The 55,255-nt window shown below is 30.2% G+C and overlaps 6 protein-coding genes across 8 annotated transcripts; 5 read left to right on the top strand and 1 right to left on the bottom strand.

Moving 5' to 3' along the window:
• The first annotated feature begins 2,558 nt into the window (after window positions 1-2,558).
• Window positions 2,559-5,659, top strand: LOC112796893 (CSC1-like protein At4g35870). Its single transcript, XM_025839564.3, has one exon. It carries the CDS (start codon window positions 2,825-2,827, stop codon window positions 5,267-5,269), a length of 2,445 nt encoding a protein of 814 aa, XP_025695349.1. The 5' UTR covers window positions 2,559-2,824; the 3' UTR covers window positions 5,270-5,659.
• A 6,542-nt stretch (window positions 5,660-12,201) lies between these two features.
• Window positions 12,202-15,642, top strand: LOC112796877 (aspartyl protease family protein 1). 3 transcript variants are annotated; one of them, XM_025839538.3, is made up of 10 exons: window positions 12,202-12,698; window positions 13,069-13,216; window positions 13,376-13,611; window positions 13,741-13,965; window positions 14,072-14,207; window positions 14,298-14,371; window positions 14,464-14,563; window positions 14,665-14,722; window positions 15,004-15,075; window positions 15,172-15,642. In XM_025839538.3, exons 1-10 carry the CDS (start codon window positions 12,397-12,399, stop codon window positions 15,429-15,431), a joined length of 1,611 nt encoding a protein of 536 aa, XP_025695323.1. In that variant the 5' UTR covers window positions 12,202-12,396; the 3' UTR covers window positions 15,432-15,642. The 3 variants fall into 3 exon arrangements, with proteins under 3 accessions (XP_025695323.1, XP_072093687.1, XP_072093686.1); XM_072237586.1 differs by having other exon boundaries at window positions 12,204-12,698; window positions 13,086-13,216; XM_072237585.1 differs by having other exon boundaries at window positions 12,204-12,698; window positions 13,059-13,216.
• Window positions 15,643-25,935: 10,293 nt separating this feature from the next.
• LOC112796871 (aspartyl protease family protein 1) lies at window positions 25,936-29,822 on the top strand. The gene is made up of 10 exons (XM_025839533.3): window positions 25,936-26,597; window positions 27,090-27,225; window positions 27,582-27,814; window positions 27,959-28,183; window positions 28,284-28,419; window positions 28,508-28,587; window positions 28,678-28,774; window positions 28,874-28,931; window positions 29,059-29,130; window positions 29,229-29,822. Exons 1-10 carry the CDS (start codon window positions 26,305-26,307, stop codon window positions 29,414-29,416), a joined length of 1,518 nt encoding a protein of 505 aa, XP_025695318.1. The 5' UTR covers window positions 25,936-26,304; the 3' UTR covers window positions 29,417-29,822.
• A 341-nt stretch (window positions 29,823-30,163) lies between these two features.
• LOC112796861 (pre-rRNA-processing protein esf1) lies at window positions 30,164-33,899 on the bottom strand. The gene is made up of 7 exons (XM_025839521.3): window positions 33,205-33,899; window positions 32,869-32,940; window positions 32,518-32,741; window positions 32,196-32,358; window positions 31,954-32,082; window positions 31,042-31,736; window positions 30,164-30,696 (listed from the first exon to the last, which is right to left on the bottom strand). Exons 1-7 carry the CDS (start codon window positions 33,721-33,723, stop codon window positions 30,411-30,413), a joined length of 2,088 nt encoding a protein of 695 aa, XP_025695306.1. The 5' UTR covers window positions 33,724-33,899; the 3' UTR covers window positions 30,164-30,410.
• Window positions 33,900-39,512: 5,613 nt separating this feature from the next.
• Window positions 39,513-42,257, top strand: LOC112796854 (uncharacterized). The gene is made up of 5 exons (XM_025839513.2): window positions 39,513-39,808; window positions 40,017-40,135; window positions 40,455-40,512; window positions 40,964-41,041; window positions 41,769-42,257. The coding sequence occupies exons 1-5, from the start codon at window positions 39,625-39,627 to the stop codon at window positions 41,960-41,962; spliced, it is 633 nt and encodes a 210-aa protein (XP_025695298.1). The 5' UTR covers window positions 39,513-39,624; the 3' UTR covers window positions 41,963-42,257.
• A 1,560-nt stretch (window positions 42,258-43,817) lies between these two features.
• LOC112796847 (la-related protein 1C) lies at window positions 43,818-47,628 on the top strand. Its single transcript, XM_025839499.3, has 6 exons — window positions 43,818-44,567; window positions 44,970-45,474; window positions 45,552-45,711; window positions 45,816-45,906; window positions 46,422-46,493; window positions 46,612-47,628. The coding sequence occupies exons 1-6, from the start codon at window positions 44,169-44,171 to the stop codon at window positions 46,870-46,872; spliced, it is 1,488 nt and encodes a 495-aa protein (XP_025695284.1). The 5' UTR covers window positions 43,818-44,168; the 3' UTR covers window positions 46,873-47,628.
• Window positions 47,629-55,255: the final 7,627 nt, after the last annotated feature.

The raw sequence follows: 55,255 nt of genomic DNA, 5'->3' as shown, positions 1-55,255 counted from the left end.
ATTTGGTTTAATTATATTATCATGAAATTTAATTCAACATGTAAAATTTATTTGATTATAAAATGTAAATTTAGTTTGTATTTTGTGGATATTATAAGGCCACTTTACATCTTTATACAAAATAATTAATTATCTGATGTTTATGTAGTATTATTGCTCAGAATTTTATTAACAAATATGGTAATAAGAACTTTAAAATAATCATTTTTTAGATATTTCAAAAGAAATTCACCCCATTGTTATTGAAAATCTAAAAAGAATTACTCGCTTGAATTCTTGACGAACAAAACCCAATACCTAATTAAAAAAAAAATCATTGGAAACGATACTTTGTTTTTTACATTTTCAATACGTAAATACATAACAAAGTTTCAAAGTTTTCTATTATTCTTAATTCCTTAATAAGTTCTCTAGAATAATAAAATTAATTAAATCCTCAAGGAAAGATACCAATACTCTATTTCTTAAAGAGTGGTGATATATCTTCTTAAAATTTATAATATTAAGTTTTCTTTGCAGCTTCTGATTAGAAACCCCATGTATAAGCTTAATTGTTAAGGTAGCTTGTGATAATTAAATACTCTCATTGGCATATAATTAATTAATAGTTATGACGTGTATGAAACTATGAATGGATATATTTTTATTAATAAGGTAATTTTTTTAAGAACACGTTTCCCAAATCAGGATTATATATGACAAAATCAAATTATTGTATAATATATAGGTGTATGTGTAAAAGATGTGATGGTGTCGATTATATAAGAAATGATATTAGTTAACAATAAAATGATAAAACCAATACTTATGTGAAGCAATGTCAATAAAGTCCATATCCATATATTAAATTTTATAGACAATGTAATAAATTCAAAATTAAAATGATGATCAAATGAATTCAATTATAATCAAACTCTATAACCATATATAATAAAAAAAGTATATATTGTATAAAATTCAATAAATCAATAAAATCAAGGTTCTATTGTGCCCTTCAAACCCAATGTCTAGATAGTATTATAATAAAGAAATGAAAATCAAACGAATGATTTCAAATTTAAATAAAAGATATAGAAAACAATCTATTAAACTATAAACTTAATTAATAAAAAAAATACATTTTAATATCCAACAAAATTATTATCAATCTCATTATATATTCATTCTTTATATCAAATACTATTTTAATATTAATATTTTTTAACAATTAATATATATTCTCTTTATTTTTAATTAAAAAAATAATCTACACATACAATTATTCAATCACAACCAAATTTTTATACGAGTATAAAAAATATTCTTTCTATGTATATTATCTAACCATCTTCTATTGATATACATGTATACATATATTTTTTTTACAGTACTTTTCAGTTTGGTAATCTAAAAATTAACGCATTGCACATCAGAACTTTATTTAAGAATTTGTTATTGGTCAATAAATTGCTGTATGCATGCATTAGTAGAATTCAAACCTCTAATACTTTCTTAAACAGATTAATAAACTAACTACTAAACCAACCTAACTTAATTCACAAGTACACATTCTTTGCATCTAACTCTAATTTCTATAAAGTGTCAACCTTGTTCCATTGGCATATATATGGAGGACAAGTTTAGTAGCCCTTTTCAAAGGATCCATTGCATCCTTCCAGGTCTTGGATTTTGTCAATAGAAAGTTTCCATTTTCATGTCTTAGCTACATTTCCTTGACCATATATAATTATTATATATGTCCATCCTATTTAATCTAAAAAACCCACAATGATCTTCACATTATATGTTCTTGCCTTATCTTCCCCAAATTAGTAATCATAATCTCTTTGTTGCTGCTCTCAATTATGCAGCTTTGCTTGCAACCAATTTTGAAAGATGTCAACGTCATATAATCTTCTTTGTTCTATTATTAGAATCATTTGTATCATTAAGTGGTATTTAACGGTTTACTTAGAATTATTGTTTGGCTAATCAACTACTTTTGTTGATTTCTTAACCTAACTTGAAAGAACTAATAAGTTAAGTCTTAACTTTTTCCCTAAAAGTTTTTATTATTTTTATTCAATCATATTAGTATAAAATATATATTAAAATAAATTAAATAATATATGTATTTATGTATTTAATTTTTAGTATTTACTCATTATTTTTGAAATTGATCTTATCTTATTACATTAACTAAAATCCATTTTAGAATTCGAATCAAGTTTTTTTTTTTAAAATCGTAATGTTTCTTTATATTATTATACCAACACTTTTTTTTAAAGCCTCCAATGAAATTGAATCTAGTTGATCTATAACACTATTAAAATGCAATTAGAATCCTAAATTAATATTTCAATGAATTAAAAAATAAAAATATAATTATTTTAAGAAAAAAGAGTGTTAAATATATGTTTAAAAAATTTAAACATATAAATTTAATTAAATAACCATATTAAACAATTTACACAGTTAATTAATCAAAATTTCTTGTCCTGTATTTGTTTTTTTTTTGTCGTTTTGTGAGAAAGTTGGCAGTTTTTGGAGGCAACGAATAAAACAGAAAAAACAAACAAAAAACGAAAAATTACATCTTTGTCCAACCTCTTCTTCCTCTTTCTTCGTCCTCTTGGATCAAAATTCTCCTCAAATTCTTCGCAACCCTAACCCTAACCCCCGATTCAACCCCGCAAATTCCAGCTCCCTCCGATCCATGAAGAAAATCCAACACCGATTGGACTCAATCCACCGCAATTCTCACCAAAAATTCCCAAAATTTTATTTCCATAAACCCTAATTCTTACTTTTTTTTTTTCCTTCAATCCAAATCGCAATTTCGGTCATGGATATACCACTCCCCCCGCCGCCGTCTTCCTCCGGCGGCGAAGACGGCGGCGGCGGAGACCCGTATGCCAACTGGTACGGCAACATCGACTATCTCCTCAACATCTCTGCCATCGGCGCCGCCTCCTGCGTCCTCATATTCCTTCTCGTGAAGCTTCGCAGCGACCACCGCCGCATGCCGGGACCCGCCGCACTCGCCGCCAAGCTCCTCGCCGTCTGGCACGCCACCGGCCGTGAGATCGCCCGCCACTGCGGTGCCGACGCCGCTCAATTTCTCCTAATCGAGGGAGGAAGCGCCGCCGTTCTTCTCTCCATCGCCGCCCCCGCACTCCTCTTCCTCCTCCCTCTCAACCTCTATGCTGGCGACTCCATCCTTGACGACCAGTTCTCCAAAACTACCATCAATCACATCACCAAAGGCTCGCCTCTTCTCTGGATCCACTTCGTCTTTACCGTAATCGTCGTTGTTTTGGTCCATTTCGGAATCTCCGCTATCCAGGAACGGTTGAGGATCACTAGGTTTAGAGACAATTTTGGTAATTTGAGTGATCCTTCCTCGAATTCCACTGCTATATTCACCATCATGGTGCAGGGATTGCCAAAGATTATAGGTGCAGATAGGGCTGTGCTGCATGAATATTTTCAGTATAGGTATCCAGGGAAGGTTTATAAGGTCATTGTTCCAATGGATTTATGTGCATTGGATGATTTGGCTAATGAATTGTTGCGAGTTAGGGATGAAATTTCGTGGCTGGTTGCAAGGATGGATTCGCGGCTGTTGCCGGATGATGATTATGATGGTGGTGAAGGTGGTTTAGGTGGTGGAGTGGAGCAGGGTGGTTGGAAGGGAATTAGGCATTGTTTGATTTGTTGTTGGAAATGGTGGAAGGGATTTTGTGCTGATGTGATGGCAAAATTCGGTTACACGGATGATGAGCGGTTGAGGAAGTTACAGGAGGTTAGGGCTGAGCTGGAGAATGAGCTGGCTGATTATAAAGAGGGCCATGCGCCGGGAGCTGGAGTTGCGTTTGTGATGTTTAGGGATGTGTATACTGCTAATAAGGCTGTTCAGGATTTCCAGAATGAGAAGAGGAGGAGGATAGGGAAGTTCTTTTCGCTGTTGGAGCTGAGGTTGAGGAGGAATCAGTGGAAGGTTGAACGTGCCCCCTTGGCGACTGATATTTACTGGAAGAACATGGGGACGCCAAGGCTCTCGCTGAAGTTGCGTCGGGTGTTTGTGAATACATGCCTGATGCTTGTGTTGTTGTTCTTTAGTTCACCACTTGCTGTGATCAGTGCTCTTAAGAGTGCTGGGAGGATCATCAATGCCGAAGCCATGGATAATGCACAAAATTGGGTGGCTTGGGTGCAAAGCTCTAGCTGGCTTGCAAGCCTTGTTTTCCAATTTCTGCCGAATGTTATCATATTTGTTAGTATGTACATTGTGATACCTTCGGTGCTTTCCTATCTATCGAAATTTGAACGCCATTTGACAGTGTCTGGGGAGCAAAAGGCAGCGCTATTGAAGATGGTTTGCTTCTTCCTTGTGAACCTCATTATCTTGAGGGGTTTGGTAGAATCATCATTAGAGAGCGCAATCCTGAAGATGGGGCGGTGTTATTTAGATGGAGAAGATTGCAAGAGGATTGAGCATTACTTGAGTGCATCATTCCTGTCGAAGTCATGCCTCTCCTCGCTTGCATTCTTGATCACTAGCACTTTCTTAGGTATATCTTATGATCTCTTGGCTCCGATTCCTTGGATCAAAAGAAACCTTCAGAAGTTTAGGAAGAATGACATGCTTCAGTTAGTTCCCGAACAAAGTGAAGAATACCAGCTAGAAAACCAGGACACCAATGGTCTTCAGAGACCATTGATGCAAAATGAAAGTGCTTATGACAATTCCAGTATGGATAACCCAGAGGGACAGGATCTTTCTGTGTATCCGATCACCGGAAGCTCACCTGCACCGAAACAAACCTTTGATTTTGCACAGTATTATGCCTTCAATTTGACAATATTTGCACTGACTTTAGTGTATTGTTCATTTGCTCCACTTGTGGTCCCTGTTGGTGTCGTCTATTTCGGGTACAGATATGTAGTTGACAAGTACAACTTTCTGTTTGTGTATCGTGTTCGTGGCTTCCCTGCAGGAAACGATGGGAGGTTAATCGATACTGTGATATTCATCATGCGTATCTGCGTCGATCTGTTCTTGATGGCTATGCTGCTGTTTTTCTCGGTCCAAGGTGACTCCACAAAGCTGCAAGCTATATTCACTCTTGCATTGTTGGTCATGTATAAATTGTTGCCTTCTAGTAGTGATAGCCTTCAATCAACTCTTTTGGAAGGTGTTCAAACAATTGAAAATGTTGTTGATGGACCAATTGATTACGAGATCTATTCACAACCCAGGTTTGATTGGGATAACTCTCAAGGGTGATTGATTCTTTGACATGAATGCTATTACTCAGAAGGTGTAATCTGTCTTCCCAAACAGAGGTTGTACCTCAAACTTAGTGATTAGGGGAATTCGGATAGAGATAGGGATAGGTATTATGATGATGGAGGGTTCAAGCTTATGCAGGGAAGAAAATGGAAGAGGGTTCTTTTATTGAATGTTGTGCATATTTTGTTCTACACGAGATTTTATGGCATTTTATTCTTGTCTTCCATTTCTTACCTAATAAGCTCGGTGATCATGTTAATATTGAATTGAATATTTGTACCATACGATAGATGTTTCTACGAAGTTCCTAGCATTATGAATTTGAGGGAATTTGTTCTTCTATTGTAACAATTGTAATATATATCTAACACAGTTTTGCGAATAGATTCACTCAATTTATCTTTTCAATTAAGAAAATTAAGCTTGATTTGATTAGTTGATACCATATTACCATGCATTATATCAATTATCTTGTTTGGATATCACTTAAAAGTTGTATAGTGAGAATTTTGTAGCTAAATTCTCTTCGAAATTTCAGTAAAAAAATGATGGGTTTTGTTTTGCTTGAAAAAGATGCAAAGAAAAATGAATAAACGATTTCATTGTCAAAATGGCATTTCCTTCATTATTAACCTACCGAACCTATACTAAAAATTATAACTGCCATTTGTTTACATTAATTTCCTCTTTCCAAGTGAAACATGTTCCTAAAAGATTTTTAGTTATCTTAATGTTCTTAACTTCTCATCACAAATCACTAGCATTTACCATGTGCGGATATAACATGAAGTTACAAATTAGTAGCATCCAACACATGCGGATAAAACATGCAATTTATTAATTACATTAATTCACATTTAAAAAAGTAGGAAAAACGTTAGACTATGGCCAAAAATAGAGAAAAAAACACATTAGTAATTAAAAAAAAAAGACAAGATAATGAATGTTGAAGCATTCCAATGTTGGAATTCACTTGGACCAAATGGATAATAATAGGGAGATTGAATAATACAACATAGTCAAAACACAAATCCTATAGTAACTCTAAACCAAACAACTTGCAAGATCCCTTCTCACTTAAACATGTTCTGAATCAATTTCCATACACTCATCACTTATGACTCATTTGTCACATGATGAAATTAAACTAACTCTCTCTCTCAAAAATAAAATGTGTGGCTATTTTTTCAATGTAACTGCTAGTAGTATGCACTAGGACAAAAATACCAATTGTTCAATGAGGATATAAATAGGTTGAATTAGCTTGTCACAAGTCATTTGCTCCTCCTTCACTTGTCACTTGTCACTTTCAATTTTTTTTTTTCAAAAAATAAAATAAGTTTTTTTATTTATCTTTTAAAAATATTTGCTTTTGTTTTCTCATCACTTGGGAGAAAAAGGGCATTTTTAGATTTTAATAAGATATGATTAAAAACATGCATCATAAGGTAGTGAAAAGCAACCTTGCTGATTTAGGTGCAGAGAGGAAAAAGGTTGGATCAGGTGGTTATGAATATGATCAACCCCTTTGCCCAAAACCAAGAAGGCTTTCACCTTCCATACCTGAATTTATCAAGCCAATTAGATGCAACAAACACAGGTGCCAATCTTTTTTTTTTTTAATTAATCAATTATTATATGGTTATTCCTAGGGGTGAAAGAGGGTTATAGCACAAATTTTTCAGAGAATTAGAAATTTTATTGAACGAAAGTGTTATTTTACATCCTTTTACTATTACAATAATTTCTGAATTTTGATGTATATCATTATTAAAAATATATATGTATTTTTTTTTCTTTTCTCTTTTTGTGAAGGTGATTCTATTTTTTTTTTCTTTTTCTTTTACCAGTCAGCCAAATAATTTCAACAATGGAAGTGGGGTTCTCAATATGATCACCGAAAAGGTTTTGCTTTTTTTTAAAAAAAAAAAAATAGTGTAAGAAGAAGGTTGATGCGATCGTCAACTCTGATCCGGTTCAACAAACTGACTCGATAAAAAAATGAGAAATCCATGCTAAATCGGATCAGAGTTGTCGTTTGCATCAAAGGTATTATCCTAAATAATTGGAATGAATAATTTAGTAATGAAGTTGTTGATGATGGTTTAGGGATCAGATGGAAAGGAACTGGCATGTAATGTGTGCTTACCATCATGTTATTATGGATCTCCACCAAGAAGAACAGAGAATCCATTGATTCATGATGTAGAATTTCTTCACCAAGTGGAACTAGTTGCACCATTAGCAAGAGCTAAATTATCTGACAAATTTGGATTTACTTCAGCTTCTCCAATGTGAATGTGAAAAAAAAAAGGATGGGAAATTAAATTAGTAAATTTTGCTTAAGATGAGAGTTAATTAAAAATATAAGGTTGAGGGAACATTTTGATTACTGTTTTGAGGGATTGTTTAGAGAGTAATTAGTTAATATAATTACTTACTAATTAATTAGTATAAGGCATGCTTTTTTAATACTTAAATTATGTAAATATGCATTTGTGAGAGCTTAATTGATAGATAGGGTCAAAAGGGTCATTTTGTATATAACAAATTTTTGTTTGTAATGCCTACATGGCAATATGGTTATTTTACTAAATGAAACTGTTTAATATTTACTAGTAATTGTTCTTTTCCTTCCTCTTACTTCTTCTGTTGTTTCTTCACCATTTTTTTTATTAAATTAACAACACATATATTATACATACAAATCTTTTTTATTTACAAGTCTTACAAGTTGGCACAAGTCCAATAAAATACATATGCATTATACTCCCAAATTCAAGAGTAAATACACATACATTATTCAACCACTTTCTGTTTTCAAAGCGCGCTACTCACCATTATGAACGACTCTTCTTCTTCCTCGATAAAAACCACAATTGTCATTTTTTTTTCGTGTTTCTCCTCCTCTTCTTCCTTCTTCTCCTCTTACTTTGCGTTTCTCCTCTTTCTTCTTTTGATTTTGCAACATTATGTATTTTTTTTTTCTTTATTTGATTTTTTTCTTCCAAAAAGAATTATAAAAATATGAAATAAGAAGATGAAGAAGAAGAAGAAGTAGAAGATGAGGCGGAGGAAGAGGAAAAGTTCTGAATTATGCAGAACTCATCAGAATAAAAATACACCCAAATATCTTCATTTTTACACCCAAATATCTTCGTTTTACACCTAAATTTGCTGCAGATACAGAAATGAGTTATGTTATATGTACACTAAAATCAGTCACCAAAGTCAGCAAAAACTGCAAAATACACCCAAAATACACCATATTAAAACAAACATAAATTATAGAATGCAAATACAACTATAAAACCATCATAAAAAATAACAAAAACCAGATTCATGAATCATAACTAAACAGAAATAAAAACAATTCAACTAAAAGAATAAGACAATTCACCCTCCTTTTTCTTTTGATTTCGCAACATTATGTATTTATTTTTTCTTCTTTGTTTAATTTTTTTCTTCCCAAAATGAATTATGAGAATATGAAATAAGAAGATGAAGAAGAAGAAGTTGGAGAAGATGAGGAGGAGGAAGAGAAAGAGTTCTGAATTATGCAGAACTCATCAGAATAAAAATATACCCAAATATCTTAGTTTTACACCCAAATTTGCTGCAAATACAGAAATAAATTATGTTACGTGTACACTAAAATAAGTCACCAAAGTCAGCAAAGATTACAAAATACACCCAAAATACACCACAGAAGGGCTGCAAAATACACACAAAATACACCATATCAAAACAAGTATAAACTATAGATTGCAAATACAACTATAAAACCATCATAAAAAATCACAAAAACCAGATTCATGAATCATAACTAAACAGAAACTAAAACAATTCAACTAAAAGAATAAGACAATTCACCCTCTGTCAGATGAAAAGTCATAAACTGTAAATACACCCAAACTTTTCTAAAATACACTAAAATATTCCTAATCTACACCCGAACGTCTGATATAAAATGGACAAGATTATATTAATTCTAATCAGAACTAGTACATTAGATTCAATTCAAACAAGGAAGAATTAACAACAAATTTCACGGATAAGGTTCACGCACTGATTCATCTGACAATCTGAAGTTGAATTATCCATTATCTTCAAAAACGATTTCATAGCTTGATGTCAAAAATCAATGAAAATCAAGAATAACGAAGAAAGAGAACAAAGAGAAAAACTCACGAAAGAGATCGAAGAGAGAAGGCAAGAAATTCAAAAAAGGAAACGGAATTCTTTCAAAAATTAAAAATCTGTTAGAGGTGCGTGAAATATATGTGCATAACAAGGACGTTTGAGTGTAATATCAATTAGAAAACTTGTAAGACTTGTATAACAAAATCACTTGTAAATAGAGATTAGTCCAATTAACAAATATAATTTCTGGGGCTGTTATAATTAAAGAGTAATTTTATCTCCGCAAAATTAAGGTTATTAAATAAAGTATTTAATTAAATATAGCAAAAATTGGGAATAAATGCTAAATTTTAGTCGTGAAAAACGAGTTTATAATGAATTATTCAAATCTTAAAGGATAAGAGTTCTAGACTTAATGCATGTTTGGGCGCCATTATTTTGTTAAAAAAAGATCTTTTTTCAATGAAAAAAGATCTTTTTTAATTTTTTAATGTGTTTTGCAAATTTCTAGTAGTAAAAGTAAAAGCACTAGTAAAATAAAAAAAGATCTTTTTTGAGAAGTGTAATTTACATCTTTTTTTAAAAGATCTTTTTTTCTTAAAAAAAAAGATGTTTTTCATGTAATAAATAAACAAAAAAGTACTTTTATATTGTTATACCCAAACATAATTGATAGATAAAAAAACCTTTTTACATGAGATATCCAAACATAAAATTACTTTTACTTCTTTATAAGATATTTTAAAAAAAATAACTCAAAAAAAGATCTTTTTCTTAAAAGCTCATCCAAACAAGCCCTTAATTTACTATCAAATATCCACATTTATGTTCAAATTACTGATATTTTTCTAATTATTATATAAATATATAATAAATGATTTTATAGCTAATTTTTAATATATATATATATATATATATATATATATAATATTTTTGTGTTTTTACTTTTCATCATTTGATCATAATCAAGGTTATTTCGTTGTATGTAAACTTAAATATTCTGGTTCGTTAAGTAGGGAATTTAAAAAGATATCCCTAGGCCCTAGCTAATAAAAATAATTGCAAGGCCTATATTGTTTAAAATAGAAAAGTTGTAATATGATATTAACATTATTGAGTGTTACAGTTTGGACTGCAATAGCATAGAAATTATTATCATATGTTTAACTGATATTGTTAAAAATGTAACGAATAAATATGATAATATATATCATAGTTGTAACTTTGTTGATGCCAAAATGTAACTCTTTTAAGAGTTGAAGAATGTTCCTTAAACAAAATAAATTAAAATATCAAAGAGAATATCTAATATGGGACAATATATGTTGTTAATGTTTAGATTTTCATTGGTTGAAGTGATTCAGTACTTTTTTTATTCAGTACTTAGTACTTGTTTGTCTCTTTAAAATTGAAATTTTGATTATACATAAGTAGATAGATTAGTAGAAGAGTCAGCTTATATTATTGCCAATTTTCACTTATTATTTAAATAGCCACAAATATTTTTAAGAAATTACATGATATACAATAAATATATTAAAATTAAAATTAAATTCTAGTAAACTTAATTATCTATTAGAAATAAATAAATAAATAGTAACATAGAATTTTCACTTTTTTTAATTTATCTATAATTATATTTGAAATGTATTACGAACAAATGTTCTAACTTTGTTATTTTCTGAGTTATATGGCATACGTGAAAATATTTATATATCCCAAATTTTTTAAAATTCAAATTCCAAATTCCAAAACATAAAATAAATAAAAAAAGTAATTTGCTTCGAATGACTATGCTTTTTAAAAACTAAAAAAGGATCTAATTAACTATGCCCAATTTTAATTGTAAAAACACTCCCACAATTTCTATTTGTTCCTTCATATTTTCAAAAATCATAAATAATACCTACTTTTTAGGATTTTAACTCTCAAAAAATCATATTAAAATTTTTTAACCTTTAAAATTAAATGTTCGGTTTGTTAATAAAAAATAAATAGTATAAAGTATTATTTTAATTTTCAAGATTTAGAATAAATTTTAATTTGGTCATAATACTTTAAACATCTTATTTTAGTCTTAAAAAATTTTAAACATTGTATTTCAGTTTAAAAAAAGTTCCTCAAATAGATTTAATATTGTCCTACTATTAAATTTAATACTAACAATTAGCATATTGAAAAGTCAATAATATTTAGTTTTAAAAGGTAAATAAAATCAATCTACCAACTATTATCAATTTAAAATTTTTTTCTTTAATTCTGGATCAATGATGCTTGATTGATAGAATTTTAAAATTTTTTTTACAAGAAAAAAAAGTGTTATAATAAAATTTTGATCTTCTAATACAAAAAAGATAATATAACTTAACAGTAATTTACTAATTTTTACATCACTTATTCTATTAATTATATTAAATTTAATACTAGAGTAATATTAAATTCGTTTAAAACTTTTTCAAATAAGAATAAGATGTTTAAAATAGTAGGAATCAAATTAAAAATTAACTCAAAAAATTAAAATAATATTTTACTCAAATAAATAACATGTAAATTTTAGTAAAAAACCAAAAACTAAAATAAATAAATAACTAAATAAGAGAAGCCCGCCTTAGCAGCAACCGTCATCAACTGTCAAAAAGAAAAGTGGGGCCCCACTCACATGGCCTCTCTTACACTCTGTCGTTCATTGTCAATTTATTATTATTATTATTATTATTACTATTATTATTATTATTATTATTATTATTAAGTTAATAACAATTTAAGAGTGTCACTGTTGAGCTGAGTTGAGGTGAGAGTGTGACACTTGAGTGTTTAGTGTTCTCATTTTCAACCCATCACTCTCACTAAGATTCCAACACAAGAACTCAAATTTCAGATTCAAATAATAATAATGGATCTTCCAAGATAGGGTTTCGTTTTGCTTCTCTTCTCTTCTTCAATTCACATACACAGAAAAGAAAAGAAAAGAAAAGAAAATGCTCACTTTCTTCTGCAGATTCGCATTCTTCATCCTTCTCTTTCTATGCCGCTGCTTCCATGGACATGGCGCCGCCGTCTTCACGTTTCCGATGCACCACCGTTTCTCTGGCCCTGTTCGCAAGTGGTCGTCCGCCGCCGCCGGCATCCCGCCACCGCCGGAGAAGGGAACTTTCGAGTACTATGCTGAGCTTGCTGACCACGACCGCTTCCTCCGCGGCCGCAACCTTGGATCCGATCTCGACGCCGGACTTGCTTTCTCCGACGGCAACTCCACCTTCCGTATCAGCTCCCTCGGATTGTACTTACCTTCATTTCTCAATCTTCGCTCTTCATTTTTGTTTTGGATTTTTTTTTACAAAGAAATGTTTTGGAGATTGTTATCAAGATTATTAAAGAGAGAAATTTGAGAAAGAAAACCTTTTGTTCATAATTATTTTGGGGGGAAAATATAAAGAGAGAAACTTGAATGCACTTAATTAGTGATTTTGCAATGTGAACATTACATTTAAGCTTTCTTGCTTTATTATGTTTGAGGAAACCAACGAACAAACTTTAGTAGATAAGTGCTTGTGAATTGGATTGGATTAGATGAAACTTTTTGTTATTTGTTTTTCTCTTTTGGGTGTTCTTTAACTCTTTCTTTTTCCTTTTTCTGGAGATTTACTCAGTTTGCATTACACGACAGTTCAGCTGGGGACTCCAGGAGTGAAGTTCATGGTGGCCCTTGACACTGGAAGTGACTTATTCTGGGTACCCTGTGATTGCACCAGATGTGCAGCTACCGACGGCTCGGTCTTTGCTTCTTCCTTGGCGCCAGTATGTTCACTTTGCTCTCTTTCTCATTATCTGTGGCTGAAGTGAAAAAGAATCTCTACAATTAGTTATTAGTTATAACTTTATAATTATAAAGTGCTTCTGTATTGGTTATTGCTATTGCCTGTTTATGATTTTGAATGACGATCATTGTTTTCGCAGGATTTTGACCTTAGTGTGTATAGTCCTAATGGATCAACAACGAGCAAAATGGTGACTTGTAACAATAGTCTGTGCACGCATCGCAACCAATGCCCTGGAACATTCAGTAACTGCCCCTACATGGTCTCTTATGTCTCTGCTGAAACTTCTACATCGGGAATACTAGTAGAGGATGTTCTGCATTTAACAAAAGAAGATAATAATGATGACCTTGTTGAGGCAAATATTATATTTGGGTCAGTTACTTTGTTAAATTATCTTGACAATATGATTCTCACTTAGTGTCTCATGTTTTATTTTTTTCCTTCCTTCACTTTTTCCTCAACAATTCATCTAAAAGTTACCAATAAACGTGCGTGTTGCAGCTGTGGACAAGTACAGAGTGGATCATTCTTAGATGTTGCTGCTCCCAATGGTTTGTTTGGGCTGGGTATGGAGAAAATATCGGTTCCTAGCATATTGTCAAGGGAAGGCTTTATAGCAGATTCATTCTCCATGTGTTTTGGACGTGATGGCGTTGGAAGGATAAGTTTTGGGGACAAGGGAAGTCTTGATCAAGAAGAGACTCCATTTAATTTTAATCCATCACAGTAAGTGGTAATTCCCTGTTGCTTCCCCTCTGATTATCTGAATTTAAAGTATTATTATTAATGCTTGAAAAGAATATAACTTCTTATGGTTGGGCACATCACACAGCCCTACCTATAACATCACAGTCACTCAAGTCCATGTAGGCACAACTCTAATTGACGTGGAATTCACTGCTCTTTTTGATTCTGGGACATCTTTCACATACTTGGTTGATCCAACCTATACAAAGCTTTCTGATAATGTAAGTACTTAACCAGAAAGGGAAGCAATTCTGCCTGAAGTTAGCTAGATATTCTTTGAAGACAAACTTACCACGGTATCTATATTGTAGTTTCATTCCCAAGTAAAAGAAAGGCGGCGTCCACCTGATTCAAGAATCCCTTTTGAATATTGTTATGATATGAGGTCATAGAGCTGCTATTTTTCATGGTTCATATAATTTTTTTTTTCTTTTTCTTTCAAATTCAAAGCTAAATATTTTTTCTTATGTTGGACAGTCCTGATGCAAATAGGAGCTTGATACCTAGTGTGAGTTTAACTATGGGAGGTGGAGGCCATTTTCCTGTTTATGATCCAATAATTATTATCACTACTCAGGTGAGTAAAGAAATTATTTACTTCTTCAATCCCTGTATGCTTGTTTGTTATTTTTGGATCTACATATTGCTAAATGTGTTCCTTCCCTTATTGTGTTGCAGAACGAACTTGTATACTGTCTAGCAGTTGTCAAGAGTGCCGAATTGAACATAATTGGACGTAAGTCTTTTAATTTCTTAAAGTGAGTACTCATGATTTCATGTGATATGAACCTTAAGTGAATTAAGGGGAAACACATTAAAAGAATGAAGTTTTACTTCATATTAATTTGATAAGATACAATAGGGTATTTTGTTTCCGGGTTTCTTGATATCAATGCTGCATTGCCCCTTTTTTCCCCCAAATCATGATTGATGCTTCTTATATGCTTATTCTAATGTTCTGTTCTACCAAATCATTTTGATGATTGTTTATGCCTATGCTATTGTTGCTGATTGCAGAAAACTTCATGACCGGCTACCATGTTGTATTTGATCGGGAAAAGCTCATCCTAGGATGGAAGAAATTTGATTGTAAGTGTTTGCTTTCTTCTCATAGTTACTGTTCCTCAATTTGATTGTATATATGCTTCACTGAGGATCAAATTCATAAGTTGATTCCTTAAACAGGTTATGACACTGACGATCATGACGAAATTCCAACAAGACCACACTCAGATACTGTGCCTCCTGCAGTGGCTGCCGGTTTCGGTCATTACCCCGCTCCAGACTCTGCTGCCAAAAGGACAGAAAGCAGTTCCACCACTGTATCACCACCATCCCATCATAGTCATAGTTCACTTCTGGCTTTTTTCTGTTTTCTCTTGTGTTGTTTTGCTTACATATTCAGGGATCACTCGTTTCTATGGGGGAGTGGTAGTTCACGGTGAACCTTTTTTGCTCACATTATTGCACTACATGAGTACATGTTGATATATTAGAAAGCACCATCTCCATTTGCTGCTCTATAGTATAGTGTTGTAGAATATGTACCAATTTTTTCCCACTCATGATCTTCCACCGTGTAAATGCTATTTTATGTTTCACTTCCCATGCATCTTGTTATCTATCTATTCAAGCCTTCAAGGACAGGGTTCTCTATCTTTCCATGTTACATGTTCTGAGGAAGCTAATTTTTTGGCACAACAATGGGATTGAATTTGGTGTAATTCACCAAAATGGATATGCCAATGAATTATGTTAGAGAATTCAAATAATGCCAATGTATATGCAAGAACTAGTAAGAAAGGACGTTATAAGAACAGTCAACATCGTTTATGATGTGTGATAAAAAAACATGATGCAAATAATTCGGACCCAGAGACAATGTGGAAAGCTTAATCTCCATAACTTGGTTCCATCATATTCGTGGGCCAAACCATATGCTACACCTATGCTTCGTACGCCATCCTTCTTTGAAATATCTGACATTAGATTCAATGCTAAGAAAATGAAGGATTAAGCTATACACTTCCCACGTTGATTTGGACAAGTGATTCCGTACCATAATCAAGTCCACCTTACAAATATGCAACACCATCATCAAGTCTTTATTTGACGAATACTTTTATTTAAATATAGTTACCATGGTATTTTTTTTTAATGTAAAGTGATTAATATTTTACTATATTTTTTATTTACATTAATACTAATTAATTTTTAGTTTTTATGTATTTCTCTATCAATTTAATTTTTTTAAAATAAATAATATCATAAATTATGGTATAATATTAGAATTTTTATAATAAAAAATATTTACGGTCAATTTTTATTGACCTTTACTAAAATTTTAAAAAATGTCTAAACAAAATGAAAAAATCAAAATTTCGCAATTAATTATTCGTTAATTATGAACGAAACAACATATATTTCTTGTTAAAAAATAGTAAGAATTAGAGTTAAGTACGATTTTGGTCTTAAGGTATATGTCAAAAAAAAATTTCATCTTCAACCTTTTTTTGTATACAAAATCGTTCCTAAGGTTTAACTTGGTTTTAAAATCGCCTTTACCTTATGAACCAAAATCGTACGGAGGTGGCGGCGGAAGCAGAAGCAGAGTGGATCATGGACAACTTCTTCTTCTTCCCTTCTCTCTTCTTTTTCTTCCTTTTCCCCTTCACAAGAGCAGAAACATTCTCTTTCTCTTATTTTTTTTATTTTATAATTTTTTTGTTATAGGTAATTTGGTCCAAAATTTTAATATTTAAATAAAAAACGATTGTAAAACTTGGTTCTAAATTTTATGAACGATTTTGTATACAAAAAAAATATTAAAAACAAACAAAATTTTCAATTCATATCTTAATACAAGGACCAAAATTGTACTTAACTCTAAGAATTATATGAAGTTAGCGCTTATTCACTCTTGATAACGATATAAATAACTATTTACATAATCAAATAGAAAACAATGTTGATCTTTCTTGTGGTATTTGCATGAACATAGCCTTGTAGATTGGTTATAAACTTCCAATATGAACTCAATGTTAGTTATATGTCCACTTCTTCCATGAAATTGGCCAAACGAATTTTATGTTCACTTTATTTATTATTAGTTGGAATTAGGTTATTTATTACATGAATATATAGGTGCTTGGAAAGTTCAAGTTCCACACGTATGTATGAGAGAAAAGAACGTGGATTATTATTGTGTAGTGAACAAATTACAAAAGAGAAAGGACAATATATAACACGTAAGATTGAAAGTAATTATTAAAATGGTCAAAGTTGACTTATAGTGGTAGCCAATTAATTATGCCAATATCTATATCTATCTACTTTGAAAAGAAAGTTGCTAACAATATTCAAATAAAAACCTAATTATTTGAGTCTATCACTCTATTGTTAATTGAGTCTATTGACCGTTTATAAAAAGGATTGTTGATATTAATTTATTATGATTTTGTTGTGAAAATATTAATTTTATTTAAGTGAGTTTAATTTATTAACTAAATGATGAATGATGATAATCATTGTCTTTTTTTTGAGAAAATTCTACTCCCCTCTCCTAAAATGACACTCCTTTTTCCTCTATGTTATAAATGTACATTCCCCTCCTTTCTAACTTTTAAAAAACCTCTTCTTTAATCCATTTTAAATTTTTTGTGTTAACTAATGTTAACTTTATTCATTTTTTAAGAAAAAAATATTTTTAAAAAAAATACCCATTAACAAAAATTTTATTTTTTATCATTAAATTTTGCTTACCAAAATATCTTTTAATAAATTATCCTTTAATAAATTATTCTTTTATTGATTAAATTGTATTTTTAAAAAAATTTAATAATTATATTTTTTTTCTAAAACACCCTTCAATAATTTTTTAATTATTAAATTATAATTTTACTAAAATTTTTATTAACAATTTTTTTATATTTTACTATTAATTTTTTGATATCTATATATATTATTTTAATATTATATAAAAATTTTAGTAAGATATTTTTCAATATCAATATATATTAATTGTTATACATATTAATAGTGGTAAGATTTTTTTATTTAATATTAAAATAATATATATTGATATAAAAATTAATAGTAAATATAAAAATAATTATTAACAAAAGTTTTAGTAAAATCACAATTTAATAATTAAAAAATTATTGAAAGAAAAAAAAATTAATTATTAATTTCTTTGAAAATATTTTAATAAACATATAATTTAATCAATAAAAGAATAATTTATTAAAAAGTATTTTGGTAAGCAAAATTTAATGATAAAAAATAAAATTATTGTAAATGGGTATTTTTTCAAAAAATAATTTATTTTTTCTTAAAAAATGAATAAAGTTAACATTAATTAACACAAAAAAAATTAAAATAGATTAAAGAGGGATTTTTTAAAAGTTAGAAGAGAGAAGAATGCATATTTATAAAATAGAGGGGAAAAGAGTGTCATTTTAACATCTCTCATGAGAGAGAAGTGGAATTTTCTTTTTTTTTTTTCTAATTATAAGTGTGTTTATTTTCATTATTAATCTTATTGGCTAGTAGAATTATAGAACTCTTTTTTCTCTCATCCTATTTATTATCTTTTGGCCTTTTCAGTCCATTATTTTTTAAAATAATATGCAAGAAAAATTTTGATATTACTAGTTAAAAACTATTCAAAGCTTTTGTCATTTATATTTCTTCTCAAAATATCCGCCTCATTCAACAAACGAGGAACTCTTTTTTCTTAATTTAGAATTCTTTTTCAAGATTTTTTTTCATAAGAAATATGATTGTTTTAACATATAGTAATAATTTTTTCATGCTCACTTCTTACTTTGAGAGCTATACGTACACCCTTCGCTTGAAGCAAATGATGAATTATATATATATATATATATATATATATATATATATATATATATATATATATATATATATATATATATATATATATATATATATATATATATATATATATATATATTCTTGAAATTTGAAAGCTTCATTCTATATTTATTTATTTATATTCATATATGAAACCATGAATATTATTAATAAAGAAATAATATAAGACGCGTGGTTGGTTGTTTCCCTTTCAAATTTCAATCCCCTAATAAGTAATTTGAGGCTGAAAACTTTAGTTGGAATGTCTTTGTTAGAGAATGGGGTGGCTCAACTTGGCAACCACACCGTCCTTTTCATTTTTCATCATGCCTTCATTTTATTATTATTATTATTATTATTATTATTATTATTATTATTATTATTATTATTATTATTATTATTATTATTACAAGTGAATTAATATTCATGCATCCACAAGCAGAAAGAGTTTGGGGAAAAAGACAAGATCCATAATCATACACCCTAACTCTTATTGCCAAATGGCTGAGATAAGTTAAACAAATCTATCAAGTATACGCTAAAAATAGATCATTCATTAAATTAGTTATTTATATAGAATATATATTAAAATTAATTATAAAAATTAATTATTAAAATAAAATATATATTAAAATATAAAATATACATTAAAAATAAATTAAATTATACATATATTTATATATAAATATATAATGACTAATTTTAATATACAAATAATATATATATATTAATATATATATATATAATAACTAATTTAATAATTAATTTGTTTGTACATATATTTTAAATAATGACTAATTTTAATATATATTTTGTATATATATAAATATATAATGACTAATTTTAATATACAAATAATATGTTTTTATATATAAATATATAATAACTAATTTAATAATTAATTTTGTATGTATATATTTTAAATAAATTGATGCCTTTCGCATAACTCCGCAAGACAAGTGAATTGGTTGTTTTCCTTCTCTTCCAACTATATGATAGGTCAAATAATTTACTTCTTTTAGATGTTTTAATTATTTGAGAATCATTTTGATGTATATGATCCGAATTACTTGTTGTGAAAAGTTTAGAGGGCAAAATTGTTGGAATCATGTGATTACATAGATGATAATATATAATACATTCACATAGATATTGTTATTAAAATTAAATCTATTTATTATTTGGCTACATATGATTTTTGAATATTAAAAAAGATAAAATAATTTATTAACCTGGTAGCTAAAAAAATTATTTATTAAAAATAATTTTTAAAATCTAATATTCAAAATATTTCTAATATTAATTTGATTCAATTTTATCTTTTAATATTTAAAATAAATTTTATTTTTATTTTTACTTTGATTTTACAGTCAATAACGAGTCAAATTATTCAATAAAAAAATAACTAACAAATAAGTCATCTTGATATATGTATAAGATAAAGGATTATACATAAAATAAAATATTTTTTCCAAACCTCTCACAACTTATTTATATGGATTTCGTTATGGAGATAATGGACTATTTGTACAATATGTACAATAGTTTATTGAGTTATAAAATGAACATCTCTTATATTATTTAGAATAATCATTCGAGTATTAAAGATAATAAATATATTTTTTAAACTCTTGACCTTTTGGATCTAGCGTTTTAATACTATATAATGATACTACTCATTCCAAAAACTTCAACTGATAAAAAATATAACATTAATACTTATATTTCTAATATTCCATTATACACATCGTACAAATATTTCATTAGCTCTTCGTATTTTTCCATTATAACTTTATGGATGGTCTATGATGAATACATAGTTAATTAATTGATTAAGGTGCTTTATTAATATTTAATAGTGAAGGACAAGTGGCTTTGGGAGAGAGGAGATGGCAACCATGCATGTCACTGTTTCCATGGAGGCAAAACCTTACGGGTTGTGGAAGGAACTTCAATGTCAATTCTTTACCCAACTAACTCTAACACTTCAAACTCTTGTCTAATATTAATTGGATGAATTAATTTATTCGGTATATTAAATATAGGTTTGGCGTGTATATATTTTGGATTGCTCAAACCCTATTTTATATATATATATATATCCTGACATGTGCATACAACAATATAATTGTCAGCAATAAATTTTTAAATGAAGTTTTAATCCATAATAAAATAATTTTTAATTTATTGAATTAAAAATTACTGTAAAAAACATATATATATATATATATATATATATATATATATATATTCCACAATTTTTCCATTTTTTATTTTCTTACATTAGTGTATTTTAATCTATAATCTCCTCTATAATATATATAGACCAATACCTTATTAATATAGATTTTTAAAATTTATGACTCGAATTGAAGGTATATACATACTAATATCAATATTCATAAGATAAACTCTATATAATAATTATTGTTATGATATAGCTAGGGTGATTATAAAAGTTCGATAATATTTTTTAATTTGATCATGCTTTTTTTAAATATTTTTTCACCTTAAAAAATATTATAAAATAATAAAAAACATAACATTAATAATGTAAACTATACTTTTTAAATATTATAAAAAAATTATAATTACTATATTCATCATGTTATAATTATAGTCAGTTAGTCACCATAGAATACGTCTTTTTATAATTTATAGCTATGTTTAACAAACATATTAAGTTTGACTTAGTAAAACATAATTATTAAATGAATCTTAATCAAGTAGAGTTGGAGACTTGGAGTTTGAAAAGAATAATTCCACCAAACATTATGCTATAGGATTAAATAAATAAGCTTCTCTTAATTGGATTATATTCTCTATAGCAACATTCTAATTTTATCATCTCCATTTCTCCATCAGTTCACCATTCATTAAATGTATACATGCATAGTAATCCTGCAATTCCCCGTATTAAATATATCTTGTTTCTGAATTTTGTATTTCTTCTTTATAACTTATTATATATTCCGTCATTATATTCTTTATCTGATTTTGGGAAATATTTTAAATATTTTAAATAAATTTAATAAGAAAGAGATAAGTTATATTATTAAGATGGTTGACTTGATGAGTTATACAAATTGGTACATTATTACTTCACATGTAAAGTACTAATCACAACATGGGGTGCCCTTTTATGGTACATACACCTATCAAAGCAATCCAAATTCCCAACATATATGGTAAATTATACAACTATCAATCTTATTTGCTAGTAAACACAATAAGATATAAATGTCATTTCAAATTAAGGGTTAAATTTTTACAATAGCCTCTAAAATTTATGCAATTATTTAATTTAATTTTTGAAATTTTAATTTTATTATTATAATCTTTTAAATACAGTTTCGAATATTATAGTAGTTCTTGAATATCTTTTTAATAATGATTTAGTTGCTACAGTATTGACGTGACATCACTTTATCTTGTATAATAATTAATTTAATTAACAAGATTTCAATTTAAACTCAATTTAGTATCTTTTTCTATATTTAATCCTAATTTTTCAAATTAATCTTAAATATATATCTCATCTATGGTAAAATTAATATTAATTAAATATTAAAGGATGGTGTTGGACTGTAAGACTGTTGGTAGAGACACAAATAAAGGATGATAATAACCCTTTTAAGTACAAGATTAAGATTTCCATGATTAATAACATTAGGGAATTAAACGAGAAAACATGAAGGAAAGAAAAGAAAAGATCAGATGGGAAAATGTGGGAGTTGTTACAATATTATTACAAACTAATAACATCCCATTTATTTTCATGCAACAATATATATAATATAGTGAAATAGTTATGACAGAATAAAATATTCAAAGGAATCAGCTGGGAAAGGATCCAACTGGGTTAGTTCATTTGTAAGGCTAAGAAAAAAATCTTCCAGATAAAAGAGTCAAATATGCATTATTGGCTTCCATTCTAAACAAACTTTTATATTCTCATTTAATTAAAACAAAAAAAAAACAAAAAAACATTCTAACTACCAGATAATTTATTTATTGTTGCATCATCTAAATTTATAAATTGCATAGCAAAAATTAAAAATATTTAGTAGTTTCAGTTTGGTTTCTTAGCTAGATACGTTCACTTCACTTAAAATATAGTTCAACTAAGTAAGTCTTTACGCATAATCATGAATATATAATAGATCATTTTATATTTTTATATCTTTATATATATATATATATATATAATTAATTACTGACTTATAAAATACAGAAATATAATTTTAAATGATCATATCTTTTTTGTCGAATATATTTTAGATGTTGTGATACTTGTTGGATACAAGTGTTTTGATTGTGTTTTATATTTAATATTAGATTAAAAGTTAAATTAGTCCTTAAAAGGTAAAGTATTTTTAAATTCATTTCTAAAAAATTTTTTTAATTAAATTGATCCTTCAAAAATTACGAATTAATCATATCTGATCTGTCCTTCAATTACTCCACTCATAATTTTCGTCAATAATTGATGATGTAAAATATTAACTGATAGCATATATGACACATAACATATTCAATTATAAGTTGACTAAATATATTTACAAAAATCTATCAATTTAGTCACTAGGTCATATTAGGAATATGATTTTTGTAATTGGAGAAAATGACTAACTTAATAAATTTTCATAAGCATATTTGGTCAATATCCAATTAGACATATAAAGTATTATATATATTATCAATTAACATTTTATAACATCAATCTTTTGAGAAAATTGTTAATAAAGTGACCTGAGGACAAATATAATTAATTCGCAATCTTTGAAGGATCAATTTGATTAAAAAAATCTTTTAGAGATAAATTTAAAAAATATCTTATTTTTTAGGGACTAATTTGACTATTAACCTATTTAATATTATTTTTAGCAAAATATCAAACATACTTAAAATGAGTTTACGAATAATAAGTATTATTAATTATTAATAAGAAATTATATAAAATACTTTATATGATTAAAAAATAATCTAACATACTATTTGTATCTATATATATAAAAATATATATTATTTAACTTATTTTAAATTTATATTTTTTATTTTAATTTATATTTTATATTATTGATTGTTTTAAATGTACACCTAATATAATTATAAAATAATTTAATTTTGTTTCATCAACAATTTAAAAAGAGTTTTACATAGAATAATTAATTTTAACAATCAATGTGTGAATGATTTAAAAAATAAATAGACCTAATTAAATAATTATATTATATCAATATATTAAAATAGTCGCTAAAAAATATATATTAAAATTAAACTCATCTTATGGAAAAAAACATTTTGAATTCTGATATCTAATAAAAATTTAAAATTAATATGTTTATATATTTTAGAGTTATGCTATGCATACAAATTTTTTTGGCTTACAAATTTTATAAATTGGACCAAATTTAACAAAAATTATATTTGACTACTAAAGCGTAATAACATGTGCGTCACTCAACCATTTTCAGAGCGCGCTCTCATTCACCATTATGGAAGACGCTTCTTCTTCTTCGCTTCTCCTCCTCCTCTTCCATCTCCTTCTCATTTTTCTTTGCGTTTCTCCTCCTTTTTCTTCGTGCATTTCATCTTCATCGTTGTTTTTTTATTACTGTTGTTGTTGCTGCATTTTTTTCCTTCTCCTCTTTCTATTGATTTTGCAACATTATGTATTTTTTCTTCTTTGTATAATTTTTTCTCCCAAGAAGAATTATAAGAAAACGAAATAAGAAGATGAGGAAGAAGAAACAGTAGAAGATGAGGAGGAGGAAAATGAAGAGTTTTGAATTATGCAGAATTTATTAGAATAAAAATACACCAAAAAATTATTAAAATACACCAAAATAACTTCGTATTACATCTAAATTTGCTGCAAATACAAAAAAATATTTTTTCTAATGCTGCATTTTTTTCTTGTTCTTTTTTTCCTTATTTCTTTCTTTCTTTTACTTAAATGCGAATATAAGTTCATACTCTTTCAAGTAATTTTGTAGCATTATGTGTTTCTTCTTTTTCTTTGTTTGATTTTTTGTTTTTATTCTTGTTAAGAGAGTAAAGCAAAAAGAAAATTGAGAAAATAAAATAAAAAGAAAAAGATGAATAAGAAAAAAAAAGAAGAAGATGGTGATAATAATAATAAAAAAAAGAAGTAGTAGAAGATGAAGAGGAGAAAGATGAAGAATTTTGAATTATGCAGAACTTATCAGAATAAAAATACACCAAAAAATTCTTAAAATACACCCAAATATATTCATATTACACCCAAATTTGCTGCAAATATAGAAAAATATTTCTCTAATACTGCATTTTTTTCTTATTTCTTTCTTTCTTTTACTTAAATGAATGTAAGTTTATCCTTTCCAAGTAATTTTGCAGCATTATATGTTTCTTTTTTTTGTTTGGTTTTTTTATTTTTATTCTTGTTAAGAGAGTAAAACAAGAAGAAACTTAAGAAGGTAAAACAAAAAGGAAAAGATGAATAAAAGAAGATAGTGATGATGATGACAAGAAAAAAGAAGAAGCAGTAGAATATGAGGAGGAGGAAGAGGAAGAATTTTGAATTATACAGAACTTTTTAAAATAAAAATACACCCAAATATCTTCGTGTTACACCCAAATATCTTCGTATTACAATCAAATTTGCTGTAAATACAAAAAATATCTTCTCTAATGCTATATTTTTTCTTGTGAATTAAATCACACCTTAGCCACTTAATTATATTCAAAACAATAATCAATTTTATTCTGATTTAATTGATCATCCGAATCTGAATTATTTATTATCTTTAACAATGAAATAATTGATGATAGAGGAGAGGAAAAAGAGAAAAAAAAAGAGGAGAAAAAATTCTAATAAAAAAAATGGGGAGGAGAAAGAGATAATGTTGATGATGACGATAACGAGTGAAAAAAATTATAAAAGAAAATACAGAAAAAAGATAAAAGTGCATAAATATAAATGACTTATATGACTTATATAAAAAAAAAATTTGTAGGTAAAAAATAATTCTATATCTTATATGGTGTGATATCTGATATCTATATATCATAATTAGTGATTAATTTTTTGTAATCTCATAACCAATTAGTAATTAAGTAGTAATAGCCGACCAAAACACCGTTCTTTCTCATCACCTTCTTCTTCCTCCTCCTCCTCTCATTCTCTCTCTCTCTCTCTCTCTCTCTCTCTCTCTCTCTCGTTCGTCTGAAAACAATTTCTGTGTTTCAACGAACGTCAACTTCTTATACGCGTTTCTCTCCCTTTCATCTCAGTTATACTACACCGCCCTTCTTTGACTCTCTGACTCAACCTTTCATACTTCAATTAACACACACACACACTCTTCAATTCTCACACCCCGCAAAGCAAAATCATATCTTCATTCATTTTTTCATTCATTCACAGAGACCATACTTCAAAGCTTCAATCTTTCATCCATGGGTTCCTCTTCTAAGCTGTTGTTTTTGTCGATGACGATGCTGAGTTTGTTACTTTCTCGATGCCATGGATACACCACATTCGGCTTCAGCATACATCACCGGTTTTCGGATCAGGTTAAGGGCATTTTGGGAACTCAAGGATTGCCTCAAATTGGAACTCCTCAGTACTATGCTGCTATGGCTCACAGGGATCGACTTTTTCATGGCCGGAGACTCGCCGCCGGAGATCGAAAGCCGCCTCTCACCTTCGCCGCCGGCAATGATACTGTTGACATTCCTGCTTTTGGATCGTATGACAAAATTCCTCACTCACCCCTACTTGCTAATTTGATTTTTACTCCTTTTGTTTATGATAATTGAGGAATTAGTAAGAGAGCTGAACAAAATTTGATTTTTTTAAGGAAAAGATAGAGAATTTTGTTTTTTGAAATCAGAATCGAAGTTTTGACTGTAGAAGAATATGCTGTGTTTTTTCTTTGTTTCAGGGGAAGAAATTGTATTTGATTTGATCCATTGGTAAAACCATATCATGCTTGAAGATTCTGACTTTTTTAACACACTTTGCGGTTTCAAAAATGTTTTCCTTTTGTTTCTTTTTTTGATGAAAATTGTTGCTAGTTGCATATGAATCTTTATCTTTTTAAACTTTACCTATCTTCAGTCAGTTGTTTTTTTCTCTAAAAAATAATAACTCTATGATGGGTTTTGTGAGGTATACTTTATGTTGCTGTGTGTCTGTGTATTAATAAGTAATAACTTCTTCTCATTGTTTTGGATTTCAGTTTGCATTTTGCCAATGTTTCTGTTGGAACACCACCTCTTTGGTTTCTGGTGGCATTGGATACCGGTAGTGATTTATTCTGGGTACCTTGTAATTGTAGCAGTTGTGTGAGGGGTATAGAGACACAAAATGGAAAGGTACATATACACATACTCTCTTTTCTGGTTAAGATCATGCTCTAGAATAATTGTATACCCGAGAAATGCTTTTCTGTTGACAAATTTCGTAGAATTCACATAGCCATTACTATTAAGTATTAACAGAAATGAAATTGAGATCACAAGTTTGTTTAGTTATTTCGGGAGCTAAATTAATGGTTTACTTGAGAAATGTTTTATGTTACTAGTATGTTTGGCTTGGTAAAATTGAAGAGTGGTATGAAACTTAAATTTGCAAATAATAGGTTAATGGATTATCTTGATGGTTAGTATTGGATTCAATTTGTTGGATAGGTAGGTTTGAATTTGATGGTTTACTTTTTTTCTTCTTGCAGATTGATTTTAACATCTATGATATTGATCAGTCTTCCACTAGCAAGAAAGTTCTATGCAATAGCAGCTTGTGTGGTGAACAAAAACAATGTTCTTCCTCTAGCAGCAGTTGTCAATATCAAGTTGACTATCTTTCGGCTGATACTTCATCTAAAGGATTCTTGGTAGAGGATGTGTTGCATTTGATTACAGACGATGATCAAACAAAGGATGCTAATGCACGAATTACTTTAGGGTATAATTCTAAGAACTTCCTCAGAAATTTTAATCTCTTTGCGTGTGAAGGCATATCTTCTGTTTGTTTCTCCTTTACCAACATCCTTCAAGGTTGAATCTTCTTAACATTAACATATAGTATGTGCCATCCTATGTATTGCAGTTGTGGCCAAATTGAGACCGGTACATTTCTAAATGGGGCAGCTCCAAATGGTCTATTTGGACTTGGTATGGAGAACATGTCTGTTCCTAGTGTTCTAGCCAAACAAGGCCTTACTTCGAATTCATTTTCAATGTGTTTTGGATCTGATGGTTTTGGAAAGATCACGTTTGGGGATAGCGGCAGCTCAGACCAAGGAAAAACTCCATTCACTGTCGGGGCATCACAGTACGTCTCTTTCTAATTTAAACAATAAATTGTAACTTGCACCCTGAAATATGCAAATGAAATTTGATTAGTGCTCATTCAATCCCGTTCTTGTTTCCAGTCCAACTTATAACATCACCATTACCCAAATCATTTTGGGAGGGAATGCTGCTGATGTTGAGTTCTATGCAATTTTTGACTCTGGCACCTCATATACATACCTAAACGACCCGGCTTATTCACAAATTGCTGAAAAGGTAATTGTCTACATTGCATGTTCTTTATTTTAAGATGGCGCCTGAATTTTCATGTTGCATGGGTTAAGATTTCTTGGTATATTTGCAGTTCGATTCACTAATGAAAGCACCGCGGCATTCATCTCAATCAACTTCTGATCTCCCCTTTGAATACTGTTATGACACGAGGTGATTTCACTTGAGAGAAACCCTTTCAAGTTTCAACCCCTTTCCTACCCATTTTAAGCAATCAAACACTGATTTTGACTTTACGTGCAGTCCGAACCAGTCAGTTGAAGTTCCGGAATTGAATCTAACGATGAAAGGTGGAGATGATTATCCTGTCATGGAACCAACAATAACAGTTTCTAATGGGGTGAGAACATTTGGTTTCAATATTCTTGTTTTGCAATTTCTAAGTATTCTCAGCTTTCTTAAATCTTAACCACCACCTCTCTTTGTTATATATCCACAGATTGCAGAAATGATTTGTTTGGCGATCGTGAAAAGCAACACTGTAAATATTATTGGACGTAAGTATCTATTTCAAAGTTTATCTTCTTCTTTCTTACTTGAGTAAATCAAATATATGGTAGTCAATTTCAGTAAGGCTTCCATTAAATCATTGCTGAAGCATTCATTCTATTTATCTTCGTGCAGAAAACTTTATGACCGGTTACCGTATTGTCTTTGATCGCGATAACATGAATCTTGGTTGGAAGCAATCCAATTGTGAGTACATTCCACCTCTTTTCTACATTAAATTTTGTTCATATTGTGATTCTTCTTCTCATTAAGTTTTACTAAACAATAGAATATGATCTTCTCAGGTTATGATGATGTACTCACCAGTACATTACCTGCTAACAAATCACACTCTCCTGCTATTTCTCCTGCTGAGGCCGCCAATCCGACAGTTACATCGGACCCATTGAGAAATTCTGGGAAGCTTTCGCCTAGTCGCTCGTCCAGGATCAAACCTATTTTTGCACTTATGATTGTACTATTTCTACTTTAGACAATTTTTTTTTTGCATTCTTCATGTTCATTCCATGAGTATTATTCAAATTTATAGGCGATTTTATTTTTAGTTGACCACACTAGGAGCCATATTGCTTCCATTTTTCTTTTATAGCATTAATTTTATTATGGTTCTGTATATAGTGCATTCATTACACAGCATAGTTGTAGTCTTATAGAAATTTCCCTTATATTATTCTTTATTACACATCAGGGGTCAGTTTGATGGCTCTTTTCCCCCTCTTAACACTGTTGAGATGTTTTTTCACTCTGGCTTGGACTTTTTTATTTGATGGATTAAAACCTTGCATTGAAGCATGATCTTAATAAAGTTGATGGAGAGCAGAAACATCTTGAACAGATTTGTATCTATAATAAAAAGCCTTACAACTTGTTTAAATTAATGATACTCTATGATATGCCACAATATCTTGGTAATTATAATTTACAACTGATAATATAACATTTTTTGCACTAATAATCTGTTATGGTTAAGTTTGTTTTGATGCAACATGTGATTAATCTAGTAAATATAATCTTATTGAATGAGTATTAAGTGAACGAAATATGACCTCATTATTCTGTTTGGGGTTTATTAAAAACAGAACAGAACCGAGATAGAACAAAAGATGATTAAATTTTAGAGTTAATATATCTTGATACACTTGGTTAAACTCGAGGAGTGGGTTAATAATTACTACTGTCCTATTTTGCAAGTGTTCAAGTGGAATAATATTCTCAAGTATACCAAGAACAAGATTTGGGTCTGCATTCAATACAAATTGGTATATGTAGTTAACTTGTACAACAAAAAAATGAATCAGCACCATAATTATTATGTGGATTCAAAATTTCAAATGGATCTATTAAATAACCAATCAGAAGGTTCTTGGCAAAAGATTGAACTATCTTAACCTTTAGTCCTTAAAGATTGTATAGCATTTTGAATGATCTCATTCTTCCAAGTTTATGGATTGAACAAGGTTGAGAAACTAATGTCTCTTTCGCAATTTTCCATCTTTCCTTGTCTTATCATCTGAGGGCAATTTAACTTGCTTTGATTTCATCTTAATCGATTTCACTAAAGATGACAACTCGTGCTTATCTTTCTTTGTTCTCAAAACATCTGATCCTTCTTCCTCACCCTTCTTCGCCATGCCAGAATCTTCAGAGGACAACTGTGCTCCTCTAGGAGGCTTCGCATTCTCCCTTTCCGCTGATATTTCCGAACTACCCTTCTGCTGCTTCTGTGCTAGTTGCCTGACATATGCCGCACTCCTGCAAACACCCGCGGTTATACTTGAGAAAAAAAGTAAATAAATCGTTTAAGTGAACAACAGATACAAAGCGTCTCGAATTTTGGATAGTCCCATCTAGGAGATTTAGGACATACCAATCTTGGCAACTATAACTAATGTCATCAAAGTTACATGCAGCTATTAGAACCAGATCATTAGATCAACCAGTCAGGAACAAGACTCATCATAGCATCATTAAAAGTTAAAACTAGAAATTGCTAATCTGTTAGATATGAGACTGGTTGCTAGCTGCATGTGAGGAGATACATATCTAAAATAACATGGTAATAAGAAAGTCGAGAAACAGGAGCAGCACAGGAAATACCTCTTAAATTGTGGGTCAGTTGGATCAATTACATAGTCAGGAGAGAAAAGAGATGCAAAACGCGGATCATCATAAGTACTGCTTGGTATTTTAGCCTCATCAATGGCATTATCCTTCTTTTTGCCCTTTCCTTTTTTGAACTTGAGATTATATCCCCTAGGGCCAGCATCAGTTCCATTGTCATCAGCAAGTAATAATTCAAGCTCTTCTTTGCTTGCTTTGTCAGCTCCATCAATATTTTGGTTCTTATTCTCTTCATTTTTAGTTTTTGCCTTCTTCTTTACAGCAGGCTCCTCAACAAAGAAATCATCTGCATCTTCAGCAGCTTCCTGATCAGAATCATCACTACTATCATCATCTGATGAAAACTGAGATTTGTTTTTCCTGGCCCTCTTTTTCTCACGCCTTTTCCTCAGATACGCTTCCCAAACTGTTTCTGATTGTTTATCCTTCTTTTCCATAATATGTTTGCTTATATCTTCTAACCCCGTATTGAAGGTGACCTCCATATCCTGGGGACCATCCTCTTCACTATCTCCTTCTGAACCATCACCAGCTTGGAGTAAAGAACGGTATTTTTCTCGTTTTTTTGCCTTTTTATCAACTTGATCCTTTGTCTCATTGTTATCTTCTTCATCATCATCACTTGCACTCTCATCAGTGTTCAAAAATTCATTCAATTCCAACTGGGCCAGCTGTTAAAGAGAACAGAAGAAAAGGAAAAATCAGGTTCCTTATAAAGCAAGTTATATAAATAATATAAAACTATATACATGAAGAAAAGGATCTTTTCAATTTCTCTCCCTTGACATGAAGATACATAACAATATAAACATAAGTGTACAAGATAAAAGGTAAAGGCATAAAAGAAGCTGTACTAATTACAGTAAAGTTAAGACAAATTACACCGACCTGTTCATCATTGAATTTCCGTTTCAAGGTCTTCGCACGGAGAGGTTCATCCTCATCCCAAGATAGATTAACTTTACTGTGTTGAAGTGCTCGAGAATAGAAATCTTTGCACTCATAGTTTGCAGGTGCCTAATCAGAAAAAGAATCAATAACTACCTATTTGTTTCAAGGTGTGATTTTTCTAAATTCTAATTCAAAGCTATAACATAGTGACAGGCAGACTATCATCAAATGCTAAATACCTCTGTAGCAACATCCCGAGGTGGGTGCTTGAATTCCATGTCATCAGGAATAAATCTCAAGTCAAGTGCATTAGATGATTGTATGAACTCAAGACCATCACATTCTTTGTAAATATGATCTGCTGTGGCAACCGAATCACATTCCACCACGGCAAAATAGTACCTGGAGTACCAGAAAGAACCAACCAAGGTACATAATAGTACTCACAGTAAGACCAATAAAATCACTATTTAAAGCCATATTTAATCGAAGGTGGAAATTAAAATCAGCAGCTTTTCTTCTATGCGAAGCCAAGATGTCCTTAACACAAGCCATATTTACCTCATCCTGCTCTTCTCATATTCACGCAGCTTCTCATTGTAAATATCATCATCATCGCTGTCATCGTCACTGTTTTCCTTTTCATCATCAAATAGACCAATGGGGCCATGAACTTCCTCCTCTTTCATACGCTGGAGACCAAACTCAGACGGATAGACAGCTACCGATTCGATCATTCCATTAGATGGGACAAACGAACTTAATAACACATACAAGTCAACAGCCTACAATGACAACAAAATAATCCAATATTGAACCCTAAAAAATTCAGAAAAATCTACAATATATCCAAATAACCAACCAAATAAAAGCTTGCTTGAAGCACATTATCAAACTTGATGAATTACGCACCTTAACATACCTCCAGTCCATGTTAACAACAGCAAGCCTATGTGTCTCTTGCTCAATCGCCGGCACCTCTTCCTGTCGATACAACACACAATCATCATCACAAACTCAATTAAGAAGCAAAAACATCCCAAATTTTTCAAATGATTCCGACGAATAACAAGCTTAACGAGCTCAAAACAAGCTCATTCAATCACACCTTAAATTCTGTTTGCTAATATCCTATCCCAATTATTGAGAAAATAGAAAAAAAATCATTTTTTTCTCATCTAGAGATCTTTTCAATTTTAACCAAACTGAGCTTAAACAGCTGCTATTTAACCGTTGCAGAATCATTACCTTCACTTCAGATTCTTCCTCATCGTAAGCCTCCACGTCAGCACCTTCCTCATCTGCATCTGTATCCGTATCCGTATCGGCATCAGACTCCGATTCACTCCCCTCTTCCGACTCAGCCGATTCCGACTCAGTCCCTCCTCCTTCTTCTTCTTCTTCTTCTTCTTCTTCTTCTTCTTCTTCTTCTTTATAGTAGTGTCTCAGAGAAGCGTGAGTGGAAGGTGGGCCCTTCTTGGGCCTGCCCCTCTTGTCAACGGGGGCTTCACTGGGCCGGAAGCTCTTATCTGTAAACATTCGGTCGAATCGCGAATCGATAGCCACCTTGGTTTTGTGTTTTGGCGCGTCTTCGCGGAACCGAGGATCGGTGTGAAGCGACGAGAATCTAGGGTCGCTGATGACATTATTGCTTCCATCGTTGTTGTTATTGTTCTTCTCATCAAAATCGTTGTTGGAATTGTGCTTCTCGCTGTTGTCCTTCTTCTTCTTGCTCTTGTTCTTCTTAACATTGTTTTTGGATCCCATTCTGTGCTTGAATCCAACGACGTCGCTTCGTGGCGGTACTGGAGTTTGCAGGGCGCAACAGCAGAGGGAATAAAAAAGAGGGTTTTGATTATAAATGAAAAACGTTTCGTTAGTCGTTAGGGTTTTAGCCAAGTTTTTTGAATTGTGGACTCGGGTTTTTTGCTTCGGGCCAAGTCCAACTAACAAACACTTCTTTTCGTTATTTTGTTTTTCTATTTTTTTTTAACCGACCCAAGTTGATCGGTCCTAAGCTCCCTTGTCCACTTAAATAAATGTCACCACATATAATAATTTATTGGCCAGTTACACATTCTTAGATAATTTTTAGAACAGAAAAGTTCTGCATACAAGCCCTAATGACTTGTATGGTTTACAAGTTCATTAACAAATAAAACTCCAAAACATGCTCCAAGGGTTACATTGTATACACGCGCTATATAGGGATCCTGCGTATATTTAACTACCAAATTTAAAAGATTTGTTTCCTTCTTCATTTTCGTTATTTGCAGATTTACTCGTTCTTCTTCTCGCGAAGCTTTCCCTGGTTTCTATGATCGTTCTTTTCCTCTCCTTTCTCACTCGTTTCTTCTTCGTCATTTATGTTAGTTCCTCTCTCTGTAACTCCAGCTTCATTTTCTATTTGATTTTTCATTTTCTGAAATCAAAGTTTGAATTCGTTTTGAAGATAATGGATGATTCAACCTCAGATTGTCAGTTGAATTCAGGCGAAGTGGACTATGAATTTGAATCTAACGAAGTTTCTGAAGTTTGATTTACATAAGATTATTATGAATTTTGTTGCAGTAATTTGTATAGCATTGTGTAGGTGAATAATTCGTGAACATTGACTGTCAAAATAATGCATGAAGATAAATCTGCGGATTGAATGTAATGTATTAGTTTTGATTAATTTTCTGGAATTTATAGCAGACGATCAGGTATAGATCAGAACTTTTTTGGGTGTATTTTTGAGGGAAGTGTGGGTGTATTTACAGTTTACTGGTTTTTCTGTTGTTTTAACTGAGTTGTTGTGGTTCAGGTATATTATATCAGACACAATTGGGTGTGTTTCTAGTTTTTGACATTGTGTATTCTGCAACTTGTGCATTTACAGTTTATGACTTTTATTTTCATTTTAGTTGAGTTGTTGCGGTTTAGGTGTATTATATTAGACATGATTGGATGTATTTTTAGTTTTTGACATGGTATATTCTGCAGCCTCTTTCTGTTGTTGATGACCAGTTTGTTCCCAAGGTTGGAATGACCTTTACCACCCTTGAAGATGCTGAAAAAGTTTACAGGAACTACGCCAAGACTGCAGGATTTTCTACAAGAGTTCGGAGCACAAATAGGAAGGGAAACGAGATTAAGAACCAATTGATTACATGTAACAGAGTGGGAAAATAGAAATCTAAAATATCTCAAACAGCATAGGAAACTAAGCATGTCCATTCGTCGTACAATAGAGAATAACGAGGAGGCTGATATTAGACTAAGCAAAACTTACCAATCATTTATTGCGGCTGCCGGGGGTCATCGCGAGTTATATTTTATTGAAAAGGATGTGAGGAATTACATTACGAGAGAAGTGCGAGAAGCGTGGGTGTGCTTAAAGACTCATTTGATAGGAATTGAAATGATTTTCTACTGAATTTTGGTCTTGTGGACAACAAGTGGCTTTCAGGTAATGTTTGTTTAAAATCTGCAGCAGAGGTGTAAATTTAATTTTTTTCGGGTGTATTTATAGTCTGTGTTTGGGTGTATTCTGCAGATCTCTATGAAGACCGTCATATATGGGTTCCAATCTATCTGGATCACCACTTCTGGACAGGGATGAGAAGCACACAAAGGAGCGAGAGCATGCATTCTTTTGGGTGTAAAATCAGTGTTCTTTTGGGTGTATTTCTGAATTTTCTTGTATTTCACATTTTACATATATATACATATATATACTTCAGAATCTTGTTTTCATGTTATAAAATACTGTTTTTTTTACAACGGTTTAAGGGTTTTAGGTATTAGGGTTTAGGGTTTTAGGGTTTACGATTTATGTTTTAGGGTTTACGGGTTAGGGGTTAGGGTTTAGGTTTTAAGTGTTTAGGGTTCAGGATTTTAGGGATAAAGCATCAGGGGGATAGATTTTTGGGTGTATATTCAACTTTCTTTGGGTGTAAAAAATGACAGGTTATGGGTGTATATTTGGTTTGATGTTTTCCTTCATATTATAGTACTTGTAATTCATACATTTTGAATACAATAGAGAGAGGTTAATTATTGAAAGAAATTTTATAATAAACTGGATTATAATTGGAAAATTTTTACAACATGTGTTCAATTTGTTACATAACTATATAACATTTACATTAATCATTGTTAATATCCTTAGAATCTATCTGACAATTTGGTGATGCACCCTTAGCGGCGGGATGTGCATCAAGCCACCGAATCCCAAATCCCTCACAATTATTTTCTTCTCCTCACTCATGTTTCTGAATTTATCACTTAAGAGATGTGTTGTACACTTAAGGTCTTTGGTTTGCTGTAAACAAAAATAAAATTATAGTTAGATATATTTCTATTATATAAAACTGATTTCATGTAAGACATATATTTGTTCTTACATTTCTTCCAGGTTGGTTTCTCGCTGCCATTTTTTCTGAAATGCAAAATACACCCAAAGATATCAGTAAGATACACCCATATATATGAGTCAGATACACCCATTGATAACAGTAAGATACACCCATAGATATGATTCAGATACACCCATATATATCAGTCAGATACACCCATAGATATGATTTAGATACACCTATATATATCAGTCAGGTATCACTCAAACATGCATCAATATCAAGCAACATTACAAGGTCAAGCAATATACACCCATGGACAAGCAAATATATGCAAGTGCTGACTATTACAGTATATCAGTTCAGAAATATACACCCAACATTTTATGCCATATACACCCAACAAATTACTCCATATACACCCAATAAACTACGGAATATACCCCCAAAAATCAATTACCAGGAGAACTAGAACAACAAGAACAGTAACACCTACAAGAACGAAAAAGAACAGTGTAACATAGAAGCAAGAATAACAGTAAAACCTAAAACATTATAAACTATAAAATGAGACGTAGAGCAAGAAGAACAGTAAAACGTACAACAACATAGAAGAACAGTAGAACCTAGTTCGAAATCTGAAAAATATACAGGAATGGTAATGTAACGTACCTTGAGTATTATAGCTTTGTTTTCTCTGGAGATTCTTGATCGAGAGTTTTATGGTGTGTTGATGGAGTTTTCGAATGTTAGCGACGAGTTGTATATCTTGAGTTTCGAATGTTGCTCGAAAATGGAAGGGTTGCGTTTTCTCTGAATGGCTTTGAGAAGTGGAAGAAGTGGAAGAGTCTGCCATTAAGGGGCGGTTTACGCGAAGAGAAGCATAACAGTTTGAGTGGGAGCGCGTGAATGTTACGCTCCATTCAATATAATTAGTGCGCGTGTGGAATATTTGTGGGTTGGGGGCTTGTACCACTTGTAAGGCCTTATTGCTTGTATATGTAGCAGGCCCGTTTTTAGAAATGGGTTAGATAAGATTATAGTTTTCAATAAGACTGGCAATTCATACTCTACCCGCGAGTATCCAACTCAGTCCAACCCGTTCGGTTAGGGTAGGCTATCCGACCCGCTGCGGGTAGGATATGGTACGGTCCGGGTATGCCTGCGGATAGGGTAGAGTACGGGTTTAGGGTGTACCCTATCCTACCCTACCCGCACCTCATATATATAACACATATTTTATAAAAATTGGGTATATAGTGAAGGAAGTGAAAGTTGAACCCACAACTTTTCTTATGTAATGACTTACAATGAGTGAACAACCACTAAACTACTTAATTAATTTAGTAATTTAGAGTGTTATGCTTTTATTTTTTATGTTATTAATATATATAAATTTTGAAATGATTGAATTTTATATTTACTTTGAAAAAATTTGATATTTCTTCGGGTAGGGTAGGGTTTAGAACTTTAAGGCGCGGGTAGGGTTAGGGTTGAGAGATTTCCAACCCACGAATAAAGTATGATAGAGTTTTAATGAAATTTTCAACCCGCGGGTAGGGTTAGGGTAGGCTCCAAACCCTACCCTACCCTACCCTACTCTACCCATTGCCAGCCCTAGTTTTTAAGTGTAATTATCCGTGTAAAACTATTATCTTGCCATGCACGTGATAAGATTGAAATTATAATTTTAAATTTTTTTTAATTAATTTGAATTACAATAATTTGATTAATAAAAAAGTAATATATTATGCATTGTTTGATTTTTTTTAATGTAGTGTTAATTAGATTAACTCTAAAATAGTTATTAATTGGTTTTAATAATCTACTTTCTTCAATAAATCAGACATAAATACTGAATTTGATCATAAATAATATAGTAATAGTTAAATTCACCAACAAATATATTGGCTATTATCACACTATTATAAAATAAATTAAATATAAAAATTATTAGCACTTATAAATTTATAAAATTGGACTGTCTTTGATTTATGTAAGAGTGTATTTATCAAATAAACTTAAAATATGAACAAAATTTTTTTATAAAATAGACTTAATATCACTTAAAAAATCATAAAAAATATTTAACTTACTTTATTTATGTCAACTTCTCTCTCTCCCTTCTCTTTAAAATTATAATTTTAATTTTTTTCTTCTTTATAATTTCAATCTTGTCACCACAAGGGTTTATCACAAAGATTATAGTTTTAGATAATTTTGCTCAATTTTCACTTTTCACCAATTTATCTCTTACATTTCTTGTGGGTTGAAATTAAATTATATGTGAATAAATAAAACAAAATAAACTATAATTAAAAATTAAAAAATATATTAATAAAAAAATTGAGATAAGAGATGGTGGTCATGATAAAGGCTCCACCTAAGGGCACCATTATTCATGCTACCCTTGGCCCTTGGGTACACCTTAGGTCTATGCTTTCAAATTTCAATTCCCTAGTAACTCAATGGGAGACTACATTTTTCTAAAGTGATAAAGTTGACAAAAAAAAAAGTTCAAGTATTATTAGATTTTAAAAATTTATAAATTGATTAAGCGATAAAGTGATGAAAATTTATAAATTTAATTATGATTAACTCTTTTTTTGCAACAAACTCTTTTATCTTATTATGTTATTATTACTTTTCTCATTTAGAAGTGAGTTTTTTTTCTAAAGTTTGGTAATTTTTTTTGTGTGTGTCTCGAAGTTCTTTTATTTGTAAGTATTAAAGTAGCGTTTGTTTTGAGGTACTGAGACAGAGACCGAAAGACTGAGATTCAATATCGTATTTGTTAGTTTAGAGACTGGTACTAAAATTTCTGTTTTTGTCTCTAAAATTTCAGTATTTTAGTACCTCCAAAAAGTTGGGACATAGAAGACTGAAATTTTTAGACATAGAGACTGAAACTTTAATAATATTTTATACTTAAAATACTTTTATTTCAATTAATTAATTCTAATTTTACCCTTTGTGCAAATTAAATTAGAATTTTATTCTTGTTTCAATTCATGTCTCCCATTTTGTACCAAACAGAATACTGAGATTTATTTCAATCACTGTCTCTTAGTCTCTGTCTCTCAGTCTCAATCTTTCTGTCTCTATCTCTCCACCAAACACTACCTAAATACCATGTAAACTTAAGTAAAAAAATAATAATAATAAATAAACTAAAAAGAATATGTATAAATATGAATAAATACAAATACACATGTTATCTACCAAAAACATATTTTAAATAATGTTTGTTGTTCCCCTTTCTGGAACTTACCCCAATCTCCTCCATGCTCTTCTTCACTGAACTCTGAAGCTCACAATCCACCTGATTATGGCGCTTGCTCACTATTTGATTGCAGTTCCCATTGAACCTTCCCCTAAATCCCCAAAATCTTCCTTATTGAATCCACCATTTTCAATTTCATCAAACAGTTTAAACTTGTTTCCTTCTCTCCCTTCCAAACCTCATAAACAACACTCTCTATTCTCCAGATTCCGCAGGGTCACCCATAAAGGTGAAAAAAATTGCTGCTTTCTTAATCTAAATTGTGGTTATTTGAGTCAAATCGGTTCTTTTTTATGTGGGCAACTTTTTATTTCTTATACTTGCATTCAAGGCATTGCATTTGATTATATGTTCAGCTACCCTTTTTTGTGAAGTTAAAAAAAATGATTTTTTTTAATTTATTTATTAAAAATTGATTTGTTGCTTTCTCAATTTAGCTAAGGCTAAGGCACAAGAACCTGAAGTGAGTGCAGCTACTGATGCCTTTACACAATTCAAGCATCTGCTTTTGCCTATTACTGATAGGAATCCTTATCTCTCTGAAGGAACAAGACAAGTGAGTTTCTATGATGCACCTTCTTTGATTCTATGTTGGGATTGAAAGTTTTTTTTGACCTAGTTGATGATGGTATTGTGATTTGTGAATATGCAATTTGAAACCAATTCATTGAGAAACTTGGGGTGTTTTTGTTTGTTTTACAGAGAATTCAATACAAAATAGTCACATTTTTGTGAGTAATGGAGAAAAAATATCATCTGAAAATGAGAATAGAAAACAAATCAAATGGGATCTTTTTTATACCTGATAGAATCCTTGACATTTTCTTCCCATTCTTCACCAAAGATTAACTTGTGGTTAATGTAATTTTCATTAGGCTATAGCAACTACCACTGCTTTGGCAAAAAAGTATGGAGCTGACATTACAGTAGTAGGTAAGTCATCATATCACTTGTATTCAAATCCTCAATTCAAGTTTGGAACTTTTACTTGGAGTTTTGATTGTACACCAAAAATGCAATTTTATTGTGTATGAATAATTCTAACATGACCCAAGAAAAAGGCCAAAAAAGAGTTCCTCTTGTAACATTAGTGAAGGTCTCAACACTTGTTCTCCACCACTATTTCACATCTTTAGTTCTTATGTTGCTTATTTGTCACTAATAGAAGTGTTTTCCTCACAAGTTTACCTACCCCTAATGGCTTAATCTCTCCTTTTAATCTTTCTTGACTTAATTTATTTCCACAGAACTACACCCAAATCCAGTTTCAAATTAAAATCTGAAGAAAAATCCTTTTTCATTCTTTTGCTTTTTGATGATTTGTAAATTGAGAATTTATTTGGAGCGATCACCATACCCTTTACATGTTTATATGCTTTTGCAGTTATTGATGAACAGCAGAAAGAGTCACTACCTGAGCACGAGACGCAACTATCCAGCATCCGCTGGCATATTTCTGAAGGTTTCCAAAAGCAATTCTTTGTTTTGTTTATAGTACTTGGCATTATGCATGTTCATGCCCTTTGAAGCACAATACCAATACTAAATTTTCTTGTTTGGTTAATATCCTTTCACGGTAGAATCTTTCATAGAATGGTTTGGTATTATGTAACATGGGAGGTTTGTTTGCATAAGCTTATTTTTGGATTCACAGGTTAAAAAGTTTATAACCATGATCTCCCTGTGATAGATTTTGGAACCCCCCCCCCCCCCCCCCAAAAAAAAAAAAGAAGAGTAGGAGGAGAAGAAGATTATTTTCTAGTATATAAAGGTTACTAAACATGGTTGTATTGATGTAGTTGTTTTCATAGAGGTTTTGTGAAACTTAATTATGCATGCCGTGATTTCAATCTAATAGCACATAAGTTTTTTAATGTGACGAAATCTTGGCTATCATAGTATCAAGAATAATGAATTGATAATTTCATTAGATTTATTTGCTCCATTTGCTAGTCAAAAGGTTTTCGGTCATACATTCTCTGGTAATTATTATATTATTTTCTCTTCTATGCAATGATTATTTATATGAATTGTCTAAATGGTCATTTCCTAATAGATTTCACTAGGTTTGTTTGATATATGTCCCAACAATATCTAGGTAGAAAAAGGATTTCATTGTTGTATCATGTCCGGGAGCTTCGAGTGATTGTTCGATCTGTTTGTTCTGTATTCATAAAACATATATACAGGTGGATTCAAGGATTACAACTTGCTCGAGCGGCTCGGAGAAGGGAGCAAGCCAACGGCGATCATTGGCGATGTTGCCGACGACCTCAATTTGGACTTGGTAGTTATTAGCATGGAAGCAATCCACACAAAGCATATAGATGCAAACTTGCTTGCCGAGTTCATTCCATGTCCTGTTATGCTTCTGCCATTGTAGTTTCCATTGTTTTTGATAACATTGCAGGGAATGCTTTTATCCTGGTTGCTGTCCTTTCTGCAATCTTGATATTCCTTGTTCTTAGCATTTGATTTGATTCTACAGTTTCTAGGATAATTTTGTTGAAAATGTTTGATTGCATCTTTTACTAAGATGGGTTTATATGTATATATGTAATGCAGAACATAAGAGGATCATGTTACAATTTTCCTTTTTTTGTTTTGTTGGAAATATTTGATAACAAAAAAATTTAGCCAAAATCAGTCGGAACTTGTTTTATCTGGCTGTTTATTTTTTTTGGCTTTCTACTGTTACCGTTTTTTTTTTTCGCAAGTTTTATTAAAAAATATTGAAAAGGTAAGGGTGTTCGAATTGAGTTTTTCACCTTCAGTCTTCAGAATTTTGTGAAGGAAAAATTAAAAACACAAATCAAATAGACTTTTAAGTTTGTTTATATTTTTAATGAATTGACTGTATCAATAATTCAAGAAAAATTCTATTATTGTCTTTTTAACAAGTTTGTTAATTTACATAGAAAAAGAATTTAGAGTAAATTACACTAGATAACCCTCTTAAGATTAGATTATATTACAAATCTGGGTCACCTCACTGATTACTGTTCACATTCACAGTAACATGAGTAAAAAAGTGAAGTAATAATGATATTTGCACTATATTTGCTTATATTTTTTATCAAATATTTTTAATATAAAAATAGAAGATTATATAAAAGTGATATATATAAATAATGAGTGAAATAATTGATATTTATTTATGGTTATACATGTCACATCTATTAATAAAACAATACATGTTAGAAACACACTTGTTTGAAAGCTACATATAATTAAGACTTAATTAGTATGTAGTATATGGGGGAATAAAGCTAAACATAAATATATTTAAAGGTAGCTTTCATTCAATTTTCCAATAGTGAAGCTTCTTCAAGAATTTGTTGATTTATTTTGGATTTTGTTTCAGTAAACCTTATTACTCAATCTTCGTTGAACAACATGTTATTATTTAAGAGAATTCATACTTTTTTTTAATGATAATTTGATGCTGATACAAAATTGTACAAATTTAAGCAGTTATAATTTGACCTGTAACTAATTTGTATCCTTGTTAAAATCGATTTGGTATTTGATTTTTGATTAATCCTATTAAAATCGTTCAATTCAGTTTGATGCTTAAAACTATGGTTAATAGTGATATTTAAATAAGATAACAAAAAATTTGGGTAAAAATTAATTATCCGTACAAAGTGGATTCTCAAAATTTTTTTAATTAAGTTCAAGATTGTCATGATAATGTTAGATATTTTTATTGATCTTAAATCATCATAATTAAAAAAGTGACAACATAACAACAATAGAAAACAAACGAGAGAGATTTAAACACAAACATGAATTTGGTTTATATAATAATAGATACATTAAAATCATTTCTATATATTTATGAACTCATTTTTAATATGTATTTTATATTTTAATATTTATTTTATACTAATAATTAATTTTAGTGTATATATAATACAGTTAAATTATTTTATATAAACGCCTTATATAAGTAGCTAGTTAATAATAAATAAGTAAAAATTAAAAGGAAAAATTGGTACTTAAACTTGGATGCCAAATTCAATTAAATGGTAGTAATAACAATAATATTATTTGTTTACAGTATCAATAATTCAATTCAATTCAATATACTAGAATCAATAAGATAAAAAATTAAAAACAACTCCAACCGATTTTTATTTTGAATTGAATTATAATTTTAAAACTACCTTATTAACTAGTAGCATTCGAAAATATGAATGAGTTATACTTATATCTTTCAGCTGCTATCATATCTTATCTTATTTAATATGTAATATAAAAATTTTGAGAATGAAGAGAGAGAAAGAAGCTTGAAAAATGAAAACACGTTTTGGTGCCAAACAGAGCCTTAGGTTCCTATAAATGCACACACACTCTTAACAAACCTCCTCTTCTTCCACCCTCTTCTGCTTCTCACTTCCGCGATCACACAGCGAGAGAGAGAGAAAGAGAAAGAGAAAGAGAAAGAGAGAGAAAGAGATCGGAATAATCAAACCGAGCAACGAACCCTAACTAATTTCGTGTTTTCTTCTTCAATCTGTTCTCGGTCACGTGATCACTCCCAATCCATCACGTGATTATTCGATTCCATCATCGTTCCGATTCCAATGGCCATGACCGGTGCAGGTGCTCCTTCCAATCATTCACCGAATCTCACCGTCGTTGGAACTGGAGGCGTTGGTTCCTCTGCGTGGAGCCACGTCGTCGCCGCCGCCGCCGCCGCTCCTCCTACGCAGCCGCTCGTTGAGGCTCCAGCTGTTTCTGTGAATTCTGTGCCGCCGGAGGAGCCTGGCCGTGAGGGGTTTGACAACGGCGGGAACAATGGCGCCGGTGGAGCCGGGAGGAGGCCTGCTTGGAGCAAACCCTCGAGTGGCGGTGGTGGCTCTTCTTCGTCGGAGGTCATGGATGCAGATTCTTGGCCGGCGTTGGTGGAGTCAGCCAGGGCTACGGCGAAATCTCCCGCGCTATCGGAGACTGCTGCGAAGGGCCCTGTGCCGGAATTGCAGGTTGCGATTTTTGTGTTCCTCCTTTCAGATTTTGATTTGATTTGGATAAATTAAATCACATTGTTAGTAATTTCAATTGTTACATTATTTATGATTGTTAAAGCTTTCAAATCCTTTATCGGAGGAGTTCTTAGCTGACAGTGATCGAAAGTTAGAGAATAACCTAAAGAATAAGAGAAAATAAACGAAAAAGAAAAAAAATGGTATTGCTTGTTATTTTTAGGGCACAATCGGGGTAGTTCTAATTACGGAACAAATAAAACAGTAGTTGATGTCACTGAGGATTGAGTATTGCTAGAAATTGCGTTTGTTCCCCTTGATTTTACTTTCATGGATGTTAGTTATTGTTTGTTTGTTTAATGTACACACTGATGGTTATTTGTTTTTGAGTGATAATTATAGAATACTGGGAGCTCTGTTCCTTCTTCTCCACAGAGGCAAGTTAAGGACAATGCAGGCATGAGCAATGCAGTGCCGACTCACCAAAGGACATTTAGAAGGAACAATTCAAATACCTCCTCTAATGGAGGCCACCCACAGCAACATTCTGGTCCTCAAGGTTCTGTCACTGCATCAGGGCCCCAACACCATGGCTCTAGGACTGGATTTGGGTCTAGTGACCACCCTCAGCAGCGTAATGACCATCCTCAGCGTAATTCGTTTAGAAACCGGAATGGTGGTCCACATCCTCGTGGAGATGGGGCTCACCATCATAATTATGGTGGCAGACGTGATCAGGGACATGGGCATCAGGACTGGAATGCTCATCGAAACTTCAATGGCAGAGACAATTATATGTCACCGAGATTTGGTCCGAGGATGGTGCAAGCTCCGCCACCACCTCCTCCTAATCACTTCTATGCTGCACCCCCACAGATGAGGCCTTTTGGGGGCATGGGGTATTCTGGTAAAATTTATAAACGTTAACATGCTATTTAATGTTTTAGTGTATGGATATGTTCTGATGTTTACATGCATTTTCAGAACCACCTCTTCAGCAGATGGTGTACATGCCATCTCCACACCTGGATTCACTAAGAGGTGTTTCTTATATTCCTCCAATACCACCAAATTTGATGTATTATCAACCTCCTGATCCGCACTTGTATACAAAGATAGTGAACCAGATTGATTATTATTTCAGGTAATGCTCATATTTTTGTTAGCTACAGTTTTCATTTGGTTGCTTTACTGATTTTAATATGATTTGGAAAGATGACTGCATACATGCAATAACTGGTTTTGCAGTAATGACAATTTGATCAAAGATCTGTACTTGCGGCAGAACATGGATGATCAGGGGTGGGTTCCTATAAGCTTGATAGCAGGCTTCAAGAAAGTAAGCTATTGTTCTTCTGTTGTTTCTAGCTATTAACTATATTAACTACTCCTCTGCTCCTTTTCTATCATGAATGGGGTTGTTTGTTTGAATTTATAGATGATTAACACCGTAACTTTTTTATTTACTTATTATCCATAAATAATCAATCTACTCTTGGAGTATTCAATTATGTCTCTGTTATATGTACTTTGATGCGACATCTGCTTTGTTTGAGAACTTTCCTAGCAAACATACATGACTATGATTTATGTTTCTATGGTTGCAATATCAATATTCATTGAATTAGTGTTGATAGATGGAAATTGATATTACAAACACATTGTATTTAAAGTATGCATATTAAAAAAATGACAAGATAGAAAAGGTGAAGACCTTCTCAAAAATAGTAATCTATCTTAAGATTATATGTAATTATTTAACCTTCTAACTATCGTGGAAATTTATTTGTTGCTGGATATTTGAGTTGTGTAGAATCATCTGCAGTTAGATGACCATTAGTTTGTATTTAACAGGTTATGCAGCTGACTGATAACATCCAGGTTGTGTTGGATGCTGTTCGAACTTCATCCGTCCTTGAAGTGAATGTATATTTTCTAAACTCATTAGATGTCAAGTTCTTAGTTCTAAATTCTCAAGGTTGAAGGATTTTTTCATATTTATTGTTACGAAGTTTAATCATATTTGTTTTTATTTCAATTATAGGGCGACAAGATAAGGAGGCGAAATGATTGGGCCAGATGGCTCATTCCCCCTAATATCATGAGTTCTCAGACTGTTGGAAGGTTGGCAGAACAGATTCAAGGCATTGCGCTAGAGTCAACTAACAATGACAGTGCTCAAGGATTAGATGCTTTACAGAATAGGCCATTTGGGGAATTAAATAGTCAACTTCTGCCCTCCACCAGCGATGGTGGTCAAGCTGGGATTCAGGTTTCAAATCACTCAATTTCTGCGCAAAACTAGTTTCAGATGTTCTAAAAAAGATTTTTTGGAGAATATTCTTAGGGCAAAATGGAAAGCAGGTATCTATCATGGTCTTAATTTTTACATATGGGTGGTGCGATGCAATTTCTCATGAGGTATATAGAAAAACATGATTGAGAAATGGGAAGGAAAAATCCCTCAAAGAATAGACACAATTTTATACATTATATCAAAAATATATATATACACGGCTGTCCTACTCTGATGGCATGATGGTGGTTGTTTGTTTAAATCAGGGGATTTGTTTTTTTACTTTCTTCTTTCTTTTTCCCCAAACCTTCCCCTTAGCTATTTTTTAAAATCTTTGGGGTCAGTTTCTCTCCTTGTACCTGCTATAATTGGGTGTTGAATGAGTTCTCTATGCTGCTGCAAGTGAAGGGTGAAGATGGCTGTCTGTGGTGGAGATTGTCTCTGCAACTGCTTCACAGATGATGATTGCATGATTTTGCAATCACATGTCTGGAATGACTTGGTCTTTAGACCTTTTTTTTTCTAATTTGTTTTTTTTTTTAATTTAAACTCACATTTTCTTAGGTTTAGATCATCCTTAAGGGTTTATTTTATTTTAAACTTATGGGGATTATGATAGACTTTTGAAGTTTGAATGATGTTTAACTGATCCTTATGACAATTTATTTTTATTATGTAATTAATTTGATTTATTGTATGATGTTGGTATACTTTATGATGACTTATTAACATTAATTGGTATGTACTTATGAATTTATTCGGTTCCATGTTCGTTCAACATTTTATATAATTTTGATTTTTTTGAAAAAAAAAGTGTTTTGAATATTACCAGTTAGCAATTGTATTCTAAGGTGTGTTTATGGCAATTTTATATATTTTTAATTTAAATTTTTGATAGAAATTTCTTACAAATATTCCGCAACTTTATACAACTGTCCAAGAGTTACATATTACAAGGAAAGTTCAAAAACTAATGGTAATAACTAAATGTCAAATAGGAGAAAAATTGCCAAAAAAAAAAGAAGAAAATTTTGGCGAACTAATAACTTCTTGATTCCACGACATAATAGTAGAACATGATTTGATTCCACATTAACACTAAATAAACTTGGCATAATAGTAGAACATGATTTGATTCCATATTAACACTAAATAAACTTGGCATAAAAAATGGGCTCTTAATACCAGGATAGCCCAAATAGCAGACTTTATACAATAATTTATACAAGTCAGTAATATGATACATATGGTTTATACAATAATGAGTAAAGTATTGTTTTTGTCCCCAATGTTTGGGATAAGTCTTAAAGTTGTCCTTAACGTTTTAATCGTCCTATTTAAGTTTCTAATATTTCAAAATTGACTCAATGTTGTAACAGAATTGACGGCAGGACAAAATTGAGACGATTTTGAAACATTAGTGACTTAAATAGGACAAAAACGTTATGAACAAAAACAATACATAAAAACTTTTTAATTTAATTTTATCTTTCAATAATATTAATTTTTTAATGTACATAATATTCAATTGTTTTTTAATTACATCTAAATAAATTACACTTAATCACATTACTTTCATTTTAAATAAATTTATTTTTTTATAATTTTAAAGAATTTTGATACATTAGAGACAAAAGATATAATTTATATTTTATTATATATATTATTTATTTTTTTCTGCAAGTTTATATACTAGTCATTCTACAAACATTTCATGATAACTAAAAATCTTTAAGAGTAAAATTATAAAAAATTAATTTATTTAAAATGAAAGTAATATGATTTAGTGTAATTTACTTAGATGTGATTAAAAAATAATTGAATACTATGTATAGTAAAAAATTGATATTATTGAAGGATAAAATTAAAATTTATTTCTATGTATCATTTTTGTCCCCAACGTTTTTGTCCTATTTAAGTCTCTAACGTTTCAAAATCGTATCAATTTTGTCCCGCCATCAATTCTGTTAACGGATTCCTAACGGCAGGACAACGTTGAGTCAATTTTGAAACATTAGGGACTTAAATAGGACGATTGAAACGTTAAGAACAACTTTGGGACTTACCCCAAACGGTAAGAACAAAAACGATATTTACTCTACAATAATTTATACAAGTTAGTAATAATGGGAAAATTATCACGTATTTATGTTCTTGTGTACTATCACGTTTCCAGCAATATTTTTTATCTTCTAGTGAGTTTTGGGATTACCATATTAACTCTTGAAGTAGATATGAAATTATGTAATTAGCCAGCTGAAAATAGTTCACATAGAAATAACAGGATAGTTCGCTTCAAATGTTTGTGGCTTAATTAGCGGCCTAGTTTTGACTCATTCAAAGTATATAAGAATAGGAGATAGAACGGCTCAACATTCCTATTTGCAATATAGAGTATTTAAAAATATTTTGATTTTTAAGTAAATTTAAAAACCATTATTTTACATATTAATATTATTATAGAGCAGTAATTGAATATGTTAAAAAAATTAATACCGATAAGATTAAATAATTTATTAATAGGAAGGAAATTAAGTATAATTAGAGTAAATATTTATAAACTATACAAAAAATTTTATTCAATCTGTATTTATAAAATATTTTAAATTTATTTTTTATTAATTTATTTAATTTGTATTAATTTTATTTTATTACAAAAATATTTTTGAATAATTATTGGAGATAGAAGATAAAAAAATATAATTATAAGAAAATGGTGTTAAATTTAAATATGACTATATATATATATATATATATTGTTTTAAAAATTATTTTTTCTTTGTACTTTATTTCCTTTATTTGTCTTGTTAGTTTACTATTATTTTATTGTTTTAAATTATGATTTGAAATTAAGTGCTTTCTTCTTTTAAAGTAATATATTCAAACTATATTCTCTTATTACGTTGTTTTAGTTATTTTGTATTTTTAAATTTGTTAAATTTTCTTGATATATTTCTTATTACTTATTTGTATATCCATATATATGAAAAATTTTAGGGGATCAATAATTATTGGTATTTTTTGTCATTATTTAACCAGTATAATTATTAAATTATTTTTAACAAATAAATTTTATTAATTTAGATATGCAAATTTTAAAAAATATAAGTACAAACGGTATTAATTCATGTGTACAAAATTCTAATAAATAAGAAAAAAATACTCCAATTTTAGTTATTTTATTTGCAATTATGTTATTGTATATTGTAACATGTTGATTTTATTAATTATATGTAAAATTTTAATATAAATTATATCTTTTTAATAATTATTAAAATATGTTTATAAAATAAATAATATATCTATAATAATTATTTAAGAATATCTATACAACAAACATCATATACATATATATATGAAAAAATGATAATATTACTCTCAAATTAATAAGTAATAACACCACTTTCTCTTAATTATACCTTTTTATTTTATCTTCTTTCAAATCTATTTCAGAAAAATTATTCAAGAATATTTATATAATAAAATAATAGTAATACAAATTAAATAAATTACTAAATAATAAAATTAAAAATTTTAAAAATATGAAGTGAATAATTTTTTTTGTACATAGCATGAATATCTATCTTAATTTTGACTTTATCAAAAATTTATTTAACTTTATCAGTATGAATTTCTTAATATATTCAATTACTTTCCTGTAATAATATTAAGATGTAAAATAATTGTTTCAAAATTTATGTGAAAATCAAAATGTTTTTAAAAATTTTATATTATAATAAAAATGTTGAGCTATTTCATCACTTATCTGTGTAGTTAATATTTTCTTACCAAAATTTTTTATTTCATGGCATCACACAAAATTTGGAGCCAATTTTCAGTGAAAGCAACAAAAATGCAACTAAAAGACCCAATATTATATCAGCTAAAACAACTTTAGTATATAAAACAGAGCTATTTTTCAGCCGGTTTGGACAAATAGGAGAATTTTGAACCATTATAAACTGACCAAAGTATGAACCGATTGTATGCTCAGCATGGGTTCTTGCCGGTGCTATTCACATCAAGGATTTTCCATCAATCTACGCTATTTACATTTTTTAAAATATAAAGATTCTAAATAGTGGAATCAAATGTTCCGATCAAGTACAACGGAATACCTAAACATCTTCCAATATGATACATATGGTTGTATGTTATGTTTCAATATTTGTGTTTGTGTGCGTGACTTGGTGGGTGATTGAAGATGGGACTATACAGTGCATGGGGGTAGCATTGAAGGGTGGTTGAAGTTTTTTATACCGTTATTAAGCATGATGCCCTCATGTAATTTAGTCAATTGTGTCCTTTAATTCGAATAGGTGTGGATATTCTTTTCTTCTGAAAATTATATAAGACTTATATGTGCATAGCATAGTTGAGTTTTGGTAAATCTTTTCTTATGCTTGTTTGCTCTATTATGTTCAACAATTGAGTAATTTAATTTCTCCTTTTATCTAAGAAACCTTATTTTTAGATGACAAGAAACTTTAACACACACACATGAGAATTGACTTGTTTCGCCCGCTCTTTTTAACATATAAACATATTATTTACATGAACACACACTAAATGCAAAATTGATGATACTAGCTTAACAATCCAAGGTCTAATAAAAGTTAGAGAGCTTATATTATATAGAGTAAAGTATCGTTTTTGTCCTCAACGTTTGGAGTAAGTTCCAAAGTTATCCCTAACGTTTCAATAGTCCTATATTTAAGTCCCTAACGTTTCAAAACTGACTCAATGTGTCGTTAGGAATCCGTTAACAGAATTGACGGCGGGACAAAATTGAGATGATTTTGAAACGTTAGAGACTTAAATAGGACGAAAACGTTGGGGACAAAAATAATATATAGAAATAAATTTTAATTTTTTCCTTCAATATATCAATTTTTTACTATGCATAGTATTCAATTATTTTTTAATCACATCTAAGTAAATTACACTTAATCATATTACTTTCATTTTAAATAAATTAATTTTTTTATAATTTTACTCTTAAAGATTTTTAGTAATATAAACTTGCATAAAAGAAAAAAATAATATATATACAATAAAATATAAATTATACCTTTTGTCTCTAATGTATCAAAGTTCTTTAAAATTATAAAAAAATTCATTTAAAATGAAAGTAATGTAATTAAGTGTAATTTATTTAGATGTAATTAAAAAATAATTGAATACTATGTATAGTAAAAATTAATATTATTAAAAGATAAAATTAAATTAAAATTTATTTTTATGTATTGTTTTTGTCCCTAACGTTTTCGTCCTATTTAAGTCCCTAACGTTTCAAAATCGTCTCAATTTTATCCCGCCGTCAATTCTGTTAACGGATCCCTAACAGAGTCAATTTTAAAATGTTAGAGATTTAAATAGAACGATTGAAATGTTAAGGATAACTTTGGGACTTACCCTAAATGTTAGAGATAAAAACGATTCTTTACTCTATTATATACTATTCTTATTATTGTAGACCTTTGTGATTGTAATTTCGTAATTAGACTTTTAGAATTTAGTTAGTATGAAATCTGTTGTATATACGAATGTTTAGGTACTTTTTCTGTCCTTTTGATTAACTTTCTTTAATCAAATTCTTTTAAAAAATCAAAAAATAAAAAAGGGACAACTCATTTAACGGATTTTTTATTTATATAAATTAAATAATACTATTAATTAACGATTTTCATAATATCCAGCATTTTTTACTTAAATATGTTGCATTTCACATTTTATTTATAGTGTAAATGAATTAATTTTACACGTATTTCGTTCACACCTTAAACGAAATACGGTCGACAAAGCGACACGTGTATATTTTGTTTACACTGTGAACGAAATGCGTATAAAGTTAATTCATTTATATTGTAAACGAAATACAATAGGACAAATTTTCAGCAGTTATAAAAGGGTGTACAACCCATTGTATTCTTCACAACAAGTTCACTACTTCCTTCTAAACCTTTTCCAAACTAGTCATAATGTCTACAAGTAGTGTATATTTCGTTGTGTGTGTATCCCAATTGCCTTACGAGGAACCGAGATAACGGGGTCAAGTCTGAGTGTGAGAATTCCGTGTTGCTGCGTACACGGCGAGTTGCCTCGTTGTCGAGACTGAAGAGTCTAATATTGAGGCACCTAAATCATAATGGGAGAAAAGAGATTGGAAGGATAGGGTATAGGATGCTAGCCCTGATGAGAAATAGAGTTTTTCGATTTCGTCTGTTTCAACTACATGACGACGAGCATGTGCGACTGATGTTTGACATTCATGGTAGAATTGTGTAAACAAGTGATGAAGCTCTACGCAGAAGTTGGTGATGTTAGTGGCGGTGGATTTGAATAGTCGAACTTTGTGTAGGATGATCCGTCCCTCACACCGCCGCCTATCCATGTTACCCAAACAGTGAATTTTGGCTTCTTCTGGACCTGTGAACGAAACCCCTTTTATAGGCATCACTAAACCTATTTCGTTTATAGTGTAAATAAAATAGAGACGTTACAGAACACGTATGTATACGTTATACTATCACCTCATTTTCAACCTTATTTCGTTTACAGTGAAATAAACGTAAATTTAATTTGTTTACACGGTAAACAAAATGTGATATGTAATGTATTTTAGTAAAAATGATGGATATTATAAAAATTGATAATTAATAAAATTATTTAATTTATATAAATAAAAAACCCTCATTTAACTCATCATCACTAAGACAAATTAAATCAAATAGAACTAATATTTTATTGGCTCGTTAAAAAAGTAGAACTAGTGTTTTCAATTTTGACTCAACATTTAAGATGAGCTAATTTGAACTCAGTAATCTCGTTTTGGCGGCTCTAAATAATAACCTCTGAGACTTTACTCCAATCCCAACTTTTAAGACTCTTAGCTAGGCTCTGATTGGTGAGTTTATCGACATTAAATAATAATGCTCAATCTACTTTTGGAGAATTCGATAATGTCTATATGTACTTTACTTAGAAGACTTCTAGTTATGGCTTTCCTAACAAACATATTAGGCCATGGTTGGCTTCATATCTAGTAAACAATAATTTACAATTTTACATAAGTAAATTCATGGACGAGTAGTCAAAGACCAAAGGTCCAAACTACTATTTCTTTTTTTTTATTAAAAAAATAAATAAGTCTTTGATTTTATAATTCAAAAATACATAAATTTTTAACAAATTAAAAATATAAAAATATTTTTTATTTTTTAAAATATGAGGCTTTTAAATTTTATTGTCAAAAATATATAAAGACAAATAAATTATCTGGAGAGATTTAGATGTCTTATTTATATGTGCATAGCAATGATAGCATAGGTTTTTTTTTTGTGACTGCAATGATAGCATGGTTGAATTTTGGTAAATCTTTTCTTATGCATGTTTTCTCTTTTAGGCTTAATAATTGGGTAATTTAATTTTTTCGTTTATCTAAGAAATCATATTTTTAGATGACAAGAAACTTTTAAAGTACGTTTAGTTTGCGTTTTTTTTGTTTTTATTTTTAATATTTTTTATTTTTTGAATTTTGTAAACAAAAAAAGTAAAAACAGTAAAAATAATTAAATTCTATTTTCTGTTTTTATCTGTTGTTTTTACTTTTTCCACAAAATTTAAAAATAAAAAATACTAACAATAAAAACAGAAAATAAAAACGCAAACCAAACGTATCCTTAATTTTTAACACATACATGTGCCTTAGTGCATCCCCTATTGGATATGTTCACGCGTCATTTTTTCATTTTTCAATTTTTAAAAAGGAAGCAAGATGACTTTGATTATAATTTCCTTTCGTCGTCAGCTTTGTGGCTGTTAGTGTAAATAACATCTGAAAACCATGCCCTAGACTTCCAACCTTTCCTTATTCCGTGTAACTCATGTTTGAGGCTACTCTGAAATACAAGAGATGAGCAAGTAAAAATATAATTAGTTTAGAACTAGGTTAATTTAGTTGAGTTCGGATAATTCAAAAAATTATTTGTTTAGTCTCTTCTTTCAACATATAAATATATTATTCACATGAACATACACCAAATGAAAAAATGATGATACTAGCTTAGCTTAACAATCTAAGGTCTACTAAAAGTTGAGGAGAATATTTTTTTTTGGTGACTAAAGTTGATGAGAATATATTATATACTATTCGTACTATTGTAGACATTAGTTTTGTTATTATAATTTCATAACTAGACTTTTAGACTTCAGTTAGCATGAAACTTCTTGTATAGATGAATGAATAGGTGCCTTTTTTTTCTTTCCTTGAGTAAAACTTTTTAACCAAATTCCTGTAAAAATAAAAAATAATAAAAATCAAACTTCTGACACTTAGCTTAAGTAGACGAGAAAATTGACCACTCAACAAATCCAAATTGATTTGAAATAA

The sequence above is a fragment of the Arachis hypogaea genome, chromosome 1 (assembly GCF_003086295.3).
Source record: "Arachis hypogaea cultivar Tifrunner chromosome 1, arahy.Tifrunner.gnm2.J5K5, whole genome shotgun sequence".
NCBI classification, from domain to species: domain Eukaryota; kingdom Viridiplantae; phylum Streptophyta; class Magnoliopsida; order Fabales; family Fabaceae; genus Arachis; species Arachis hypogaea.
Note: the sequence above shows the minus strand (reverse complement) of the source record. Positions and strands in the feature narration are given on the sequence as shown.

Coding starts and splice junctions, on each gene's coding strand:
- LOC112796871 (XM_025839533.3), top strand. CDS start 26,305: ATGGGTTCCTCTTCTAAGCTGTTGTTTTTGTCGATGACGATGCTGAGT. Junction 27,815..27,958: donor AATGCACGAATTACTTTAGG/GTATAATTCTAA, acceptor TATGTATTGCAG/TTGTGGCCAAATTGAGACCG. Junction 28,775..28,873: donor CAATAACAGTTTCTAATGGG/GTGAGAACATTT, acceptor ATATATCCACAG/ATTGCAGAAATGATTTGTTT.
- LOC112796854 (XM_025839513.2), top strand. CDS start 39,625: ATGGCGCTTGCTCACTATTTGATTGCAGTTCCCATTGAACCTTCCCCT. Junction 40,136..40,454: donor TCTCTGAAGGAACAAGACAA/GTGAGTTTCTAT, acceptor AATTTTCATTAG/GCTATAGCAACTACCACTGC. Junction 40,513..40,963: donor AGCTGACATTACAGTAGTAG/GTAAGTCATCAT, acceptor ATGCTTTTGCAG/TTATTGATGAACAGCAGAAA.
- LOC112796861 (XM_025839521.3), bottom strand. CDS start 33,723: ATGGGATCCAAAAACAATGTTAAGAAGAACAAGAGCAAGAAGAAGAAG. Junction 32,742..32,868: donor TGGACTGGAGGTATGTTAAG/GTGCGTAATTCA, acceptor TTGTCATTGTAG/GCTGTTGACTTGTATGTGTT. Junction 32,083..32,195: donor CTCGGGATGTTGCTACAGAG/GTATTTAGCATT, acceptor TTTTCTGATTAG/GCACCTGCAAACTATGAGTG.
- LOC112796893 (XM_025839564.3), top strand. CDS start 2,825: ATGGATATACCACTCCCCCCGCCGCCGTCTTCCTCCGGCGGCGAAGAC.
- LOC112796877 (XM_025839538.3), top strand. CDS start 12,397: ATGCTCACTTTCTTCTGCAGATTCGCATTCTTCATCCTTCTCTTTCTA. Junction 13,612..13,740: donor GAGGCAAATATTATATTTGG/GTCAGTTACTTT, acceptor TGCGTGTTGCAG/CTGTGGACAAGTACAGAGTG. Junction 14,208..14,297: donor ATACAAAGCTTTCTGATAAT/GTAAGTACTTAA, acceptor TCTATATTGTAG/TTTCATTCCCAAGTAAAAGA.
- LOC112796847 (XM_025839499.3), top strand. CDS start 44,169: ATGGCCATGACCGGTGCAGGTGCTCCTTCCAATCATTCACCGAATCTC. Junction 45,475..45,551: donor TGGGGGCATGGGGTATTCTG/GTAAAATTTATA, acceptor ATGCATTTTCAG/AACCACCTCTTCAGCAGATG. Junction 45,712..45,815: donor CAGATTGATTATTATTTCAG/GTAATGCTCATA, acceptor CTGGTTTTGCAG/TAATGACAATTTGATCAAAG.